This window comes from Solea solea, chromosome 6 (assembly GCF_958295425.1).
Source record: "Solea solea chromosome 6, fSolSol10.1, whole genome shotgun sequence".
Lineage (NCBI taxonomy): Eukaryota > Metazoa > Chordata > Actinopteri > Pleuronectiformes > Soleidae > Solea > Solea solea.
Genome location: NC_081139.1, coordinates 14596643 through 14657674, shown reverse-complemented (window position 1 = coordinate 14657674; position 61032 = coordinate 14596643). Strand labels below are relative to the sequence as shown.

At 40.3% G+C, this 61032-nt stretch overlaps 1 protein-coding gene across 2 annotated transcripts; it reads left to right on the top strand.

The window, feature by feature from the left end:
* Positions 1–1072: 1072 nt before the first annotated feature.
* On the top strand, positions 1073–31382 carry phf2 (PHD finger protein 2). Of its 2 annotated transcripts, none has more exons than XM_058632337.1 (22): positions 1073–1450; positions 13157–13242; positions 15636–15750; positions 16139–16299; positions 17309–17450; positions 17548–17734; positions 17984–18146; positions 19078–19165; positions 19474–19580; positions 21817–21908; positions 22007–22096; positions 22859–23209; positions 23396–23512; positions 25040–25155; positions 25362–25540; positions 25913–25980; positions 26363–26529; positions 27390–27691; positions 28370–28465; positions 28557–28666; positions 29160–29475; positions 30229–31382. In XM_058632337.1, the coding sequence occupies exons 1-22, from the start codon at positions 1227–1229 to the stop codon at positions 30315–30317; spliced, it is 3366 nt and encodes a 1121-aa protein (XP_058488320.1). In that variant the 5' UTR covers positions 1073–1226; the 3' UTR covers positions 30318–31382. The 2 variants fall into 2 exon arrangements, with proteins under 2 accessions (XP_058488320.1, XP_058488318.1); XM_058632335.1 differs by having other exon boundaries at positions 27369–27691.
* Positions 31383–61032: the final 29650 nt, after the last annotated feature.

The window sequence follows — 61032 nt, the reverse complement described above, 5'->3', positions numbered from 1 at the left end:
ATATCATGATAATACGGTATTAATTTAAATTAAAAATTAAAGGGGTTGACTTTCAATTATACACACCCTCATACCTCAGTCTAATATTTCTGGGGCAGTCTTTCGTTAAACTTGTTTCTATGATCTTAACCCTCAACAAATGAATTAATTATTTAAATCTTAGTATTAAGAACTGTAGTGCTTACTTGAGACTAAAACATGTTTGGGATTATTTATTTATTTACCGAATCAACACCAAATTTACATTTCATCAAATCACTACATGAAAAATGTTGATCAGTGTGAACCAAACTTCAAAATGATGATGTTCTCAAATGTATTGTTTTGTCCACAAACTGAACATATTCCTATTAAAGAAGCTGACATATCAGAAAGCTTGTTTTAATTATTTAAAACTGAAACTAAAACTGAATAATCGATTATGACGATTTATTTTGTAATCGATTCTTGCAGTTTTCACTGCATTGACACTGCTATATGTGAGTGGATAACGTCATATGAATGCCATTTATCAAAAAAAAAAAATTTTGTCCACTAACATTTAAATGTTTTTTAATTGAGCAACAAAGTATGTACAGTACATGTAATCGTAGATAATTTGTATTTGTTTTAATGGTAAAATATTATCAATGGTGAAATGCATGAAATAAAAAATAAATCAATATCAATATAAACAAATATTTATACAACTTGCAAAGTTAATTTCATTATTTTACACTGAGAATTCATTTTACATTGAGCACAAACGTGTTTTTAATTTGGATTTAAATTAACAATGACGTCATGGCTGTTTATATTTAAATGTTTTTTTTATTCCGTGTGTTACATTCAAATGTGCTATGAACGGGAATAAAATATTTAAAAAGGTCGTAAAAGCTGCGGCGTTGATTGATCTGCGGACGTTCATTCATGTGATTTGAGCTGCGCCGATTAACCTGCTCCCTGACGTAACTTTCGCATTCATCATTTTATTAATTTATTTATGTAATAAGTTTTGTGTTTGTTTGTGTTTTCCACACGGACGCCTTGTGTTACGACATGACCGCGGTGGCGGCGGCGCGCGCTCAGTCACCAGGGGGCATTCACATACATGCATACGTCTCACATCAATAATAATAATAATGCATTTCAGGAAAGCTCGCCGCGAAAAGGCTCGATCTTTGCTTCCACAGCTCCCCGTGAACGCAAACGCGACCGTGGCGTGATGGAGATGTGCGTGTAGGTTCATGTGTCCGGCGGGACTGCCCCTGGCTTTTTTTTCCTGGGGAAGATCATACTGGATCATATTGTTTGCAGGACGTTGTTCCTCCTGCAGCCCCCCAAGTCTATCCCGACGTAGTTGTGAATTGAACATGGCGACTGTACCAGTGTATTGCATCTGCAGATTACCTTACGACGTGACCCAGTTTATGATCGAGTGCGATGCTTGCAAGGACTGGTTCCACGGCAGGTAAGAGGCGATGCCGTTTTGCCGCCGAGTGTGTTGTGTGTTTGTGAGACGGTCTGCATTTCGCAGGAAAACAAGACAAAAAAATGGCGAGGAGTCGCTGCGTTTGACAGCTTTGTGGCTCCGCGTCGCCCCGTCTACATCTGAAGAGAGAGGCCGCTTGCTGAAGAAGAAGAAGGCGGAGTTAAATAAAGCCGAGCAGGGTTGTGGCATTTTTTCGCTAATAACATAATACAGAATCCACTTATAAAACAATACAGTGCTACATGGAGTGATTACATTGTGGGCTCCGTCTATCGCGTTCACGTTGTCGCGTTTAACGTCCCCGTTTAGCCCCGAACTGCCCCGGCCGTAATGAGCGGACGACAGCGGGGGAAGCCTCGGCTTCACTCGCCGCCGTCCGTTTCTCTGTCCCCAGCTTATATTATTGCTCTCAGGCCCACATTACGCTTTTATTATCCGCCAATGTTGCCATATTGTAGCCGCTCCCCCGGCTTTTAAGCGGCTCTGCTGTTGGAGCGCGGCTGAAAATCACCACTCGAGTCCGGGCAGCTCAGCCTCGCTCTGCCCCGCTCAGTCTTCCTGCCAGGCGGCAGCTATGGCTGACAATAGCCCGGGCAGGATTTGCTTCAACGGTGGGGCAAGTGACATTCAATGAGCTGCCGTATCGTGACTCTGGGCTGTGGGTGATTGCTAGTTATGTTTGACTGTGGTTGAAAACGGAGATGGGTCGCATATCATAACGCAGAGGCTCATCACTTTCTCCGCCGCGGACAAGAGCGGCAGCGATCTCCGCCAAATCCCTGTTGTGATCGTGTTATATTTCTCTCCCGCTGCTTTACGTGTCGTTACACCAATGTGCTTGTACACTTGTCTTTTCTGTTGGCACGTTGCAGACTGTTCGGCTGCTCTCTGGGTGTCTTTTAGGGGAGAGGACCGTTTGTTAATCGTGTTTCGTTGGGTGAACAAGCCTTTCAGAGCCTTGGACAGTATTTACGCGCCTGAACGTTAACCCTTTAATGCTCCACTGGCTCTCTCTCTCTCTCTCTCTCTCTCTCTCTCTCTCTCTTCCTCCCTCCCTCACTCTCTCTCCCTCTATGCCTGTGTGTAGCTTTCTCACTGTATGGTAGTGGAGAATTGAATCGTGGAAAATGACCCAGTGACCTCAACCCTGTTATAAGTGTGAGACGTCAAGCCAACATTAGTGTTATGGAAAATCTTTGTATTTATTTATTTATTTATTAATTTATTGATTGATTTGTTTAATTCAGTGAAGCCTTGTGTACTTCATACCCATATTATGTTCATTGTTAGGGATGTAACTATACCACATTGTCATAGTGTGATAACACTGTGGTACCGTATTTATTCTATATATTGTGAAATCCATGGTACAGTCCTGGTGTCAGGATGAAGTGACTGTGGGGGCTTTTAAAAACTGTGTCTCTCATTTGTCACTCATAGATTACAACTACTCATTGCTGTGCTCTGTCTGTGAAGCACAAAAGCACAGGGGAACCAAACGTGAAAAAAATGAGACAATATTGTTTCTTTTTTCTGTTTGCGATTCTATTTCAAAACAAACAAAAAAAACCAAAAACAATAACAATCTTTTCCACTACATTTCGCCGTGATCTTAGAGTCAATAAGTGTGCCCCAATCATTTTGTTCTCAGTCGTTCTCTATAGATGCATAATCCTTAAAAAGAGGGGGCAGGAAATATACAATGCTGTGCCTGCTACTGTACCATATTTATTGCAATGTTGTGATATTAATAAAGCTCTGAGTAGCTGTATTACTATCAGATGGACTCTATGGGGTACACTACAGGGATCTTTGTTTGGCTTGTTTTTGAGTCACTGCACTATTGAAAAGTTGCAGAAAGTGCATCTGAAAACCATTGGTGCTTTTCCACTTTACAGTTATAGCCCTACTTGGCCCTGCGCGGCTTGACTCTATGGTTTGGGTATCAGTCACTTCTTTTTCTATGACTATAGAACCTCCGCAACGTGGGCGGAGTCGTCATAGCACAGCTGCACAAAACGTTGTGCCGTGACGTTTTCTACGCGACACAAGCACATAGAGTTGTGGCGAGAAAAGCAGTTGTTTCAGGTGTACTCAATCGTTCGAATCAGTTTATTAAAAAGATTAGTTCAGTACTTCCTGCATGACCGGAGCACAGACTATGCTGACACAGTCACTGAGCTAAACCTGGTGGAACAACTTTCAGCAGTGCTGTCGCTAAATCCTCTGTTAAATATTGAGATTTTAGAAATGTCCTTGCTAAATGTTGGAGATTAACGCGTTTTTTTTTTCAAGTCTTTTTAACTGATCTACTCTCGACAGTTCGGCACTGTGCGGTTTGTTTCCTGTGTCGAAAGTCACACCTTTGAGTCTTCCAGTGATGACACTCAGTGGTTGGCAGACGTCACATTTTAGTATCAGCGCAGCTCACTTGGAACCTCACCAGAGCAGGTACTAAAAAGTACCAATTACCAGGTACTATCACTAATGGAACAGCAAAATAAACCGGGTAGAATTGAGCCGCGCCGTGCTGAGTCGTGCTAGAACTGTATAGTGGAAAAGCGCCAGGTGATGCGGCAGGAAAAGTCCCAAGGCCAGTTTGGTCTAGCAGTGGTAACAGCATGGCTACCTCTATGACATTTCCTCCTCCTCCTCCTCTTATTACGGCCGATACAAATGAGAGGAATGTTTGCAGGACTTTATTAAATCTTTATTTACATATACTTTAGCTCCAGCGTGTTTACAAACCTAAGGAAAATGGCTATAGGTCTCTTGTTGTGATCTCTTAAGCTCTGAAGTTTAATATGAGAAGGTGGAGTTGTATTACCCTACGTGTAGGTCACTGCAATGTGGCAGTGTCTGCATTTGGTTGTCTGTCATCCATCCATTTCTTGATACAGAGAAACGGAAATGCTTCTACACATCAGATTTAAAAGCCACTGGATCATCCACAATTCCAATTTCCCTCTCTCTCTCTCCTACATCCACGCTCTTTTCTTGGTCATCACTGACACCAACGTCTGCCAGTTTTGCTGTACTAGATCTGTAGAGGCAGCACGAAGGATGACAAACATATGGGATGATGGTCTCTGTTGTTCTTAATTCTCTTCAGTTTGCTCCAATGTAGCGAAAACAAAACTACACAAACGCATTTGATACCGTCACAGATCCAGAGCGGCATTGAGACACTTTTGTTTTTGCGATATTGTGAAAGTGACAAATTTCGTTCCCCACGTCATCAAATAAATGCTGTTCATCACATCAGCAATACACTGTGGAGAGAGTCTATGTACATCAGTGCCTCTCAAACGTTTTAGACCAAGTACAACGTTAAAATACAGTGGTGTAAATAGGTCAAGCAGGAGGCAGATTTATTCCCAATAAGATAATTTGCCCTCTCATCATCCTCCTCTTCCTCACATATATTTCACACACAGATATAGTGAAATCAGATTAAGACGGAGCAAGAGATAAGATGGCTCTAGTTATTATTATTTAATTTATTTGTTTAATTTTCTACACACTCCGATCACATACCCTGATAGAAAAGTATTTCTTGGTCTATAACACACATCCTTAGAACATTTAATTCCAACATAACTGTGTGAAGTTTAAAATGACAACGATCTAGTTCTCTTTTAAACATGCAAGTGATGTTTTGTGCCTATGAAAGCACATTTCACTAGTTTCTTCAACTATGCCACAGGAGCAAAACTCAATTGGTAATTATCTGCTGAAAAATATAATTTATTTTGACAATTATGAGTATAAACTAATTTGAACGTGGATGGGGCATCTCTTAAAGGAGCTTTCTCCACCATTATCTCGCTGGCTTCTTCAGCCAGGTAACTTCTGCCCAAGTTTCCCTTATTCATTTGAGCAGCACCACCGCGAGGAGACATGAAGTAGTGACGCCCGGCGAGTGAAACTGGCAGGAACTTGACTTTAGAACGCTTCAATTTGTTCCTTTTGTAAATTAAAATATCAGTATTTGCTGCCAATGTGTCAATAATCATATCTCATGCAATACACAGTTTGGTGTTCTTAGTGGATGTGGATGTGTGGTACGTGTGTTTCTGAGCTGCAGGTGTGTTATATCTTATGGGTCATTATTAAGATACCTGATATAACCTGGTGAGTCGTGGCATGTTAAACAGTAACCTCAGGCTTCATTTCATGTGTAGTCTTGTGCACCTCAGTCTGGCTGTCCTTAACTGTCTAAATAATCCATTTGTGATTAATATGTAATACAGTGTGTTTACCTCGGAGGCAGTAATGGGTAGGAGTTTATTTTGTTGCTGTTATCTGATATGTTGCACACACCTTTTATATGAAAAGAGGAAGTAATCATTGGTAATGACCCTGTAAAGCTATAAAACTACAAGAATAGGTCTGGTGCGGAAATGTGATTACATCGTTTGTTACAAGTTGTAATAATAGTATCAGCACAGGTAGTCAGTAATAGTGAAAAAATGATGTTTAATCGCAAGATAAGGTTCACAAAAATCTGATATTTGCATATTAGAAGGTCAGTGTGTGTGCTTCCAGAATAGCGATGTACTGATCAGCCATAACATTAAAATCATCTATTTGTTTCTGTATTGTGACTGTACATGCATATATATGTATATATGTATATATATATGTATATATGTATATATATATATATATATGTATGTATGTATGTATATATATATATATATATATATATATATATATATACATATATACATATATATATATATATATATATATGTATGTGTACAGATTACACGACAAGTACAGTGTACAGGTCGGGGCAAAGCAACTGAGAATGACATTAAATGCACAGGACCAGCTTTGTACTAAACTGCCAGGTAGATGGAGCTCAGGATTCAAGGACACAAAGCTGTTATTGTTTTATGCAGAAATAAACAATCAACATAGTATTTTAAATGTTGAGAGAAACCTGAGACAATATCTATTGATGGAAAATGGACTGAGAAACTGTCAGGAAGATACAATTTTCACACAAACCAGTGTTAACGTTATGGTTTATTGGTGTTTACCTCATAGCTGCAGGACTCACAGCAGGGGGGAATCTACAGTGTCGGTCCGACTCCACCACAACTGGAAAAAAAAATGTATTATCCATGTATGAAATCCGAACAGTGTTCCTGAGGAGTTTCTTTAAGATGCTCCATGCATTTTTTTGTGCCCAGCTGTTGTTGATTAGGAAATAGTTCAAACGCCAACTGCTCTGAAAAAAACAAGCCACAGTGTCTTGTTTTTTTTTTTTTTACTGTACCAGTGTGCACATGAGGCCTGTGGTGTCGCTGGATTTCCAAAGCTTGTTTTTTTCTTGTGAAGGGGACAAACCCACAGGGTTATTGTCCATCTCTGCAGCTTTTTGTTACATTTCATGCACGGAGCCCAGTTGACTGTAGAGTCAGTTCTCATCGCTCTCATTGATCCACTGAAAAAGCAGCTTTGCGTCAAATACTGGCCGATTTGTCCATGGAGAGTTTGTACGGACAAAAACCAAAGCTTAAGATGGGATTTAAACTGATTTATAGAGTGACTAATATTAATCAGCCATTTACAACAAGAATTACTGGTGAAGATGTGTTTTTAGAGAAACTGTCTCTGTCAAATTGACATGTTTGGATTTGTCTTAATGTTTTTTTGTCTAAACACATTATCAACTTGTACTTGTGTAAATACAAGTGTAAATACAAGTATCTCTCACAAATGCAACAACTTGTTGGCATAAGTGTAAAACATCTGTTGCTACAACGTTTGCATATAGTTTTTTTTTGGGTTTGTTTTTGTAAAAACCTATAAACAATAGTGAGTGAGTATGTTTTGGGAAAGTGAGGACAATTTGGCTGGTTCTAATGTTCTGTAAACCCCCAAAAATTGCCTATAAGGGTTAAGACTTCAGGGTTAGGGTAATAGTTGGGGTTAGGCATGTACATGTACAAAAAATACAACATCCATTCATAGCTTTGGGTTTAGGTTTTCCAGTGTGTGGTTCCAGTGATTGCAGTAAACCTACATTTTTGATCTGAGTTCTGTGCAAATAAAACCCTGTGACAGACCACTTAATAGTGGCAGCCCTCAGGGACGAGGAAGGCTTTGCTTTAAACATTGCATTTATTGCTGCAGGCTGACTCACAGTGTTGTGTCTGCATGTTAACGGTGAGCTGGCAGTGTGCGTTCTCTGCAGCTGCAGACGGTTGTTGCATGTTGTATAGTTTTTTTTATCAATTTCGTTTTTTACCGCTGGTGTTGTAAAAGCAGTCTTTGAGTCTTTAAACGTGAACGTGGCTGGTGCGTCTTCAACATTATTTTCTTCTTGAACCAGTTGACTTCTGTTTACCTTACCCTCATTACTGTGGAAGCGTCACTGCAAGGATTCACAAAGGAGCAATGCTGGTGATCGGAATTGCCAGTATGTGCCGTCTATTTGACAGACAATATACTTCCTTTAGCTACCAAATATAAAACAAGCCAGACACTTCATGATGCAGCGTTGCAATAAAAGCTGTTTGATGGTTCTCTGGAGGAAGGAATGTGGACCTCACTGCAGCTCAGGTAGAACAGAGGTCAAAAACAGAGGATGGACATAGGAAGAGTCATTGAGTCAATCATTGAGTGATAAAGGTTAACCTACACAATATGTTATCTTTTTGTGGTCCCCAATAGTGTTGAAGTCGTCTGGTAATGGCACCATTTAACCTTGACTGGTTCCCTGAGTAGCTGCATTCAAAACAGCAGCAGCATTTGTTGTTTTCAGATTGACCTACAGTACCATCCATGCATTATTGGGTGATTCATAAAGATGGTGAGGGTTTATAAATGAAATTAGACTACTAGACTGAAATGCAGTTCCAGGCATAAGGGAGAGCCTGAAGCTGTTGAGGCTCAGCACGTACAATGCGCCGTCCACTAATCAGAGAGTCTGCAGTTCCATCCCAGTTTCCTCCCGTCCATATGCCAGTGTCCTTGGGCAAGTCACTGAACACCAGTTTGTCCCAGTAGCTGTGTCGGCAGTGTGTGAATGATATATGATGTACAGAAAAGTGCTTCATATGGGATAGATGTGATGTGTTCATGGTATATGGGCCATTTACCATATTATGTATAACAGAAGGCACAGTGGCTGTCCTTGAAAGATTACCCTTGCAGAATTCACTATTTATGCTTCTAATAAGTGGCTCTGACTTGGCAGAAGGGATTATCTGTGGAAATAGAGGTTTCACTGCGTGGAGTCAGACTGAGAACCTGATGATCACATGGTTCCAGCATGTTCGATATGGAGCTGACCAGGACTAACATGGGGACTGCACATGTCACGTGTCATGTCAGTATGTAAAACATGGGTTATACTGTACATTGGACTGATATCCAATGTACAGTACATTTCCATATCCTCCGTAATAACCAGGCTTACGACCGGCACTAGGAGGACACTGGATGGGGATCAATGGGGATTGGGCACCTTACCCAGGGGTAACCCAGCCCTTGTCTTCTAGGGATTTGGCAACCCTCCGTTTACAAGCCCTTTCACTTTGGCATGGGCTGCCCTGAACTTGAACTAATGACTTGAAATTGTCTTTCAATTTAACCCATGTTGTCTTTACATTTGAGATTCAACAGATCAATAATTTGGCTTTTATGATTTATAGTTTACACAAAACAAATGACTGTAAAATTGCTCACTACATCAGACACCTGAAGCCTAACAAATTGTTTTCTTTTAGTTGTCTGTGTTAGTTTTGATAGCCCAGATTTCACGGTTGAAGTACTCATTTTCCTTTATCCGGGGTGCTAATCACAAAGAACGGTTCTGGAAAATATAGGATGAGGTAACACTTTTATTATTAACCTTGAATTATCCCTGGACATAGTGCATCAGATTCTAAAAATGCAACATAGCATAGCAACATGGCTAATCAAAAGGTTGTCGTTTAATGAGATGTTCAGTTCAGTTGTGATTTTTGAACTCTACTGTGAGTGTTCTTCTTTCTTGTCCTCCAGAGTGATGTTGATGACGTCCTCAGGAGGTGGTCTTGTGCCATAATTTGCACCTCTGTTCGAAAAGAACCATCACGCAAAGATGAAATTACATCACAATGTGTGTCTTTGGCAAGGATGCTTATTATGGCACAAGCTCTGCACATTCTCTCAGGTGTCTATTGCTACTGTACGACAGTAAACAGATATTAGTAACAGCTGGAACAGGTTAGGGAGCTTTTTGTTCTCTTGAATCTTAAATGACAATTGGGGTTCGATGTTATCATGTACTGTCCAACGGGTTTTTACCATGTGTGCCATGCTGAGATGTTGCTGGTTTGTTTACCATGGATGTTTGCAATCACAGAAACAGAGAGAGAATGAACCAGGCCATGGGGACGAAGGACAGGAAACAAAAGTGATCATAAAGCGTATAGACCAAAGAAACTCTAAACACAAGAGATACCAGTGATGATTAACATTGCGACGGCAAACACCAGAGTAAGAAAGACATTGGCACCATGTGGATAGAAAGCCGATATAATAACTACAGTGCCACATACAGGCCTGGCAGTGTTACTGTACGGCAGCGTTTAGAGTCAGCAAGATGTCTCTTTTCCAGCAGCTCAGATGTTTCAGAGATTTTCTGGTTGGCTTGAATATTTATACCAGCGACCTTCGCTGGTATAAATATGAGATTCTCTTCTGATTTCCCCTTGAGCCACTAACTGATCTGGTTAAGTGCTTTGAATAAATGCATTACTCATCAGGTACATTTTCATTTTACATCCTCCATTAACACGTTTTTTTTTTCTGTTGCCAGAATATTGACCAGACCCAGAAAATATGACCAAATCACACCCATCGTGGCTTTTGGGATTGGTTTTAAGATTTTATTGCTGACTTTTAAAGCTCTGCACAGCTTTGCTCCAGGTTATTTAATGGAACTTTTAACACCAGGCACACACATACTCCTTTCCACTCCCAAAGATCCTCAGACACCTTTTTACTGTTTTTTCTCACATCTAGGCTGAAACAAAAAATGTGACAGGGAAATTGCAATCAAGGCTCCCAGACTGTGGAACAGCCTGTCTGAGGAGATTAAGTATTCTGTTCTGTTGATATTTTCAAATCACATTTGAAAACACACTCCTTTGACATGACTTTTCAGTGATTTTACTCCCGTTATCCATCGCTTTTAATGTGCTTGTTATGAGTTTGTTATTGTTGTTGGTGTCGCCACTATAATGTCATAATGTACTGTGCTATGATGTCACAATTAATCATAGAATAACCAAAATCGCAATAAGAACATGTGTAATATCCAAATCGGAAGACATTTCAGTAAATCTGATGAAAGACAAAATGTCTGTCAGAACAGATTATGATGAAATTCTGCAGTGCTGCAGGAATGTAACGCCCAAAAATCTGTTATGAATCTTATATTAAATGTGTTTTATTCGTTGACAGATACAAAAAAATGCTGCAGAAATTGTAAGTTGCACCAATAACAATATGATTTTCAGACAAAATCAGACATATAACAAGATAATAGTAATTTGTTCCATCTTGATCTAATTTCACTATACCAGTGTCTGAAGTATGTGTGAGGAAGAGGAGGATGATGAGAGAGCATATTATCTTATTGGGAGTAAATCTGCCTCCTGTGAAAAGTCTGTAGCTGACTTTGTCTGGGCTATTTTACACCACTGTATTTTAACGTTGGAAATATTGGCTTTACTTTGAGAGCTCAGTATTTTCTCAGAACAACTCAAAAAAAGAAAGTTTAAAACGATTGAGAGAGACCAAAGTAACATTGTCACTAAGGGCTAAGGAGTTGGTGTTGTTTTCTATCCGGCACGTCTGTGACATCACAATTCATGCACAGAGGTTGACGCAGGGGTGGAACAAAAACCACCACAGAGCAGCAACAACAGCAACAACCACTGGCAATGCTGTCCAGTGCAGGTCATTTCTCTTGTACCCCCCACGGGAAGGTAAAAGGTCAAAGTCAGTTTCAGTAGCATTCAAGTACACTACTGCACTGCAGCTCCTAAAGTGATGACAGCGTTCAGATATGTGGTTTCGACTTCGCCCAGGTTTAAAAATAAATCCTCTTTTCATAAATCAGTCGTGAAATCCACCGAAGCAGAGAAAAGTTAAATGTGATATCACGATGTGCGTTAAAGTTGGGGAGCTGTGCCACAGTGACATATTTATATGAATCATACTGAAGTGGCCGCGCTGCCATGCGGACTACATTAGCGAGGCCCTCATGGCCATAACATGTCTGAACATCTGTGTTTATTTGCACATTTTTACTCTGAAGTTCAGGGGAAAAAACCTCTATGTGTGCTACAGATGTCATTTCCACTGTGTCCACTCATCCACCTCTAATCCACTGGTTCAGTGACGGGAGCAGCAGGCTGTGTTGTGAAGCTGCTGAGCTTTCAGACGGCCAAGAAAAAAAAAAAAAAAATAATAAAAACATTCTGGGAAACTCCTAGCCCATTAAATGTGGGAGCAGCAGCTCTGAAGGGGTGGAATGTGCATGTTTGCGAAGACATGGGTGTTTACGTGTCATGTCAAAAAGGACAAATGCTTCATTTTCTCATCATCATCGTCATCTGGTGCTTGTCTCTTTATTTTGAATCACTGCTGAAACCTTTAAACGTTACTAGGATGTCATTATTGATTTATCTATTGATTATTTTCTCACTTAATCAGATGCTTTCCCTTTCCATTTTTAATGTCTCAACCAAATAATACCAAAAAATAATATAGTTGAATATTAATATTAGGGCTGCAACTAGTGATTATTTTGTCATTTTCTTAATTAATCAATTAGTCTTTGGTCCTTAAAATGTCAGAAAATATTGATTGATGTTGATAGGCGTTTCCAAAAATACAAAATGATGATCTCTATTTTCATGAATTGATTATCAAAACATTTGAAGAATCAATTAATAATCGAGTAATTGCTGCAGCTCCCTTTCCTTCACCCCAACAGCCATGCTGAAAACGCCAGTGCTGATGTGCAGAAAGTGTACAGTACATGTACAGTGTGTAGAATGGTATTTATAGCCCACTGTCTCTACTGTCTGATTTGTCCTGTCCTTCATTGTCCTACCTCTTTCTCCTGCTCTGACCTGCACTTTATTAAATAGTCTGTCCTTTCACTGTCATTCACTATGAACCAGGAGTCACTGTAAGGGATTATTGCAGTGTTTGTTTCCACACTTCATGTTTTCTTCTAATACAAATTGTTCAAATATATTTTCTGTTCATGTCACTTTAAACAACCAATGGATTATTTTTATTTTTTTTTATTTTTTTTGGATTAAAACCTCAAAATCCCAATCAAATATTTCATATTATATGTTTTTCTGGTCAGTAGACTCATTCATAGTCTGTTAATTAAGTTTATTAAGTGATAAGATTTGGTGTTTTGAGGTATTTTTTTGTTCTTTACTGTTTTCTTGCATTTACTTAAAGGATTAACAGATCAAGAAAATCTGATTTGCAACACTGCTGTGAAATGAAAATGACATAAATGAACAAAGACGGATTTTGAAACAGCTACGCTGTACAGATACAAAGGGAGATAAAATAGAGAAGATGCTACGCTCTCTGGAAAACGGATCTCTTAGGTCTCCCAAATTAACCGCTCGTTGTTTGTTGTTTCAGCTGCGTTGAAGTGGATGAAGATGACGCACCAGATATCGACATATATCACTGTCCAAACTGTGAGAAGACCCATGGCAAATCCACATGTAAGTAGCATCTGAAATCCAAATGACAAAGTAATTGATTTACTTTCCCCTTGTTTTGTTATTGTGTTAATTATACAATAACTCAAGAATGAATAATACTGATTAGAGTTGCAAATTAGTTTCACACGTTATTGTTGGTTATTGGCTTGATAAACAACAGTCAGTTAACTGTTGACAACAGATTCTAGAAACTCACTTCTTTTTCTTAGTTTAAACATTGTACAGTAGCGGCACAGATTTTGGTTCAAATGATTTTAATTTGGCAGAAACTGAGTATAAAATATTTATACTATACAATCACCGGATTGTATGCATTGTTGTTTTTCATTTATAATATATTTTATATTATCAGATGCCATTTTAGACCATGGCATCTGAGCCCACAGTGGACAGTTTTGATGCTAACTGTAGGCTACATACTGTAGGTTCTCCAACACATTTAGAAGTGAAAGGGTGAGGTGATTAACCCTTAGAACACAGATCATTTAGCTGCCTTTTTCCATTACTATGTTTAAATGTACATCATATACAGAGGTTGTAAGAATGTGCAACATAGACTGTCATATATCCTTTTTTTTCAGGACAATTTAGGCAATCTGATAAAAAAAAAAAAAAAAAAGAATCAACGCTGTAAACACACCTGAGCAAAAAGTATGCACGGATTGAATTTGTGAAATTTGGAAATATGTCACAGTTCAACTTTGACTCAAACTAATTTTCTTTACAGTCACAATATGTGACCTATAAACACACACCCTGAGGATGTCTATATAAGGAGGTCTGTATTATTCCTACAGCAATTTACCATGGGTGCATCTGTGCCGTGTGAGCACTAAGGGTTAATATTCTGCTGTGATGACACAGATGTTCCTGTCATACACAGATATTAACTGACTCATTTGCTTTCCATCAGTCAACTGAGTTTATAACCAGAGGAGGGAGGTTTCTTTATATTTCTATGTCTGCGCTCTTCTGCCCAAGGTGCAGCTCAGAGGCTGAGCTGTCTCATCTTGCCTCACATTTGCTCGAGGCATTTCTTCTTCTGCTAATGACATCAGTGCTTTGATTCATGTGTGTGTGTGTGTGTGTGTGTGTGTGCTCCCTGCTGGTGTAAATCATAACTGCACAGTATGTGAGGTCTAAAAATCCTCTGAGGTCCAAACTGGGCCCAAACCTTAAATCGCAAATCTGATCAACAATGTGACTAGGATCAATAATTCCCCACATGTATAGTATTGTTTTCATGATGGGATACAAAAACTCTGTGCAGATTAATAATTAGTTTACTTCACTTTATTTCTGAACTTAAATCTAACATGCACATGGCCATTACAGCTGGGCTCCATGTCATATTTGAAAGGTTTAGCTTCACAATAAAGTGCATAATTATCATCCATCAACCATCAACATTAATAACAATTTACAAATTACAAGTAACAAATTAACAATGTACACTTACTTGTGAATAATAACACATCATTTAAACACCATGGATTTGTTTTATTCCTTTATAAGTGCAATCTATTGTGTCCATATTTTACAGCAATTTAAAACTTAATCCTAAATATTAAAAACATATTAAGTAGTGGTTAGCACCCTTGCCTTTGCATGTGTGTGTGGGTTTTCTCCGGGCTCTCCGGTTTCCTCCCACAGTCCAGAAAACATGCAGATTTGACACTCTAAATTGACCGTAGGTGTGAGAGTGAGAGTGGATGGTTGTTTGTCTCTATGTGGCCCTGAGGGTAAAGCAGTGGAAGATGACTGAGTGAGTCAGTCAGTGAGTGAGTGGTCTAAAGGAATTACACAGAGAGGAAAAGAAGCAGAAGTTGTGGGTTAGTTAAATCCTCTCCCTCTGTATAAGTGCAGCATAACTGTTGGCAGTTCATCAAAATAACGGAGCGTCATTAACATCCCTAATCCTTATAATTAACTGATTAACTGTTAACTATTACTGTTGTTTGTTGCCAAATTGACAACCGCTTCCTTCAATTTATTAGTGTTAGGAGTCGTGATGCTCATGTCAGTCTGAGAGAAAAGGTAATCAAGATAATCTTGAGGTGATTTATCTTTTTGTTTAACTTGTCTTATTAAACTGTTGCAGAAGAAGCACAGCCAGGTGACATCTAAAGAGTGCCAGTCAATCATGCAGCAGTTGGACACTTGGTGCTAATAGTGATTTAAAAATATGACATTTTTGCTTCATCTGTGATTCATACAAATATTTGGAATTAGACGTTAATGTAATAATTGTGACACTGTTTTTAGTCCTGCTGTAATGTAATGTAAGGTTTCACCTCTCACAATGATTTTGAGGTATATTTCCTTGCTTCTATTTGTTGATGTATGTACTGTATGTTAATATTCTGTACCTTTTTTTGTCTTCTGCTCGTCAGTGAAAAAGAAAAAGAATTGGAGCAAACATGACACGGGGCAGAGCACAGATATCAAGGCTGTTCAAAATGGCAGTCAGGTTTTCATCAAGGAGCTTCGCAGTCGCACATTCCCAAGGTAAAAACCTTTTTATGCACGTTTTTATACATATGGGGAATAATGTGTGCTACTGTCATACTGGGACATTTCTATTTAATTAAAATAATCAGGCTAATCTCACTCTAACTGGGCATTAAATAAATCTAATTATGACAAAAAATAGCTGATTCCTTGACTGATTATGCCTCTTTTAATTTAAAAAAATTAAAATCACTTTACTACTGTTCCCAGTAGAGGGCACTGTCTTTCCACTTTTAAAGTCACCACGCTCAGATACTTGTACATGGTGCCAGTGTCGTGATCAGATGTCATTTCACTTCCTCAGTTTACGACCAGATTAGAACGTCCAGACTCTTTCCTGACATCTGTGTTTCACTGTGTGTGTGTGTATGTGTGTTGTTTTCAGTGCTGATGACGTGGTGGTGAAACTGGGCGGCGGTCAACTCAACATGCATTACCTGGAGGACAACGGCTTCAACGACCCAGTCCTGGTTCAGAAGAAAGATGGCCTGGGTTTGTCCATGCCTGCTCCCACCTTTTACATCAGTGACGTGGAGAACTATGTTGGTAAGGAACAGCACTGCTGCTCTCCCTGCATCCGATACTGTTACGCTTACTACTACTGCCACTACTGCATTTTTGTCTTATTATCTTCCTTTTTTCCGCTATGACTACAAACCCTGCTGGACTTCTCCTGCACCGTCTACTGCAGTGGTGTTTGTTATTGTTATCTTTGATAAAGAGTCCCGGGGGTTTATGGTCCATTCAGACATTTTTTTTTTTTAACAGCAATACTAATTTTATTTTCATTGTCACAATTATCATTTTTAAATGTCAGTGTAACCAAAATCTAAGCCATATAGGAGTGAACAAATGAAAAAAAAAGAAAAAAAACAAAAAACTTTTCTTTCAAATCTTGAATTGGTTGTAAAAATTCATCCCCTCACAGTTATATACGTCATATATTTTTTAAATAAAATAATTAAAAAAATGTATACACTTCAGTATTCACTTCACTATCATCAGCAGTTGCTTGAGTTGAGTTCTGACCCTTCACAGACAAATATACTTTTTTTGTGGTTGTTTTTACACTTTTAATATTTTCATATTTTATAATACATTTAATAAAGGTACTTTTCACTCTCATGCACTTGTAATTGCTGATTTATTATAGCGTGGTATTCCTTAAGTGAAGGATCTGAATACTTCCGTACACTGTACTCTATTTGCAGCTATTTATACCATATTATTGTATTATTGTGTACTGATTCTAATGCTTATAATAATAATAATTACAATGGACGAGTGCATGAGAGAACTATGAAAAGTCACAAATAATTTAGTAAAAAGTAAAAAAAAGAGAGTTTTTTTCGCTCTTTTCACGCCACTAGGGGGTGCTTCCGTCCTCTTATATCCCTGTGTGCTGGTGCTCTCTGATGAGATCATTGTTAGATATCAACAGTCCACTGCAACAAACCTAAGTAGATAAACACTGCAGGCTAAAGCAAATGTTTGGATTGTGGGTGGTTATTGTTTCTTCAGCTTGTTTTCATTGCGTCTCCTGTTGTCCTCACAGGTCCCGACGTCGGCGTGGACGTCGTGGACGTCCCCAAACAGACTGACAGCACGATGAAGCTGAAAGAATTTGTGGACTATTACTACAGCACAAACAGAAAGAAGGTGTTGAACGTCATCAACCTGGAGTTCTCAGACACGAGGTAGACGCTGTGTTCTAAAAACGAGCTTTGACTTAATAATAACGTCTGAACAACCTGTGGTGCTGAGCGGTTTTTCTGTTTTTTCCCCGGGGGACAGGATGAACAGCATCGTGGAGAGTCCTCAGATTGTGCGCCAGTTGTCTTGGGTAGAAAATTACTGGCCCGACGATGCGCTGCTCGGGAAGCCAAAAGTCACCAAATACTGTCTCATCTGTGTCAAAGACAGCTACACAGACTTCCACATCGAATGTGGGGGCGCTTCAGTCTGGTACCACATCCTGAAGGTCTGTATCTCTCCAGAAATGACCTTGTCATAAAAAGTGTGCATGAGTCAGTGTCATCTGCCTCTAATATGATGAGAACATTGTTTATGCTTCACTGATTTCCTTCAATTCTGAAATGATTCTCTGGCCATCGAGGGGAAATGTGGAAGACATTATTATACAGTATCTCTCACATGATTACGACGATGATGATGATGATGATGATGATGATGATGATGCCAGAAAACCTGATTGCACTTGTGTTTGCAGGGAGAGAAGATCTTCTTCCTCATCAAGCCCACGTCTGCCAACCTCTCTCTGTATGAGCGCTGGAGGTCATCGTCCAATCACAGCGAGATGTTCTTCGCTGACCAGGTGGACAAGTGTTACAAATGCACTCTGAAGCAAGGCCAGACTCTGTTCATCCCATCAGGTCAGAACTACAGTCAAATGACAGAAGGCAGGGCGATTCAATCACAAACTCATCCGGGCCACATTTTCAAACCCAGTTTAAAACCAGCGCACATGTATGAAAGTATAATGTACAATAACAATATTTTGCTCATTCTGTCCTCTGTTCACCTCAAAGTGCATAAAAGTTTGTCTTATTTAACACAGGCGTCTCTCAAAGTGCAGAAAATCAAAAAGGTGCACAGTATTAGCAACAGCATTCATTTCTCTAAATTAAGATTTTTCACATATGAACATTTTTTCACATTACTTTAAATGGAATAAGCTCAAGAGAAATCAGCGTTTACTTTATTTATTTTTATCATGTATGATTGTGATTTTCTTAAAGATCAGTTGAGCAGGGAATTCAATATTTTTTAACTATTCAACAAATTAATACCTGGCAACTCAAAGTACTTCAGCACAGCAATGCACACACTGAATTGCCATTAACCAGTGCATTGATTTATATAACGCTCTAAATCCATGGTTCTCAAACTTTGGTACGTGTACCACCAGTGGTATGCGAGCTTCCTCTGGTGGCACTTGGAGGAAAATCAGAAATACTGTGTATACCAGGGAGTGTGATCAGAGTGGAGCTGAGAGATTTTGACCAGAGTGCGTAGAAAATGAAACAAATAAGAAAAATGTATAATAAATGGAATAATAATAATAATACATAGAGTCATCTTATCTCTCTGTAGCTGACTTTGCACTACCTTTTTACACCACTGTTTTTTAAAGTTGTTACTTCAAGAGCTCAATATTTTCCTCAGGTGATAAAAACTTTGAGAATTTGAATGTAACATAATATAATATAAAAAAGTGTAGCCAATCATTTAATTCATGATTATATTTAATTATTGATAATAATAATAATAATAATTGTGTCTTCCTGCGTGGAATCTCTGCAGGTTGGATCAATGCAATACTGACCCCAGTCGACTGTCTGGCGTTCTCCGGACACTTTGTCCACAACCTGAGTGTGGAGATGCAAATGAGGTTTGGACGACTGTCTCATCATTACACATGCACAATCATTCTGTTATCGTCGTTGTTGGCTTGTTTTCATTGCCGTGCCTCCTGCACTCTGCCATGTCTTGATTTGGGGGGGATTTAGTGGCTGATCTTCCTCAATAGTTTCCACTGGCTCCTCATTCAGGATTTGTTTTTAGCTCCAAATTCCACCCATGTGTTTATAGAGTGCTCCACATTTGGAAATACATAGTGAATTACATAGCTTGTTGCCATAAACCTGTTGGTAATACATGACAGTGTTTAGCTAAACGATCTTGGTTTATTTTCCTCAGAGCGTATGAAATCGAGAAGCGGCTCAAGGTCAAAACGCTCACCCCCTTCCCCAACTTTGAGACGGCGTGCTGGTATGTGGGACGACATCTCCTCGAGCGATTCAAAGGTGAACTCCTACATCACTTTCGTGGATCTAGCGTTTGCTCGACACCGGTGGTATTCGCGTGTAAACTTCACATCCTCCTTTTCGACGAGACATTTTGTGAAGAAGAATGCACCAAAGCAGAGAAAACACAAACACTGTTAGAAATGTCTTTCACCCCGAGCCGGGCCGGCGCAGGGTTGCATGTCTGCTGCACAGATGAGGAGCTGGATGCTCGAATATTATTTCAGTCATTAAATCGATGAATCGCTGAGTTCACAGATGATTAGCTTCAAAAGATTTGGCCCAGTTAGAATCATTTGCTCCATTACACGCCTGTGTTTAAACTCTCCTCAGCTGGCCTGGGCCAACTGTTTATGTTTCCACCATTCTCTATGAATGTGTGTGTTGCTATTGTGTGTGGTGCACGCTAATCCTAACCCACAAGGCCGTGCCGTTAATATACTGTTATTCATTTTTGCTTCATGGTCAGGTTTTACAGAGCGGGAGAGACTCGGTTCTGTCACTGCTATTTCGTCGTAATCATTTCCCGCTTTGGTTGTAAACCTTTTAAATGGCTGCTCACATATTTGGACCGTTTTTTTTTATTTACTATTACATTAAAGAGGAAGCCAGCATTAAAACTGGGTTTGCTTCATTTCAAACAATCAATCAAGTGTTTAGTTAAAGCATCTCATTCCAGACTGTTGAGTCTAACCTGCCAGAGATGCAGTGTGTAGGTCACTTAACTCCAAATTGACAAATTAGTTTTTTAAGCACATTATTTTATCGTAGGCGTATCAGTATAAACACATATTAGCTTTTATTCCAGATGTTTGAGGTCACTCAGAAAGCGCACTGACAAGTCTCTTTTATTAGAAATGATCAGATTTTCTTTTAATAATCAAACATTGATCACGCCCTCAAACATCCAGTATTTCTGAGGTTATAAGTGTGTATGAATGCATATCAGGAGTAACTTACCTTTTTGCATAACCACAAACATGACACAATGTTAAGATAAGCTCTTTCATTACCTTACAGCAAAACGATCCCCACAAATAACATAGAATGACTCTACAGTATATTTTAATACATGTGTTATTTATGAAATGAACGACATTGTCCAGAGCTTGTCGTTACGATCGGATTTTCCAGTGTAATATTGAATGTACACGTGCGATCATCAATATTTCCATTGTTCCATTATGAGCCCTGTTTCCACAGTGTAATCCTCTTTATTAGGTCAATTCTGCTCAAAACAATGCCCTCACCTCTACTCCACGCACATTCCGTGTGACGCAGTCATGTTATTGAAACTCTGTAATTACTGTGCGATGCTCATCACTACAATAGCTTTGTCAGTATCACATTTAAAGTGCATGAGTGGCCGTGGTGCTTATTATGATATGACATTACCAGAAGAAAATGACCAGTATCCTTACCACTGACCAACATATTACAATAACCTGGAACCACTATGGGAACTAAACCTTATAATGGACAAATCTTGGCACTACACTCACTACAGTTGTTTACTCAAATAAACAGAAATGTACAGAAGCCAGAAATATAAAAAGATGAAGTTATTGTTTGCAGAATTGTTTTCTGTGTATGGAGAGCCATCTGTATATGTTGTTTGTAGTAAATGGTCTAAAACACGGTAGCTTTTTTAGTGTGAACCACCGACAGTACTGGGCAAAAGTCACCATTAGATTTGTTGTTTTAACAATGCCATGTGACCATATGGTATCATTATTTCTCAATTACCTTATTGGAAAATATAAAATAACACATTTTCTAGAAAAAAAAAACGCCTCTACAGGTTAAAGTGTCAAGTATTTAGTGTGACATACCCTTACACTTGAACAATAGCATGATTCCGGCTCTCTTAAAACCTGGAGTGGAACCCTAATCGGAAGTTATTGGTAAAACTTACTACTCTTTCATGTTGACCTGTGTAAAAGGCTTTCAGTCAAATCATTCCAGTCCTAATGTCAGTGATCACAGAGTTTAACAGATATAAAAACAACAAAGCTGGTGTTGCCCTGAGACTTTTGCAGAGTACGGCGTCACTCGGCTGCTTTAGGACAGTTTGTGTAGACACACGGTTACTTTGTTGACACACACTGCACTCCTCATCTGCTCAGTTACATCCTATAAATCTCAGCTGCACAGGAGTTACATTAAAGTTTGACTTTCCAAGTTTAAAGGCCAACGTTGATTCAGTGATATAACGTTTGCATTTCTTCTTCTGTAGGTTTACATAAAGCAAATAAGCAGCCAGCTCCATATCTGATACATGGTGCCAAAATCATTAATGGAGCCTTCAGAGCTTGGACTAAAAAGCAGGTATGAACCTGAGAGGACTTAACTGCACATTCAGCGCCAGTTGTCTTTGGGTGGTGGTTTAAGGGTTGACGATCTGGTCTGTTCTCTCTCTCTGACAGGCCCTCTTGGAACATGAAGATGAGCTTCCAGAGAACATGAAACCATCACAGCTCATTAAGGATCTTGCCAAAGAGATCAGACTGTCAGAGGTATTTTTATTTACTGTCAGCATTGAAAAGAAGCCGTTGGAGTTTACTGTTGGATTAAATGTCACACAAAAAAAGAGCCATCTGAGTGTAGGTTGCTTCAAGAGACATCATTATTATTAGGTAAAAGTATTATTATTATTACCTTTAAACCTGAAAAGTAAGTTAGATTTTGAGAGCAACTTTCTCTGGCTTTATAATATTTCAGCAATCAGCAGCACAGCAAGCAATGTTGAAATAGTGTGTAATATAGAGACATTCATTCAAACTGTATTATTTTAAGCGAATGGCTAAGCTGTTATCAGGTGATTTGCAAAACTTGTATGTAAAACCGTTTCCTTTTGCATTCCTGACTCGGCTTCAGAAATGTATAAGTGATTCCAGATGACAAGATATAACATATCAATCAAACTCTTCAGATCTAAAGATGCAAAGATGTATTTTCTGATTTTATTTGAATTCAGATTTTTGTTTGCCATATTTGATTTTCCTAATTTTCCTGATTTTATTTGAATTTTAAATTGTATGTCTTCCAGTCTAACATTCTAAGTGCTGTTTAAATACAGTTATGTAAGTCTAGGGGAGAATTAACCTATTTCCCTTGATCAGAGATACAGGTGTCAGATGAGGCATTTGATGATCAATATCGTCAGTGATCTTTTCAATCATTCATTTCAGTTCATGCACCTTTTCCTCGTCAAAGTGATACTAAATGCTTCCTGACAAACAGTAGCTCCCTTGACAATTCCCTGCCTCCACATCTAGAATGCAACAAAAGCCATTAAGAGTGAACCCAACATCAAGGTGCCAGTGGAGGAACCACCATCCACCCACTCCGAGCCTGAGGAGCCCATTTCCCCGGCTCACGTTCCGTCACCCAGCAGAGAGAAAGTACGAAAGAAGTCCTCCAAACCGCCCAAGCCTCCCAAACCCCCAAAGATGCCCAAGGCCCCGAAGCCTCCGAAGGTGCCGAAGGTCAAAGAAGGAGGAAAGAAGAAAGCGAAAAAAGCAAAAGAGCCGTCGCCGTCGCCGCCTCCTAAACCCTCCAGCTTCGCCGCTCTCGAGTCCCACGCGAAGGAAATCTTGAGTAAAATGGACCAGCCGAAAAAGATGAAGGTGAGTAGACGTTAATGTTGGCATGAATTAAAAGACTTAATTGAGCCATTTTGTATCCCTTCCAGTAGAGAGTCATGTTAAAACTACTTAAATGTAAAAAAAACAACCCATATTGTCGTTTAATCTGGCAGATTTGTTTTTTTCATTCTGATAATTGTGTCTTTGTTTAAATATTTTCCGTCTCAGGCTGTTAAAAATGTCCTGAGTACATCAGAGAAGGAAATATCCAAGCAGAATAATGTGGAGAAGTTTGAAATCCGAGAGCAGAATAAAAACAAGACTGAAGCAAAATGGAAGTATAAGGTAAGATCATTTCTGCTGGCAAGGTCTGTCTTTCTGTAAAACTAATGGCTGCTTGTTACAGGCCAAAGTAAATAGTATCACAGTCTGAAGGTTTGTTGTCATTTAGAAAAAAAAAAAGCACTTTTGAAGGCTACGCAGCCGAACAGGAAGAAAATGCAGGATCGCCCCAAAAGTGATTTGCACACTTCACTTCAAAGAAATCATCAAAAATAATGATGTGGCTTCAGCCACACGTTATCGGTCTGCAGCTCCTTAGTGCTGCTCCAAAACCATCCGCTGTTCCACAGTTTACCGAATACAATTACACCATTTTCATATCCACCAAATTTCATCAAAGTATGTTCACATGCCCTCATCTTTTCAAAAACCTTTTCTGTATCACTGTTTCTGAACGACATGGGAAGGTTTCACCAGAGCGAAAGTGTAATCTTGTTGAGTAGAAGACATTAAAGGGTTTTAGTTTCATGGAAAATTCAGTGTCAGAGTTGTGTTGTATGTTTGCAGTCTCTGCAAGCATGTGCATCGAACTGCTCCGTCACATCAGGCCAAACACTTGCAGATAGAGTCGAGAGCCTGTTAGATATTTACCAAGGTCGCTGTAGACCTCAGCTTTACTCCGTATCACAGCTGATTCCACTGAGCACAGTGAGCACGGAAACTACGCGGTCAAGACATGTTATGGCTCATTTGTACTCTACGCTAAAGAAGGAGCCGTCTCCGTACTTTGCGAGCAGTACCACCGGAAATCAAGGGGGGGCGGTGTAGAGTCAATAGTCCAATCAGTCAGGAAAACAATCAAGTAGCAACCTATAGCTGCAGTGCCCAGTTTAAAACACGCTGCCAGAGGTTGCTGGCTTTTCACGATGGACATATTTTTCAAGCTGTAGAGGTATGGTGATTGGATGTCCATACACTGATACACAAAAATGGAGTATAAATGGGCCTTTGGTATCATTCTAAGATAAACTATCACTGTTAGGATTATACATACTGTATGTTGTAATGTGCCTTTACAAGTGTGGATGTACAAGGAACTGAGACATAGAGTTTAAAACCTGTTTTTCACCACACAAAGAGCCAGTGTGTTAGAATGTGAAAATGCGAAACGGGCTCATTTTGTCCATTCAGGCTACTGTAGAGACATTGCGGTGAAAGATGGCGACCTCCTCAAAGAAAGGCCCTTGCCTTAAGTACATATAAAAGGCTTATTGTGAGGCTATAAAAAATAAAAAAAAATAAAATTTTAAGCAATAATGCACTTAAACAATCACACTTATTGATACTATGTTCAAGTTCTATCAATAACCCCCACATTAAGAATATGTAATTGAAAAGTTGTGTAATAAATCTCTCCTTTTTACATTAAACTTAATAACGTAAGCCCTTTTTCATGAATAATATTAAGAAGTGCAAATAAACTATTAAAAAACTCTTGTTAAGTGAGTCAATAACATCAGCTTGGTCATCTGTCACTTAACCTGTGTGTATGTGTGTGTGTGTGACATGATTTCTTCTTTGACCTTACAGAACAGCAAACCTGACTCCCTGCTGAAAATGGAGGAGGAGTGCAAATTTGACAGAACACCTCTGTCAAGTAATAAAGACAAATTCAGCTTCACTGTATCTCACAAGAAAATGCTCGGGTATGTATGGAATGGCGACACAAACGTCTCATGAAAGAGCATGTCAACCTTCTCGTGTGGAGCTTTTCAGTGATTATAGAGCTATGTAACTATCAGCACCAGATCCATTAGAGCTAATTCAAGAACTCCTCACTCTGAGCTGCCTGACTGAACCTTCTATCACCCCCCCCCCCCCCCATCCCATTGTCCTGTGGTTTCCCCTGCAGCTCCAAGATGCTGAAACCTCAGACCAACTCAAGTGTTTTTGGTTCATTACAAAACCTAAAAGAGGACAAAAGCAAGCCAGTGAGAGATGAGTATGAGTACGTCTCAGATGAGGGGGAGCTGAAGATTGACGAATTCCCCATCAGGCGAAAAAAGAACACAGTGAAGAGAGATCTTTCCTGTGAGTGTTTTGGACTTATTTCATGTTGGGTTTCACCTCATTTAATCTATCAACTATCAAACTTCATCACGTCTAGTGTATCGCTTTGAATGTGTATGCAGCTTTGAGTGTTGTAAAGTGCAAAGAACCGTCATTTTATCACTGTAGGTTACTTGTTCTTACTCAATGAAATGATTTAACTTTAAGGTATTATTTATTTGGATAAGGTTGTCTTTGTAATACGAATGCTTGAAGTAGCCTCCAGACCTTCAAATTACATCTCTCATTTGTTTAGTGATCAATACACAACCCTGCAGTTAACAATAACAAGTAATTCATATAAACCAAATGTCTTTGCTGTGTTTGCTCAATCATGAATTCCTCTGTCTCCAGTCCTGTCAGATCTCAGAGAGCCCATACAAGCAGCCAAAAAACCAAAGTTTCAACCCTTGGTGTCTAAGGTACGTGTCAAAGTTGTTACTTTTTTTCCAAAGTAGCTGATGTTTGACCAAAATGGAATCCCAACATTATCCTATGCTGCGTGCAGTATTCAGTAACTTCGGAAACTCAGTTGCCCACAGACTTTCTCTCCATTCAAAGTGAGTTCTTCTTGCAACCAGAATAGTCGCCGCCTAGTGGCGCCCTTAGCTGAAGACTACATCTATTTTTATGTACAGTCTACAGACTAACCTCTGAGGTCATTTTTTGCAGCTCCCCTGATTACTCTTGCCAGAGTCACACGTAAAAGCTTAAAACTTAGGGAAAAAAAAAGGAAAAAAAAAAACCTTTGTTGCCATGTCTCTCATGTCTGTTTCTAATCTGTCCTTCTTCCTCCACAATCAGAGCGCTGACTCCTCAGATGAGGAGACTCTGCACATAGACACAGAAGCCAAGCCTGAGGTCAAAGGTCGCAACTCTAAGGTCAAGAAAAAGGGCACCAGCGCTGCAGGGATTCTTGACCTGCTGCAGGCGAGCAAGCAAGTGGGTGGGATTGACTACAGCACCAACAGGTAGACTGTTCTCCTCATGTCTTTACTTTCTACTCCTTCACTCCATTTCCTTTAGCACCAGAGGAACGTTCCCGTCTAAACACACTTGGTTTATAGCACACGCTCTGAAAATGGCTCCCAGTGGACCAGAAGCAAATTAAATTTAGTTCTCACTAATGGGGGTGACGATCTGACAAAGGACCCACTCACACCAGATACAACTGGATGAAAAAGTGGAATTTTATAACTTAAAAAAAAAAAAAAAAAAAACTCAGTTTACGCAGAATCTGTCTGCAGTTTGTGTTAAGTCAGGGTTTGTTTCATCCCGCGTTAATCTATCAAGGGCTTCGTGGCTCCAGGCTTTTTTCCCTTTTCCGGTTGCTGTTTGCTGTTTTGTTCTGCTCTTGATGGTCTATTTCCACCACACTGAAAGCTACAAATGAGCCTAACGCTGGCTGAAATATGTTAATCTCGCAAATTGTTTTGGTGCTTTGAAGAGGGAACTTAATGATCGCAGAGAATGAAGCCCACCTCCAAACCAGTCCAGCGCTTTTCACTCACTTTGCTTACAGGTTTCCGCTCAGCAGCTTATCACCTTCGTAGGTGTGTGAAGATATTTTCGTAGCTGCTTCTTAACGCAATCACAAGTCTGTGATTGAACATTTAGATCTGGCAGTTTGACTTTTGACTTTTTTTTAAATCAAATGATAATCTTGAATTAAAACCACAAGCGGTGACGTTTACGTTAACCACAGAGCCTGTGTCAGTTAAATTTCTCAGTCGCTCTTCTTCTCTGCCAGCATGTTGACCGCTGTGTAATGGCTGCATTGTTGTGTATTTCTTGTTGATGTACTTAACAGTCAGCCACCTGCATCTCCCAGCACACAGGAGGCCATTCAGGGCATGCTGTCCATGGCCAACCTGTCCTCTTCAGACAGCTTGCAGCAGCCGTGGAGCAACAGCCAGTCCAAAAACAATAGAGACGTGAAGAGCAACGCGTACAGCTCGCAGGTCAGCAAGAAGGGCAGCGGAGGGGCCGGCGGCGGCGGCGGCGGCAACAGCAGCAAGCGGCCAACCAAGCGCCTCCCGAAGAAACCCAGGAAAAGCAGCAGCATTGAGAGTCTGGATTACGACGACGACGAGCAGGATCACATGGACGCATGTTTCAAGGACTCAGATTATGGTAAGTGCAAAAAATAAGACCCATTCGTCTAGGTTGAGTGTTATTTGACCCCACACCTGACTTATTTCTTCAAGCAAATACGTTAGAAAACAATTATCCACAATCATTCTTACTGCTGCTTAACAGGTGCTCTTAGAAGCAGATTGAGTTTAGTGGATCAACATGTGGGACTTAACCTCTACGTTTAATTAGAAATAGATGATAGGATTTTTGTTGATTAGTCTTGAATGTCTTTCCAAACCCTCCCTTTCCTGTAGCTCTAAGTCATGAAAAAAAAAGGTCCAAACTCTCCTTAACAAGCCAATAACACGCATTTTCAATTGTTATTTTAGTTTTTCTTTTTGAACTTTTAATGAGGGCCTGCTCACGTTGTTCGTAGCAGGAACTTGAAATCCTCAGGCTTGCGTGAAGCTTTCCTCGCACACTGGCACACACCTCGCCTTTTCTAAATAGGTCATTTATTATCTTAATCGTCCAATTATCAGATATTAAAAGGTCCAGATTGTAATGGTTGTGCCGTGAGTCAGCAGAGAGGAGGGGGGGCATTCGGCAGCTGTCTCACAGCTGTCCAACAATGTCCACCATTTTAGATAAATGGGAGGTAGTGCACTTTCTATGTTCTGTGCACCGTATGCGCCAATGACTGATTATCCTCTCTTTTAAACCCTCCGATTGTAGTTTACCCCTCCCTGGAGTCCGAAGAGGATAATCCTGTTTTCAAGTCTAGATCGAAAAAACGGAAAAGCAGTGATGACACTCCATACAGCCCGACAGGTAAGAAGTATCTGCATTACTACGAAACAAAGAGAGTGTGTTGTGTTTAATGGATTAGATAAATCTAAACCTTATATGAATCTTGTCACAGCCCGCGTCGGACCTTCAGTCCCTCGACAAGAGCGGCCGGCAAGAGACGGAGCTCGTGTGGCGTCCATAGAAACAGGACTGGCCGCAGCCGCTGCCAAGCTTTCACATCAGGTTTGTCAATTAGAAAACTGCAGCGTGTAACTATTAAATGTTAACGATTCCAAACAATGTTCCACACAGGAATTGATTAGTTTTATGTTGAGACAGATGGAGGCAACAGAGACATTGCCCTAGTAAAGCAAACAGTGAAAACACAAAGAAGAGGCCACAAAAAGTAAAAAAAAAAAAGCCTGGCTGTACAGCAGTGGTGGAATAAACACTACTTGCCCCCATGTGCCCCTGTGCAGCTTGTGTATAAACACAAACACTCAGGTGTAATATGTTGTGTTTAGTACAGTAGAGGAAAGTTTGGAATGGTAAAGCCCTGGCTCCAAAACAGACAGAGTGAGTAATAACAACTACAAAAAAATATATTCACATTAAAGAAGCTGAAATCAGCGAAGCACATAATCAGTTTACGACTGATCAGTTAATCGATTGATCGTTGCAGTCCTACACAATACTACCCCGAATGTTTGCTCAACAAAAACCTGTGTGTCGACAGGAGGAGCAACAGAAAACCAAGAAGAAGAAGAAAAGCACCAAAAAGAAGGCAATAGTAATGGAGGAACCCCCCAAAATCTCTCAGGACAGTAGCTCGCCGGAACACAATCTGGACTCCCAAGATGGCAGCCTGACAGACCACGAGTTCAACACTGGAACGGTCAAGTCGCCGGGGGGGCCGCAGCCCATGGCACCGGGAGTCTTTCTCAGCCAGAGGCGACCGTCCTTGTCCTCTCCCCACAACAGCACCAACTCCACGAGCACCAACAGCAGCGGCGTGGTGAAGGGAGACCGTGTGGGGGCAGCAGATGCCAAAGGTGAGCTGTGTTTACTCTCAGATTTCTCCTTATATGTGTGTGCAGATATTTATTTTTAACCACTTTTGAATTTTGAATGAACTTTTACTGAGATGACAATAGGAGTGCAAGACACTGAGGCTTCGATTCAAACATTTAGAAGATAAAATGTCTATCTCCAGACCACTTACTGTAGGTACTTCACCCTTAGGCCTCCTCACCATTCTTCACACCAACCTAAACTAAAGGCGATGCCACTTGCACAGCCTCACGGAGCCACTTGCAACTGTGATCAGAACAATCCTGACGACCTAACTATTGTGTTTATGAGACAGTTTCCAAACCTGCAATTCATGTACAAGTCTTTAAAGCCTCAGTAATCTGTGGGAAAATTGGTAACTGGAAACTTCTAATGAATTTGACTTTAAACCCATATTTTATTATTATGAATTAATTATGAATTATTTAGTTGTGCATGAAACTGCCAACCCCCACACCAGAAGACGACCGACTACCAACTCAGCCACAGCTATTACAGTCAGAAATGAAGAGACTGGAAATGTTTAATGGAAGGTTACTTTTATTATGTTTCAGCTTAAATGCAGCCTTTGCACCACTAGTGGTGCCATAGAGCATTATTTTTTATTAATAGACACAACTTGCTTTCTTGGTTAAGAGAACTAGCAAACGTGGGCGAGGGCTTACGTTGTTGTACTAAACCAGTGGCACTAACTCTGTTACCTCTCGTCTCTTTCTTATGTTGATCTCTTACAGCGAAGCGGCTAAAGAAAGGCATGGCAACAGCCAAACAAAGACTTGGAAAGATTTTAAAGATCCATCGAAATGGAAAGCTCCTCCTGTAGTATGCAGCAGACTGTTGTAGGACTGGGAATTCATGAGCTGGGTCCCATCCCAACCTCACCCCCCCACCACCACCCCCAACCCCCACAACCCCCCATTCACTGAGTAAAGCCAACAATGGAAAAAAAAAACACACAAAAAAACAAAAAAACTGAAATAAGACGGGAGAAGAAGAAAGAAAATCATGCATTTTTTCAATTTCTAAGAAGAACATCGCTCAAAAATAGGTTTTTGCCTCTACTTACTTTATAACTTTCAGATATTAAAGTGTACAGAACCTACTATAAATATTTTTTCAGAGAACATGTCATTTTACTACAGCTGTCAGTTTATCAGGGGTTGCTAAAACATGAAGTAGAAGTACATTGCAGTCATTCCAAGATTTCTGAAAGTATCCCTTGCATGTATTCACTTGCATGTGTGCTTTGGCCAGGGTTTGGGGATTTTTTTACACATTAATTCTATACTATATGGATGCAGCTTATCATTGCGACACTGGTGAACAGCGGCGGGCGAGGGCCAAGATTCCCCCGCGTGTTGTCTAGCATGGTTGTGATTGGAGTCAACTCGAGCATTTATCCCTTTATTATGTTAATACTCAACATTCGCAGGGCACCGTCAGCACTGATATTTATTTATTCGTGTTGTGTGTCGTCGATAGGAAAACGAGAGGGTCACGCAACAATTGTAAAGCACAAAGTGAACCGCGGGTAATTGGCGTCCGGATGTTTTCCGCGTATTTAAAGGATGACATACGCGTGCGTACATACGTGGCTGTGAGGACACGAGGAGCATAGGAATGCTGACACTACGTGGGACCTGTAGCGAATGATAAGCCTCATCCATGTCAGGTCTGCAGTTGCATGGGGATACTTTCGCTCTTCTTTTGCTTTCGCAGGCAGCACCGACAACTTAAAGAGTCTCCTCTCTGCATTTTTACAGCTTCACACAGTGCAGTATATAGAATGTAGCCTGTACATAGCCTTTTAAATGACTACTTTTTCTATCTTTTTTCCTTAAGGCTTAATTCTACATTTTTACCAGTTTTGCTAATTATGAGTAAATGACAAACATATATATATGTATATATATATGTATATATATGTATATATATATATATCTATGTATGTATATATATGTATATATATATACGTATATATATATATCTATGTATGTATATATATGTATATACTGTATATATACATATATATGATATATATGTGTATGTATGTACTGTATGTATATATATACAGTATGTATATATACATAAACACACACAATATAGTCCTAATATTTGAACTTAAAGGTTTACTTAACTGATTAGCATTTAGCTTTGCATTACTAGAATAGGGGAAGTATTTTAGAAAAAATTGGGCTTCTTTTCTTTGTTACGTGCCCACCAGTGACACTTGAAACGCTAATCCCGCCCTTTTTAGACCCACTCGTAGGGGGGCGGGACCTCATTCCCAGAACGTAAACAGTGTCTGCCATCTTTGCTAACAGTTATGCTAACAGGACCAAGTGTCAATGGTGGGCACGTAACAAAGAAAAGAATGAAGATGTTTCTCGACTTTTTCTCAAATACTAACCCTATTCTAGTAATACAAAGCTAAATGCTAATCAGTTAAGTATTCCTTTACATTTTGTTAGTTTCTGACTTTCTTTTAATAGCAGAAGTTCATTTTTTTAACTTTTCTTTTCCCCCCTCTCCCTTTAGATTTAAAGGTACAGTGTGTAAAATGTATAGGTGAAGTTGCATGTCGCAGCTGAATATCACTCACCTCATCCTTCCAAGTGTGCCGGAGAACCTATACACAATGTATTCAGTTAGCGTTTAAACTCAAAAATCATCTCAAAACTAACGCCAGGGTAATAAGAATCAACAATTTACAACCACCAGGTGATTGAACACTTGTAAAACGTCAATTTCAATTTCTGCCTAAATGAAAACTATTTTTTACACACGGGATCTTTAAAGGTGTTGCCTGGAAAACAACTGAAGAATTATACATCTTATTGTCATATGGCCTTACATACACAAAGCTAATTGTATTGTTATTCTGTTCGAACAAGACACAAAGCTTTGAGGAAAACTTATATAAAATGTAAACAAAACATAACAAAAAAAAAAGAAAGACTTAAAGTTTCTATGACCAGCCTCTTGTTTGAGTTCTAGTATCCTGAAGGTTTCAGAATTATTTTACTAGCACCTTGTGAAGTGTTTATGTGTCAGTGATGTAATTTATTAATGTTTGTAGCTTTTTTATACTTGTACAATTCTTAAGAGTTATTGTTTTGAATATTTCATCGACTTGTGAGATTTCCCTCAGCAGACAGTTTTTGTTTTTATTTTTTTGAATGTGTGTGTGTGTGCTTGTGTGTTTGTGTGAGCGCGCGCTTGTGTGTGTGTGTGCGTGTGTGTGTGTGTGTGTTGGGGGATTCACAGATATTTTACACACTAGAATCTTCATTAGCAGACTTTTTCTTTGCATCTCCCCGTCTTCACTCAGTGTCAATGTTGCCGTGGCATCATCATGGTAAACATTTCCGATGTGACATGTTATTATTGTTAATATTATAGGACTGAGCTGATGTGTCCTCGCCGCCCTCACGCCATTTCGTACTCACCGGGGTCTTTTGCGCGCTGTGCTCCACAGCAGCAGCAGTTTCAGTCGCACGCGCTTAAAACCACGCGTCCACTTCTCAGACATGAGACGCGCTCCGATCTCACTCTGCCGGTGGGACATATTTCACGTTTTTATTTGTACAATATATGTGTTGCTTTGTTGTGGTTTATTTTTGTATGTCCAACCTATTAAATGCATCCACTGTGCCAGGACAGTGAATGATACCTGTTGTAGCTGTCTTCCCTTACTGTTATTTACAGTACTAGTACAAGTATTTACAATCCTTTTTGACCTGAATCTATATTTTTCTGTATTTACACGATTCTGTTTGAGATCATGGCTCACTTTTTTAAGACATTGAGAAATGGCAAACTCCAAGGAGCAAACATATTGTTGTTGAATTATATGATTGTCCGCCTTGTTTACTTTTGCAATACAGTTACTGTGGAAAACCTCCTTTGTAATGTGTTCCTCTCCCACTTGCATTGTGACGGCTTCTGTGGTGTCAACTAAAAAAAAAAAGAAAGAAGACAGAAAGTGTTTTCCTGCTTCATATGGTCATATTTTAAAGTTGCACCAAACCCTAGCACCACACTGGTCACACACTAATCTGGCTCACAAACTTGTTGTGGGATTATGTCTCCTTGAGCTGCAGCAGCTACTTCAAGCCAAGTCAGAAATTAAAACCATGCCAAATTCAACACCATTAAAAGTGTGTTAATGTGAAAGTGCTCTCCAGCAGGCACAGGATGCTCTTTCACCGAAGTTTAATTCTCATAAACACATAGATTTGCATTCGCTCCTGTGCTTCACTTCATTTTTATTCTTAAATCTGTGGTCAGTCAGTATTATTGTAGAACTTATTAGTCTACGCCACTAGATGGAGTCAAGAAAATGTATGACTAGTACAACTTAATGCAGTGATGTTCAAACACAGGACTTAGTGCAGAGCTGTGTGATCTGCAGTTTAGACCCATAGACCTTGTGGTGTGAGTCAGATTTTAATATACATGTTTATCTTATCTCTATGTCATCCAGATTTGTCAATATAATCACAGAAGAGTCAGGAAAAAGTCGTTTTGAAGACAGAATGGGATCATCAACGAGGAGATCTTTATAAGATTAGTTTCAGGACATTTCAAATCATTGTCTCCAACAAAAACAAGTCGTTCTTTGTGAGATTAAAGGCCGATGATATAAATTGGTAAATTATGCCATGCCTTCATTCATTTATGCTGCTTGTTTCCCACTGTTTAAGTCCTGGCCTAATAACACATCTGGACACAATTGATTTCACCCCAAATAAAACATGCACTGTGATTTTCATGGGAACCTGAATCTCCCTTTCAATTGTGTTTTATTTTAATTACTCAGTCAGATCTGTGAGTGTGAATGGGATCCAGGGGTGTGGTGGGGGTGAAAGGGGAGCGGTTGAGGGAGTTTGCGCTGAACCCACATGGATGCTGGAGGTCGTGACCCCCCGTTTCCATCCTGGTGAGCATCAGAGTGAGTTGTTATTGTTAGCTAATTGTTAACACAAGACCGCGAGGTGCACCGACATCAGCGGACGAAAAAAAACAATCACATAATTTGTCGTCTCGGGATCATTTTCACACACTGACATCAAAGCAAGTTCACACTGGGAAGAAGAGAGGGAAAAGTTTTGATGGATTTACTGTCGGACTGTTCTCAGTGGACTCACAGTTTATACTTTGGCTGCGTAGAGTCTCAGCAAAGAACAAATAGATTAATAAAAATCTAAATTTATAATAAATTTAAAGTTCACTTCTGGTAATTTTTTATTCAAGATGATTTGTTACAAACATAATGTGTGACATTTACCTACTGCACACTATTATTCAATGTTTAGTTATTTTTAATATGTTGTCATTATTTATATCAATCAATCAGACTTCATAAAAAGCAATGTAAATCAAAGGGTTTCATGGGATAAAATCCATAAAAAATCATCCATCCCTACCGACACAAAACATTAAGAATTTATATTACAATTGTGGTAGCAGAAAAAATCATAGAGTTTAGAAATCAGCGATGAAGAAACACCGGAGACTAAAATACTAATAAATGAAGATAGTTACATAGAAACTAAGATAAGTAATACAAATAATAATCATATTAATAGAGTTTTAATGATTTATCTATAATAATAATAATGGGGTACTAATGAGGTAAAAATGGAGGGAAATGTAACAATTGATAAATGTGGAAAAACTTACTTAAGCTTAAATGATAAAAATAAACTATAAAATGTGACAGAGGATTAAACAATACAATAACAAACTGAAATAAGTAAAAAAAAAACGTGCATGTGATTTCCTGTAAATATTTTGTTGTTTCAGAAAACAACCAAATATTTGTTTATTGTATTTAGTTTTTTTGTTGGCCTTTACTTTGCAGTTGCCTTAATTAAGTAGAACTTATGTGATTGAGAATGTAGGAAAGTTTTATCACTAACTGAAACTCTTTCCCTCCTCTTTTGTCCGCTCCACCAGTGCAGTTGGTCCCCACAGGAGGGCAAGTGGGATCACAATTTAAATGTCAGTGTATTAAAAACAACGCCTGCAGAGTGTTACAGTTTAACTGCATTCATGGCCACACTGCACATGCTTAGTGATCACAGATGTGAACGGGCTGCTCTCGGCCGCTTTGAAAAGCCTCCAGTTCTGTAGTGGAGCCCCAAGTGGTCAGGAGAAACGTGCCGTGTGAGGGATGTCTTAATTAGACAGGAATGTCAGGTTAAGCTTTGCCTTTGTGGCTCCCCCCCCCCCCCCCCCCCGTTACTGTCTTTTATTCTTCCCTTTTCCTCTGAGTTCATGGCTGTCGTTTGTAATCACACAGTCATTCCGTTGCCAACAGATTGGTGAAAAACTATTGTGAGGTGCAACCGCGTGCCGGTTGTTGCTGTGGGGCAAACTCCTCACACAGAGTGTCTGAGGTGACTCGTCGAGTGTCGGTGATGAAAAGTGAAGGTGGAGTTTGTGCTTCTCTGCAGTTTGCTGTTGTTCCCGACTGTGTCTGGATTAACTGTTCTGTCAGCCGACAGGAACTCCTCTGCTGGGGCTTCATGGAAACTCAGGAGTGTGGAGTGACATTTTGGCCTCTGCCAACACACACACAAAAAACACACACAGCTTTTCTAACCAGGACACTGCAATGTCTTCTATTCGTTTGGACATCCTATAAACAAAGTATTATCCCCTAACCATACTCACAACCAGTTAATGTCTAACCATAACCTTCACCAAACCACAATTCTAGATCTTAGCCCCAAGCTTAACCAGTTCCCTTACAAATGAGGCGCTGCCTCATTAGGATCAGGTTTTGGTCTCCATGAGGACTACAGGTCCTGACAAGGTCAGTGTTTATGCCAGAAAAAATCACACACACACACACACACACTGCATGAAAAAGTTACATTCTCACACAGCAGCACTCTATTATGTTTCCCAAAGAGCGTATTTTCTAAAATAAAAGTACATTGCTTTTTTTTGTCTCTGCAGACGTGTTGGTGTTTAAAAAACTCTGGAGTCTCCCGCTTGTCAATGAACTCAAACAAAACATTATATTCATGTTTTGACTGGAGTCACGACAGTTTTTGAAGAACCAGAAATTTACCCACAACCAGGCATCGTTTGGATGAGACCAGCTGTCAGTCACACGTGCTGTGCTTTACTGTCTAATCTTCAGTAGAACACCGTGTTCTGAAACTAGTCATTAGCCTCTTTTCCACTGCAGGAACTGTTCTCATTTACCCGGGATTTTGGAAAAACCTTGGCGCGTTTCCACCGAAATTACGCCGGGGAAAAACTTCACCTCGACCCCAAACTTTCACCGAAATAAGTACCTACTCGCGACAACAGACTTTTCAAATTACCAGGAACAGGACCTTAAAAAAAAAAGATAAAAGAAAGAAGAACTTATTCATTTCACTATCAGTCATTTCAAAAAATGGTGTTATTTTACAAAGGCGGAGTCGCCCCCTTGTGGCTTACTACTTTTTAGATCAATTGGGCGATGATAATACTCCAGGTTAAAACTTGTCAATGTAACAGCTCTCAATCAGATTTCTGTTTTTTTTTTATTATTTAAGGATAATTTATGGCACATATTTGTATCTCAGTGAACAGGTAGCAGGCAAAAATGTTCTTCTGTAACATTCACGAGACAAAACACAGCGTTGCCTCAGCATGAAAACCAATGTCCGACAGCTCGAGAGTTCAAGTGTGCAGTGTAAACGCAGGCGAGGTTCAAGACAAACACGGAGGCTGTGTTTTTTGGTGCCGTGTTTCCTTAACCTTTGGCAGCCTTCGATTTTTGGAACGGGAAGACAACACTTCACCGTTAATTTTTGACACCCGTCAAGGAAGTGACTGTCACAGCTGAAGTGAGAGCCCACCCAAATGAGAGTATTATTAATGTGAGCGTGATCAAGGCCTCCTGGAAAGGTTGTTTCTTTCACGTTGCCTGCTGCTGAACCACTGACAGTTACAGCAGGGCAGACATGCAAATGTTTATTTTATTTTATTATTTTTTTTACAGCGGGCCAAAGTTTAGTTGTGTATTTTTAAAAGGTGAAACACTCACAGTGCCAGAGTTTAATTTATAAAGATGTATTTAATCACATTTTAATGTGCAAAAATGGATGTCCTTTGGTATTATATTGTTTCAGTAACATTATTTCATTACATTTTGATTTAAAATAATAATGCACTATAAACACATACAGGCCAGACAACCCTGCACCTCCTGCTGGTTTAGTCAAGTAGCTGTGCTCTCATTTTCCTTTCATATATCACAGGACATGTTGTATTTACCAAGAGAATCATTTCTTGTGTCTATTTCACCATAATTATTAGTTTTACAACAAATCAGAGACAGACATGTAGTCAGTATAAGTAAGAAAAGCAGTCAGAGGACGCTGTAGCCAAACCTGCATGTGTTTAGTGACACATATTTTCATAGCTGCAGCATAATTAACATTTTTCCACAGATTCTTGAATGAATGACTTTCATTTCCTCCCCCCCACACGTCATGATTAACAGACCTCCTGTATCTTTTTTCATTTCAATTGTTTTATAGTATCCAACTCCAACCACAGGACATGGGTTTAGTGCGTGTGCAGCTGCACATGGTAAATAAATGCATTCGTTTCAGACATGAACAAAGCTTTTTGAGGGTTGTTTTTATTTAGTGAGTCAAGTATTCGACATTGTTATTGCACCAAGGCCTTCTGACATGAACATCTATAATCTGTGCTGTGTAATAAACAGAGCGGCCAAACAACACATTTAACTCTGCTCCACACAAACGCAAACATCTGGGAGCATCACATGGAACCTCTACTCGAGGGCCATACAGAAGACTTCACTGAAATAATATTATTGTCATTAATTCCTTGTTAAATGTAATGACAGTCAGACAATTAAACCAGGGAGATTCATTTCATTAATCAAAACAAATGTGCAAATTTGTCGGATCGATGTGTCGTTAAAAATTTATATGAGTAAAATAACACAGAGTCTATAATAGTAGCAATAGTGTTCAGTGAGTCACTTGTGTTCTGCAAATCTACAGCGTAGCATAAAGCATTTTTCATTTTCTAGAAGTAAAAACAACAAACACACATGATTGAAAAAGAAAAAAAACAACAACAAAATTGTCAGGTTCATTTTCAGCCTCTGATGTTGTAAAGTTTTTATACTTTATTGCAGCTATAAACATTACAAATGATATGTTACACATTCAACTGCCAAATAAACATTCCAAACATTTAAGAAAAAATGTCAAAAAAGTAAATTTTAACTGCCAAATAAACAAAACATTTTGAATTACTTAATTTAAAAAAATAAATAAAAAATGTGTATTATTAAATAAAGATATTTATCACTTTTCTCTGTAATTTCTAATGGAGTTATACCCCCCTAAAAACTTTTCTTCTTAAGTTGATGTGAACCAGTTTATCTAATGTCTAGTTCTGTTCAGACCTATTAACTTTCCACAAGTGGACAGAACTGTTTGCGCTTGTCTCCTCAGTGTGTCTCCACTCAGATCTCACTTTGCTGCTGTGGACATCATTAATGAGGAGAGAGTCAGAGGAAGCACTGATGTATTATATTTTTTTTACATAATAGGTTTTAACTAATTGGGGAAAAAAGTCAAATGTGTTGCAGTCAGTTAAGAAACTAAAGAGGACGTTGAGGACGCAGTTGTGTCCACACCTGCACTTGTGTGCTCACGTTACACCACAGATCGGGTCGTCTGTCTGAGCCTGAGCTGGTGGTGTAATTATCATTTATGGGCCTCTGTATGAGGCAGTGCTGCTTCATTAATTTCCAATTCCTCGTGTCCATCTCTCCACAAGCTTGAACTAAAGCCCAGCAGGCAGATTTCAAACCACTGAAACCTTTCACTCACAACTTTTTGTTGGCGAAAATCATATAAATTGATGATATTTGTGTCCAGTGTGTGGATGTGAGGGCCTGTTTTTAAACTTAAGGCTCCTGTTATGTATGTAAGTTTGGAACATTTGGCACCCGCCATTCTGTTCCCTTTTTCATTCTGTTTTTTTTTTTTTTTAATTTCTATTTTGTCTTTTTAAATCTCTCTTTTTTCTCACTCAAATCTGCTGACATCACTTCCTGGTCTTTGCAGCCAAACAACCATCAAACCTGTATAATTTTTTCTTTAATAATTACATTTCCACTATGAATAACTAACAAAAGTATTTATTGCTGTTATATTGACATTGATTGTATAAGGCTACAGTTTAACAGTTTTTTTTTGTTTTTGTTTTTTTTACAGCACCCTACTGGGCCGTGACGGTATTGCAGGTGGACAGTGAAAGGTCATTCAATTTAAATAAATATTTAAATTGAATTTTTAAGTTTTATAATTAAGTTTTAAATTGCTGTAAAATATCCATGACGTTTCAACTATTTTCAGGTGATATCTCCTGCCTGTTACAGCCTGCTTGTACATGATACATCAGGCCAAAAACATTTCAGTATTTGCACTCAGTGTTAATTTGTTGATTTGAAATTGTTATTTATGATGATGGATAATTACGCACTCTGTTGTGAAGCTAAACCTTTCAAATACGACATGGAGCCCAGCTGTAACAACCGCGAGCATGTGTTGAAAGATACGCAAGTTCAGAAATAAAGTGAAGAGATTATTAATCTGCACTGAATTTTAATATCCGCTTGTATACATTTATATGGCAATTATTGATCCTAGTCTTATGTGTTGAGCACAGTCATGATTTAAGATTTGTGTTCTGTTATATATTCTTAAACATATTTGTTATCACTGTGTATCACTGAGGCATTAACAGTGATGTTAGCAGCAACAGTAAAGATAATTATTATTTAGAGATGTTGTTGCAAACCCTCATGTGGCGGAGAAAGCGGTAGAAGACAGAATGAACGAGATGTTGTTTCATTTCTGCAGCTCGTGTGTCACAGTGGCTGAGATTTCATTACAGATGACATGGAAATTACCCTCAGATGGCACTGGGAGTCTCCAAAGTACAATTAAAGTGTTTACATGCAGAAGTAGGGAAGGAAAACTACTTTTGAAAGCGCTCTTTAATGTCATGGTTTTGCTGCTGTGCATAAGCCCAATGTTTACCAGAGCATTTTAAGGAAAACCCTGAGCCGTGCCACGCATCAACAAGCGCCTTAAACGACTGCATGAAAGGCCTGTTTTTAGCCCAAATACACAAATGCTCACCTAATCCTCCAAAGAGGCCCCAGTGGCGGGCCCCCACCATCAAAGCCCGTGTGGGGCCTCTCAAACAAGGTGCTGAAGTCACTTAAGCACCGAGCAAACAAACAAACAATTCAATTCACTCGCTGCATTTCCTGGACTCAGTTCTTCGAGCGGCTACACGCACAGCGCAGCGGCCGGCAGCGCATCTGAAGCTGCAGCCTGCTCATGTGTGTGTAATTATAACATCATTCGAGATGGGAATTCCAATGACGTGCTGCGCTTGTGAGGCAGCTTTACCCCTTTTTTTTCCTGAAACAAGTGGGGTTTATTTTTGAACCTCTGCTTTTTCTCCACGGCCAGATTGCCCGGAGAGATTGGCTTTCTCCGGGCTGTGTAACAGATACCATCTAAATCATTAGGGCTCATTCATTGCCATGTGCCACTCTGCAGCTCAGGTTCCTGCGACCCTGAGGTCAAGCGGCTGAGAGCACCCTGACCTCCAGCACTTCCTCCAAATATTAACAGGGTAGTTATGTAGTCAAAAGCCCTGATATAGAACATTGGTTCATTTAGATAATAGCCAATCAGGCGAAGCGGCGAGGAGTGCAGTGATCTCCACAGGATGGCTGGGCCTTTATGTGGCTTACTGAGGGTATAATGACAGCTAACAGAGGAAGCGTAGGCCTCTCTGGCTGAAATTACGCGGCCACATGCCTGCTGGCTGTAATGCTTTCCTTTAACCCAGCTCCTTATGCTGGACAAATCAATCTAGGCTCTTTTATGAAAATGAATGTTGTGCAGTCATCCTAAAGACACTGGGCTTTAACATAGAAGACATGGGGGAGTTCAGAGGCCACGGTAAAAGAAACACTCACAATACAACTACTTCACATGATGGTAATCTGAATCATCAGTGATAAAATATTCAAATGATTTTTTAAAGTTTCCCCTCGCTGACTTGAATCTGGAAACGATTAGACTGCGGTATTTTGTCTTTCTTCAGATTTGTGTATTTTATCACTCCCTACTTTTTCGACCATCGTGTAGATGTGATCCTTGATTGGAAATAATTTGCGCTGGGACATTCACCAAACTGAATCTCTTTGACATCCCTGCCTTTTTTTCCCCCCTGCATGAAATCACAAACAGACGTAGTGCAATTAATCCGACAATCTTGAATAATCTGACCGATTATTTGTAATTAAGCGGCTGAGTATTACTTTGATTATTACACATTTCGGTTGTTGCTAAGTCACAAAGACTTTATTTTTGTCATCAAAAATTGTATTTGGCACATTTTTTGTGTGTATATAATATTTAGTTAATAGATAATCTGCAGCGGAGACACAACGTGCTGACAGAGTTGATCAATACATGTTTTTTCTGTTCTTGTATTTCATTTAAAAAATCTGCATCATATTTCATTGGCTGAGTGATTTCTAAAGATAGCCATAGAATAAAATATCAGTTGACTCCTACTTTAGAATTTTGGAAATGTTATGACTGCGACAGTATCAGTGACTGTGTTCAACTAAACAGCTGTTGCTCCTTCAGTGTGTGTGTGTGTGTTAGTGGAGCAGAAACGAAGCGTGCTGGGACGGACGCTGCTCTCAGGACATTTAGACCGCAGCCACATTGTCACCTCTTTGTGCTAAATTGTCCATGTGCTGGAGGAGCAGAGGTGTGAGGGGTGGAGGTACAGCTGCTATTACCGGTGGGCAAATAGTTGCTTAGAGGGCAGACAAAGAGAAAAACCAGGTGGGTTTTTTTGTGTGTGTGTGCAATGTCTTACATTTGTCCTGCAAAACGTTATTGTACCATTTTCAGTGTTAAACGCAATGAAGCAAATGCCAAATTTCTTCCTATATTTTTATGTACATTCTAATTTCATGGAAATTTTTATTTCAGTTTGAATTGTACAGTAATTTGACCCTAAGATTGTTTTTATTCATCAATTCAAAATGGTAAAACAAGGATGTGCTGGTTGTGCAAGTCTGAATGTGATCTAAAAATTGATCTGCAAGATGCAAAACTTGCACCGACAATGGAGTTATTTTTATTTACAGAATGCTAATTTGGTATTTTACTCTGAGGTCTGTGGTGTGCCCCTGAAAGGAATATTCCATTTACACGTGTACTATAAGGAAAATGCACGGTAACTATGGAAACAACGATGCTCATGGTGCATCTGGTTGTCTCTGTGAATGTGTGATTAAACAGCAAGTACATCGCTGGCTTTAAAACCATGTCTTCACTAATGCGGCACTGTTTTTATGAACATTCAGAACTCCCATAGTACTGTTGCAGAGTAAAAGTCTCATGGAGTCTTAACAGAAAGGAGATGAAGGTTGAAAGAAAGTTATTTCAGCCTCCAAAACTGTCAAAACTGCGACTACAGTGAAATAAAAAGCAAAACAAAACATCACCATAACACAACAACCTGACATAAAAATTAAGCGGAGTGGACATTTATACTGGCAGATCAAACCATTGTGAAACAGCAGTGGAAAACTTCACACACAACAACTTTAACCCAGTGTAAAGAAACTCAAATCCCTCCCATGATAACACAGCTGTTGGTATGCTCCAGTTTTTAAACCTGAGGCTCCGCCCTCAGCCTAAACCAGGAAGTTGGACCACACCACTGCATGCACGGTAATGCAACAAACACACGCCTTGTTTAGAATACAGAGTGATATTATCGTGGTAGAACACAATAATTAGTTTTCCTTCTGTATATTCTGTGTCTTTGGGAAAAAAGTCTGAACTGAACTCCATATTCTAAAACAATGGGAAGAATTTAAACAAACATTTAAGCTGCTGTTTAACTGACATAGGATTTCAGGAAGTTAATCAAAATTATTCCCATTCTTAGTCCTAAATTAAAGTCAGTTGCCACAGTTTCCCAGCAAAATCAGTTCAAGAAGAAGTCTGTGGCTGACACAGTTCAAACTCCTCTGCAGGTGGATGTTAATCTAGTCTTCACTGTCCCACTCAGACGAGACATCCCAACTAAAGGGCAGAACAGGGAGAAACCTGCTGTTTTGCCAACACTGCAGAGGAAGGCGAGGAAGCCGCATCTGATGTAGCTCCTACAGCACATCTCTGATGTTTATGTTACCTCACCCTCTGTGTAAACAATGTCAAACATGGGAACACACTCACTGGCCACTTTATTAGGTACACATGATAATACGTCATACGTTGTTGTGTGAGCGACTGATGCCTTTCTGTCTCTTGGAACCGTTCTTTTCTTGCATCAACAAGGCGAGTCCACCCAAAGAACTGCCACTCTCTGTAAACTCTAAAGATTGTGAATAAATCCCAGTAGATCAGTAGTTTCTGAGATACTTTAATCGCTGTTCCTTCTTCTTTCACATGCTCAGTTTGAACTTCAGCACGTCGTCTAATTCATGTCTTAAATGCCTTAAGTTTCCGCATTGTGATTGGCTGATGGCGGTGTAACTCAGGTTATTCACTTATGAAGTTTGTCACGATAAGTCCACAGAAGCACTACCCTACTTTGTGTTTTTGTGTAACCTCCTCCTTTTTTTTTAACAAATATTTTCTTCACATTTAAAGACCTTTGTGTCTCATGCAGATGAGAAACTAGGGTTTCTCTGGGTTCATTACATGGTTGGAACATGGAGTTTGCATGTTTTCCCTGTATGTGTGTGGGATTTCTCCCGGTTCTCCAGTTTCTGACCACAGTCCAAAAACATGCAGAGGTTAATTGAATGCTCTAAATTACCCGTAAATGTGAATGTGAGAGTGAATGGTGGTGCGGATTGGCGACCTGTCCGGGGTTTTCCCCACATTTACCCTGTGTCAGTGACCCGCGACCCTCTTGTGGAGGACGAAGCGGTGGACAATGGATGGCCCACTCTGGCCCATACGTCTTGACTGCACTCGTGTCTGACATGTTCTACCGGTGTGAGTTCATGCACCAGCACCTAGAGATCTGCACACATTAGACATCAAACTACATCATGGAACAATGGGAAGTGTTTGCTCTGCGGGGAACACGGGTTTCTGAGATAATGTGCGTTGTTTGCTGCTGTCCGACACTCCCCTGCAGATCCCGAAGAGTGTCACTTCAAGATTGAATACTTGTCACTCTGGCCCTCAGTAAGTAAATAAACACGCTTAAACCAGTCGATTATCGCCACAGCCACTTTTGAATTATTGCAGAAAATCTAGATGACACATGGAAACTGTGCGAAGGCCTGCCCTCCTCTATAAATAGTCGGCAGCAATCAAACAAAATAAATGAACTGTCAGGGCACAAGTATTTACAAGCATGACAAAATCCAAAGTAATTATAAGTAAATTTGTTGCATTTGTGAGTAAGTGGTAGCAGATAGGCCTCTGACAGGGAGGCAGTGGAGTGTGACGGGCTGATTTAGAGCTCTAAGGCTGCTCAGCTCTATGCAAAACCCTCAAACCAACCAACAACAAAGCCCACTCCATGTCCCACACTGACCACATCTCAGTGAGGAAGAACACTAGAGACATCTTAGGGGCTATTACACACACTTAGCTGCACACCAAGGAGCACTTGGCCCCTGTGCCACTGCTGTTAAACATCTTCCAATTGGCCGTTGGCGCCCATTGGGTGGTTTTGGACCTCGTCAGCCTTAATTTTGTTCTCCGTCTTCGCCTCTGCTGAATTCTTCCAAACGCTGACAGTTGTTTACAGGAATAAGCAAATTCTCATTGACATGAAAACAATAATAAAACACGTAATGGAAAATTGATGAGCGTGACCTGCCGTCACGGTTATTTTCCGCAGAGGTGCGAGGAAAATGCATCGTCCGGGGCAAGTCAAGATGTTAACTGCATTACGGTGTTTGTTCACCACATGACGTGATGTGTGGACGACTGTGATCATTTTCATGTGATGGCCTCATTCTGGTGGCAGAGGGAGATCCCGCCTCGCTGATTACAGAGTGAGTTGTGCAGCTAAAACAATGTGTGCTGTCGTCAGTGTGGGCAAAGTGAAGCTCTTTATAATCAATGGCTATTTTTAGGCATTTTGCATCTTTTCATTTAGCGTAGCTGTGGCATTTATTTAGAGTCTCTTTGTTGGAAAATGTTGAAAAGACAAATAAACAAAAGGCCTAAGTGAGCAGGGAATGGAACACATCCCACACGCACTTGGATAGATGTGTTACCTGCTGCACAAAGTCAAACTGCTTGACTAAAAGAGTGTAAAAGTGGGACTTTCCAGATCTTTGTGGCAATGGCCTCCTCCCCACGGCCTCTTTTTTGAAGCTACTCAATGGGACAATAAGTAAATGACAGATAAGGAATAATTTTCTAAAAGCAAAAACCTCAAAAAAATAAACAAACCATTACTGCTTGCCACGGGAGAGCTGGGTTAGCGCTTCTAATTCAGGTGAATTACAGACAAATTTCCCCCCCGGCTGGCACACTTACAGCTGTAATAATACAGAGAATGACTGGGCTGCAGGCTGCTCTGCACAGTGTCCACACATGGCCCGAGTCTCACAGAAACACCTCACATGGCAGAGCTAACTGTGAAGAGAAAACAGGGCTCATATTTTATGTTTTACACGATGTGAATTTGTTCTCTATGGGTGTTTTTTACCCTCACATTTTGGTTATACTTTTGTCGATAATCACATTTTGTTAAGACATGTGTAAATAACCAACACGGGAGGTTGTTTGACCTGTGTGTGTGTGGCTGTGTTTCTGCAAGGGGAAAAAAATGGGACAGAACCAGACATTAAAATAAAGCGGGGTAAATTTGTCCATGTTTTCCTTACCAGGAGTGCTGTGTTTATTTTTTGTTTCTTTGGTTTCAAAGTGTGGGCACCGAACTGCAAAGGAAACAAGAATGATTAGAATTAAAGTGCTTTGATTAAATGCTATTTTTCCTGCCTGTAACACAAACATTTGCAGCTTTATCCTTTTATAGGGACTTTAATGACTTGAACACTTGGTTCCTAAATAATGTGCTGCGGCAAACTTCAGAGCGCACACGCCTCACTGTTGTGCTGCGTTGGATAATGTAAAGCAGGCTGAATGGGTTTGATGTTTACCACTGTTAGCATCTGAAAACCTCAAAAGTAGCAACATCCTGCAGCTCTCAGTTGTGAGCAAACTGAATGTGATATGTGGTGTGCAAAGTGGGAGTTCTGCAAAGAGGCCAGAACACATCCAGGAGCAGTATAAGGACATTTTCACTTTAAATCCTGATCAGTGAGGCCACACACTCTTCTGTACACTCACCGTGCAACAGCTAAGGGAACCTCACTCATCCCCGCAAAGAGCAGTGCAATGACACGGTCCTGAGCGCCTGATTGCAGGCATCTTGAAAAGATCTGGCTCGCTCCAGCGCACCACAGGTCCCCTTTCAGTGGGCTGTCATTACCGCCGAGGTGAGCTCTCACACGCGGACCCATACACACACACACACACAGGGAGGGAGGGAGGGGGGGGGTGGATTGAGGGTGCGGGATGAATGAGTGCACTGAGGCCTGGGCCTGATCAAGCGAGCAGTGGCCGGGAGTTGGTGTAAGGAAATCCTCTGGTGGGACTATCAGAGCACATTAGATTGAGCAGGCCCCAGCTCTGGCACACACAGCTGCAGGCAGAACACACTGAGGCAGTATTTCAGCTGCTGCTAAACGGTGCCGCTTAAACTCTAATATAAATATGTTAGCCAAATCGGGAAAAAGAGGACTCATTTAGCCATTTCCCAAAGACTGCGCGTAATGTGGTTTAATTAGTCAAATTAAATATTAAATATTTTTTGTTGTGTGCAACATACTCGTGTAGGAGTTAATCATCAAATAGTAATGTGAGGCAGAGGAAAACTGACAGAGCAGATGAAGTTGGCCATTGATGAGCTCACGTGGGTTCATGGATGTTGTGCTTTTTGATTTCCTGTCACACAGGTAGAAGTCGTGATAAACACCGAGCGCATCGCTGACGACGCGTTCGCACAAGTGCACTTTGCGTGGCCGCAGTTACGCGCCGATTACTGCTATCAGAAAAATTCCAACGGTTTCTGAAAGCGGCATGTCAAAGCCAGCGCGTGGTTATTACGGTAATTTCAGAATCAACGTCTTTGTTGCCAGAGAGGAGAGAGTGGGAAGAACACCTGTACTTAGTTTAATGTTTTTGGCCTGTTTTTGCACATTGAGAGAGAAAGAAACCAGATAGTAGACTCAGTGTTATTGTAATTATGTTTTATACTGTTGCTCGTGTACAACTGCAGTGTTTTTCTAAATAAACCTTTTTGTTTTTCTTCATTTTAAATTGTTAAAAACAATATTTTAACATGCAGTAAATTGTAGATAACTGCCAGATACTTGGAAGTTATTCTGGAAAAATGGGCAAAAGCACTTAGATACAGGCCATTTATGGTTAAAATAGGGTTAGATGTTAAACTCTGTATCATTTCAGATCAGTGTGTGTGTGTGTGTGTGTGTGTATGTGTATGAGAGAGAGAGAGAACAGCTAAACAGGTGTTCCTCTTCTCTCCCCCATACACTAACACATGCAATCGGAGACAGTATGTAGTCTGTCCAATTTCAAACGTGCCTCAGAGATTTCCTTGAGGAAGTAAAATTGCGGCAATACAACATAATTTGGCATGCTTGAGTGAGTACAATTGGTGAAGTTGTGGGGGAGAGGGCGTTGCTATCTCCCGACATACCTTCCCCTAATAACAAGTGCGAGTGAAATTAAACCTGCTCCATGTTTTCAGCGAGAGGTGATTAGCCTGAGAAGTTAGAATTTCAAACAGCCCCAGATCGAGCTGCACTCTTTGCGTCAGTCGGAGATTTATCATTGAGTTTGTGATGCATTTTAAAGGGATTAGCCCCACGCATTCGGTTTCAGAGCAATTGTGCTCAAGTGGAGCATGCACGACAACAGATTGGCTTGGAAAAGTGGGTTTTATTATTGGAATTATTTGCTATTTGCACAACAGGGGGAGAGTAATCTTCCTCTTCTTGTTGTCAGTGGGGAAACTGAGGATGTTACCATTGGCCCCCTGTCAAGTATGATGTATGCGCTGCAGATGTCGCCCACTGCACTGCACAAAGTGGACAGCGGGCCTTTGTGTGTGCACTTTATATTGTATTGGTATGGCTTTAATCGCTAATGTCAGTGGAGTGGTTTGATCTGTGTGTGTGTGTGTGTGTGTGTGTGTGTGTGCGTTAGCAGATGTGACCCGGCCAGCCACAGAGCCTCACTTCAGGTGTCAGGCAGACCAAGTCCAAGCTGTCAACAGCAATGCTTTATGGGGGCATTTCCTCTGTTGCTCTGACATGTGCTGTCACCTCAGTGTGGTAGACACTTCCATCTGCCTGCTAACAGCCATGTTAGAACACACACACACACACACACACACTCAGGCATATGCATGTTTGTTTGACTTTTTTTTTTTTTTCACCCTCTTACACACACAGGCTAACACCCACTATCAGATATCCGCAACACACACCCATGCCAAGAAAGTGATCAGGATGTCCTGGATTAGAAATATTCCAGTTGCTGACAGCTTTTCATCAGAATAACTGCAAGACTTGGCTCTGGAGCCTGAGACATTTTTCATCACGTATCACTTTTAAATTTTAAAAGAATGTGTTGTCTTTGCTCTCATGCGCGGTGCGTTTGGCTTTCAGTGAATGAGGTCATTTGAAGGCCTTGTTTTGTTTTCAAAAGTCTGATACACATATTAGTATCAGTATCACTATCTATAAAATATTAGTAGTAGTTTTTTTTTTTTTTAAGTCTTTTAAAGTACTAAGCTGTTCATGGCATGAGTCACTTAAAATGCTGTTGCTGCTTTTTATTTTCATTTTTACAGTCTGTGCTTGATTTATGTGCATTTATGTGATGTTTAGGCCTTTAGATCATATTTGATTTTATTTGGTTTACTTTTTCCAATCTCTGATGCAGTGATTTTCAGATATCAATACTAATACCAATCAATAACCTCATCCCTATTGATGTCGATAAATTATTTCATGTAAATGATAGGCCACAGGTGGGATTGAAAGACCTTTTTTGTTATTGCCGACCTTTTCTAAAAACAGCACAAATAACCTTTTCTGTATAAACTGTCTAAGCTTTATATTAGCTGTATATCAGCGAAGTGATACGTCAGCCTGTGTATACTTGTGCATGCTTTGAAGCAAAATGCCACAGCTCTAAATGTGATGAGAAGCAGCAATCAACAAACACGCGGACAACATGCCTGACAAGCGTCTGATACAAGGGTCACCTCATCCCATCTTTGGAAGGATTGCAGAGGAACAAAGGGGAGCAGATGATTCATGTAGTCCGAGCGAGGCTTGGCCAGGGGGGCGTCAGATGGATGTTGTGTGTGCCGGCTGCGGGACCACCCCTCAGGAGTGACGGGGACACGCTGTTTGTCTGGCATGATGAATTGACTGCATGCTTGAACCCAAAGGTTGGCAAATTAACAGTTAATTAGCGGTTGATAAATGTCAGATCAACACAAGCCCCGCCGCTGCCTTACAGCCCTCTATCTCACTGAGGCAAGTGTTTATGTGCTTGTAACAAGTGTCAGAGCAGACTGTTATGTCTGCATTTTGTCACAAAGTGCAATTGCTCTCAGATGCTAAGCCCCCCCCCCCAACCCCCACCCACCATGCTCCCCCGACTCCTTCACAACCAACCACCCACTAACCAAACCTAAACTTGTTTTTTTCACACTGGTCCAGCCTTAATAGCCTGGCCCTCCTTTGTCTCTTTCTGTGCACTTCTCAGTCTGTCTTCACACACACGCCCTTTCAGTAATTTACGATAAATGTTTTCAAACTAAAACAGTCTGGGTCCAGATGATCATTTGAACTTCCTATTAGAGATAATCTATGTTCATACTACCACCAGCAGGAAACCTCAGTTATTATTGTTGTTGTTGTTTGCTTAGTTCCAGAAAATACTACTTATTCAGATTCAGAGAACTTTATTGATCCCCAAAGGACAATTAATTTGCAGCTCACCACATCTGCATCACATTCAACCATGAGGGAAAGTAAGAGCAGACATTTATTTCAGTAGATGGACGATGAGGTTAAAAGTAGAATTTCAGTTTTTATTCACAACTGATTGCGGAGTGGCAACTCATAAGAACAAGAACCAGTCAAAAAGAGAATGTTCTACCGTAGACTGGATATAAAAATGAACGTAGTCTTCCAGTTTGAAAAGTGGGTTGGAAGTAGCAGTCAACCACCAGGGGGCAACCTGTGGAGTTTCCCCCTGATGCACAGATTTGAATGAGAAAATTAGTCTACTTCTTACTTGATTTAAAACATTAGCAAACATTTTATTGAGGGGTTAGTGGTCTTTATTGCTAATTTCAGCTGATGTTCCCATTTAGAGGAAAATAGAAGTCAAATTATGAGTGGACAGCACTGTGATTGACAGGTTTTAAAACCTCACAAATTGCGAATCTTGAGGCTTCACAAGTGAACGTGCCAGGAAAAGACTATGACCACTTTAATATATACAGTCATTTTACAGACTAAAAAGCTGCCCCGTGGTTGTCAAACTGAAACGGATCCAGAAGTATTGAAAAACTTCTCCATTCAAGGTTTCAGAAAAAGTAGTGTGGATGGCAAGCGTATCCGTCGCAGATGCGATGGGTTTAAAATGAAAACATAATGATGTTAATTGTATCTGGTTCCAGAAATTAGACAATCCTGTCAGCGCTCTATAAAAAGACATCAGCAGCCCAACACTGTCCACTAGAAATCATTCTTGCCATGATAATTGCCTTTCTGCTGTTAAGACCGACGTTCTCGTCATGACTGAGGGAAGTAATAATTTCAGGCCAATGTAAATTAGAGGCAGGTCCTGTGTGCTTGACATGGATGTAATGAGTGCACAGGAAGACATATATAACCTCACAATACTGCCTGTCGCTGGCAATGGGCTGGAAATGGGCTCATATTTAGAGTGGTCCTGGCAGAAGTGAATAAGTAGAAAGACCTATTACTATAATGGTACGAGTCCAACGATTCATTTCACTTTAAACTTCTTTGTGTATTTTTCATTTCACAAAGAATTTATATGAACATGGAGGCTTTTACTTACTTGACCTTCTAAGAAAACAGAAAACGAAATAATAGATATGTTGCTAATAACTGCATATTAGTGTCAATTTAAAACATTTGCTCCAGTGTAGGACAGGGAAGTCATTTCCAAATAAACTGGACACAATTACACAATAACACTGAATGTACCTTTCTGTATTTTACCCTTCTATGAAAATGACATTTGATTGAGTGGCTCTGAGGGGAGGAGAAGGCTTTGTGAAATATGTCCTGAACTGCGTTTGAGTCATTCATGTTTCAACAGTGGCGGGGGAGGCAGCGGAAACAGCAGCATGTATGTACATTCATTACTGCAGACTTGGCATGGGAGGAGAAAAAAATGGGCTCCGGCTAAGTGAGCGACTGCCAGAACAAAGTTCGTATAGTACTGGGGCTCCGTGGGTTCACTGCTGATCCTGGAGGCCTGGAGCTATTGGCTGCAACACCCGAGCCGCAGTTTCATCACAGGATATGAATTTGTGTGTCTTTGATGCCATGTTTTTCAAAGATTAAGCAAACAGTTTGTGGGAAAGTGAAGGAACCACACCTGAATGTGGCAAGAGAATCTAACCTTCTGTTCATTCTCTACTTCTGAAAAAGGCTTATCAGGGACATGGCATTCATCTCTTAAGAAGTAGCACCAGTGCTGAGCAGAGACCCTGTAGACCTGGAAGGTGATTATTATCATTATTAATAAAAAAGCCTCTGACTGATATCACTCAACCTCTCAGGCACCGGATCAGGTCCAGATCCTGAGGTGGAAAATGCAGCCACAGCCTTTTGCTGTATTCATTCCAGCTTGTGCGGCTGTAGATAGCTGATTGTGTGGCCGCCCGCCGTTGCATCTAGTGAATAAGAACACGAAGCCTGTCAGTGACGCATTGAGAAAAGAGCGGCCCCTGCCAAGCTCCCGAGCCAAGCGTTCAAATGTTTGTATCCCCTTTCCCATCTGAAACGGAAACAATTTGGTTTATTCCTAACAGCACTGTCCGCCTCGGCTTCAGAATCCCCGCTTTGTGTATTCAACGTTCTGGGTGCCATTTTGGTTGCTGAGTGCTCAGAGCCAGCATGAGTCACACAGTTAATGTCAGCAGCATTACTCTCATTATTTCATGGTTAGTTTGACACACGGCTAATATTCAGATGGCAGCAGTTGAAATGAGCAGGCTGAGGAGTATGAGGTGAAAATGTGCGAGTGGGAGGTCTGGTCGCAGTGTGTGTGTCCTTGTGTGTGTAGGGGAGGGGCCTCTGGACGCTGCCAAACAGTTCCTGACAGAAGAGTGCCTCTCTCGGCCATTTCCTTCAAACAGCAATCAGGCCAAATCAAAGCAGCTGCTCTGTTCTTGAATACTCCAATTGCACTAATCAACTCCATTTAGCAGCTTCTGGGCCAGCACAAGGCCTACTGATCTCTCTCACACACACACACACACAGGTTTGTGCTGCTATTCTTTTTAGGACACTGCGCTGACTTCCATTCATTTGTGCAGCCTAAACAACAGCAGTATCCCTAACATTGCCTAATCCTCACCCTAAAACCAGGTCTGCATCCTCAAAAGTTGTGAGCACCAGCCAAAATGAGGTCAAAAAACTACACACACATGATGATTCGAAGGTCCAGTCAGAGATGATACGTATTTTAACAGTGCTGCAGCTGGAGCGGAGCCAGAAACGTTTAAAAAATCTTAGTCATGTTGAATGAATGCACGTATGGAAAGAGTGAGACAAATCATCCCCTCATTTCTGGTTGTGTAGCAAGCGAGGGTGAAGCGGAGCAGAACGCGATAATGCAGCAGGAGAGGGGAACGCCACATTATTCTCCCGCATCTGTTATTCTGCAGCAGCTGTTGTGTCTATTGTATATGACAATTCCAGTCTAAACAACATGGCACTAATCCGCCAATTTACATTAACTCGGATGAAAACAATTCAGGTTAATCTTGAATGTTGAAAGCTGTGCAGCAGGCATCCAAACAAATGTCTGGAGAAGACTTTGCCTAAAATCGCCCTGGATGCTCTGGTAAATAAAACAGTGCTAATTGTTCTGACTTGCCTGTGGACTTCAGAGCTTCGTCAGCCTGCAAATTCATTTTGGGACTTCAGCTGCGCTCGCTGCTTGCTGTGATCACCGTTACATAAATCCTAACATTTAACTACACAAAGCGGAGGAAGTAAAAGCACACAGAAAGTGTTTCAATGTGGTCTGGCCGCGCAGCCTTGGCCCTCGGAGAGACTTCCTCTGTGAAGTATTTAATGTTGGAAGGTTTCTCTCTCCAAACACGGAGCACCTGGGACAACAGCGGCTGTTCCAGAACCGGTGTTAATCAGAGGCAGTGTAGACTGGCAATCAGCAGTACCCACAAGAATACAATTAATTTGGTGTGCTGGCACTCTATACTGCAACGCTGCCTCACTTATGAAAACAAAAAATTACGGCGTTAGAGTGCTCTAAACATTTGGGAGCGGCCGTATGGAACATCCAGAGAAAAACCTTTTGATTACTATAAGGATTTCAAAGATTTTGGATAGGAACAGGATGCGAGAGGGAAGGAAATTAAAAAGAAGAAAAACGTTTCAAAAGCATTCTTTGCATCACTGCAGTCACACTATTTTCTTCTGTTTCAGGAGGAAAGTTTCAAACGACATTGCACATCTCAGGCATCTTTGACTTAACATGACCATTAATTAAAATATAGATGACAGCTCTTTTAACAGAAAGACTCAGATATAAATATAAAAGACTATTTCACTTAGCAACCAAAACATTTACAAATGACCGGTGGCATATAAACTGAATTGAGTCACACATGTTGTTCTACATCATCACCAACAAACAAAGCATTTGTCAGCAACACATTGTGTGTATATGCAGCTCAGTGCTCCATTTTCACAGCACACTCCAACATAATCTCCAACAAAAATATACAGTCCGAGAGATTACCCAGAATATCAGCAATATAAAAAGAAAAAGACAAATATCACCCTGAGAAGTAATTGCCGTCAGTTGATTTTCTGCTCTTCAAGGGCACGGCACGTAGTGTATTAAGGTCTATTGGTGCTTTATTGTTCAAAGAAAGAAAGGAGGAAGAAAAAAGAAAAATGACAGAAAGCACAACCTTGTTGGTCAAATTAAAACCATCAGCTGTAAGATGATACAGTCGTCTGTAGCTGGTAAATTCTCTGCGGCACATCTGACAGTAACCGTTCCTCTGCATCTAGCGCTTCAGTAAGATCCTGTCCTGACATGATCCATCGCCATTGTTTACAAAAACATTACTGTCATAAGCTCATTTAAATGACTGTTGACGTTATGAAGAGAAATGAAGTGGAACATGACCTCATGACCAGCTAAACTTCAGTGAGACCACTGAGAGAGCACTTCTCAACTCTGTCATATTCAAAAGGCTGCAGACTAATAGCCCGGGTTTAAAAAAAGGTGCACACTGGCAATGTGTGAGAGTGGTCAGTCTTGTCATTAAGTTAATGCTCGTCCACAGTTTGGTCTAAACACAGAGCCTTTTACGGAATTATCCTAATTAGTGTGACCATTAGCTTTAATGGGGAGTAATGGGCAGTTAGATGTTATTTGGTAAAACAACACGCCAGAGGCAGGAGGTGTTTTATTACAGCTCTATATTAAGGTCATTTCTGGAAGGTAAAGAATGTTTCCAGATCGCAGGCAAAATTGGTCAGGCGCTAATTCAGTTTCCACGTCTACCGGAGCGTGGACCACCCACCTCGAAAATAACACGCAGCAAGATGCAGGATGCATTAATGCTAATAAGTGGCTCGCAATGACAGCTTCACTCAGCTTTATGTTTTTTTTATACTACAGAATAGTGTTTTTTAGTTTTTTTAAAAAGCACTGCCGCTGTATCATTTGTGCAGTTACTCACAGCTACACATGAGTAGATGCTTCAAAAGCTTCCATTTCCAACTGCGGTTATACCATTTGATTTAGGGAAATTACAAAAATGGCTCTGTTTGCAACCATGAAGCTCCGTCAGAGAGAAGCTGAGACTGCTTTTGTTTGCGTTCTACACCACTGCGCTTTGCAGAAGTTACTGTAATGGAAAAAAACAAACCAGAAGCAACAATGAAATTCATATTTCACAACGGCAAAGTAGATTCTTTTTTTTTTTAAGTTTAAATCTGTGTGACAAAACATTGTAAAATCTGTGTTAGCAGCAGCTTGGGTCATTAAGCCTGGGAACATAATAACCTCTGGCACTGCTCTCACGTTGTGGGGACTACAGTAATGTTGATTCTCCAGAGCGGTTCTAATTGCTGTGTTTGTACTGCTCTGAATGTGGGATGCCACACAGTCTGAAGTCGTCCATGTGATCGCAGAACTGAGGCAAGATGGAGCGCACTGTTATAAGACAACATAGGAGGAATGTGTATAAAGTGTCCTCTTCGAATGATTTCCAGATCACGCAGTCCTCTCCATTTTCAGTGGAATTCCTCCACACCAGAGCTTCTGTAAACATACCCAATAACGAGTTAATTGCTTTACAGCATGAACGGTAACCAGCTATTTAGCGGCGGTGAATTCCCAAGTGTGAAATGTGGATGAAGTGTCACCACGTATGGTGTCTCTGAGATTTATGACACATCTACAAACTTAAATCCTGTGTCTGTGTTTAAACTGCACCATGGGCCATTTGACTCGCACAAGCACCATCACTCCAGCGCTGACGGTGTATTATCTCTCTTTGGCTCAAATACAGTGAATAGGGCTTTTTCAAAAGGTGTGTGTGCTTCCCCTTGTTTAAACTTTTCACATCGGTGATGAATGACGCTACAATCACGTTTCAGTAACAGGGTCACAAAAAGGTTACAGTGTCTTCGATTGAGGTTTTCCTCCTGAAGACTTTTTTAAGTGCTTAATAATTCCACTAAAAAAAGAAAATAAAGTTAAATGCATTGCTCTTCACCCAAAAAAAACATTGTTTTTACTTCTTTCTTTTTTTTACACAGAATCTATTTTCAGTACAGCTCAGCTTGAAATAGTGTGGTGTGAAATTGTACAATCTGATCTGGCTTGCATTTACACTGAGGGGTGTATGGGATGGTCATAGCTGCGTCATAACAGTACGACAAAAAAAATACAGAACACAAAAAAAAGAACACAACACAGTAAACAAAGGGTAACAGTGGAGGACATTCACGCGGTCCATGTGTTTTTCCTTTCTCTCTCACAGAAGGGACAAGTCTCTGTCCACCAATCAATGGACTGCAGTGTTTATGCCCTAATAGAAGGTACAGACATGTTATTTTCCTAACTCTCTCCGTGTTTTACAATAATTGCTGAACAAAGCCAGTGAGTGTATTTTGGGAATTGGGCTTGTAACCGGAGGGCCGCTGGTTCAAATCCCAGGACGGGTCAAGGGCCGGGATGCCCCTGAGCAAGGTACCCAATCTGCATTGCTCCCCAGGTGCAGATAAGTGCTGCCCACTGCTCCTGTGCCTGGCTTGTGTGTGTTCATTACTGGTGTGTAATAAGGATGGGTTAAATGCAGAGGTCAAGTTCACTATCACTCACTGGTGTGTGGAAAAAGAATGAATTTGAATTCAAACTAATTGAAATTAGAATGTGTGGTCAGAAGACAGCAGTCATGATGAGCTGTTCCACTCCTGTGCACTAGTCTGCAATAAGGAAACACATTTTCTGAGTGCAGCAGTACAACCAGCGCTACAAGCCCCGCCCCAAAGCTTTATTAGACATCGTCAGAATATACTATCCTCCAGCAAGGACTCTTTGTTTTTGGTGGTATAAAGATCTCCAAGGAACCTAATTTAGACCCTGGTCCCTGTGGTCCAAATGCACTGAGCTCCTGCAAATTTGTTCCTACCTCCAGGGTAGTCAAAATATTTTCAGCACGTTAGTCATACTAAGCTTTGTCAGGTTTGAGACGTGGGACTGGATTGATTTTAAGAACCGAGTTTAAAGGTCCAGTGTGTCAGAATTAGTGCCATCCAATGGTGAGACTCTCTGTCATTGCCATCTTCTTCATTTATTCGGGTTTGGGCATTTGTGTACTAAGCTGCTGCTTCGAAACATGAAACGTACACATACATACACCTTTTATAAATAAACCCCCCTAAATGTTACCCACTGGACTTTTACGTTTAAGGTTCAAAATTTGAACTTTGAACACCTAACACTAAGTTATTCATGAGCACTTATCTCCAGAGATGGAGTTTAAATACATACATTTTCCAATGCCACATCATAAAAACAAATCACAGCACAGGAAAGCACGTGACAGGGTGGAATAGTAAATAGTATAATAGTATAGTAGTACTCATTTCAGCGAGGGCCAAGGCTTTTTCACTGTTCCTGTCAGAAGGTAAAACAAGCAACTGTCTGATCTCAATTTTGGGAACAAGAACAAGACAATGTGTGACAATTGTTTTTTTTTTCTGTTGCCGCTTTTCCACTCTAGCAGCACTCGGCTTGACTCTACGCTGTTTGGTATCAGGCACGTTGTTTTCCATTACTTCACAGTACCTCCTCAACGTGGGCGAGGTCATCCGAGCACGAAACTGCCGTGACGTCATTTTATACTTGACACAAACACACAAACACGTGACTTGTAAAGCAGTTTATTTTTGGCGTAACTGAATCATTACGATTAGTTCATTAAAAAGATTAGTTCAGTACTTGAACATGATCAGAGCACAGACTCCGTCTGATACGGTCACTAGCTGTCGCTAAATACACCAAACTCCTTTGTTCAATATTGAGATTTTAGAAATGTCCTTGCTAAATGTTGGAGATGAACGCATGTTCAGCATTGTTCGGTTTGATTCCTGTGTCGGATGTTGTGCTCATGACTCTTCCAGTGCCAACACTCACTGACCAATCAGTGGCCGTCTGTCGACGTCACATTTTGGAATCGGGTCAGCTCGCCAGAGCAGGTGTTAAAAATAGCACCAGGTATCAGATACTATTCCTAATGGAAAAGCAAAAAAAACCCAAAACAGGTAGAACTTTATTGTGGAAAACTGTTACCAGAAGTTTCTATGACAGTGAGCTTGACACAGTCTGCTGGAGGAAGTTGTACAAACAGTACTTATTAATATGTTTGGCACACTTCTTACTAGAGATGTTGACAGCAAAGCAAATTATTCTTACAGCTATAGTATTCGTTTACAGAAAATAACTCATGTCGGAGGATAGTGCGAGATTGTCTGAGAGGTTAATTATGAGACTACTGGATGGAGGAATGTTACTGAGCATTTCACTGCAGATGAGAGAAAGTCTGCAGTGATTCTAACGAGCCAGAACAAAAAGAACAGCGCTCACAGTCTTTGTTGACAGTCATTTTCTGAAATCCTCCATTACAGCACTAGCTGTGTCAAACCTTTAAAGCTCAGGTCTTTGTTTCTCTCATTACCATTTATTACTTAAAAAAAAAACACCATCAGCCATCTGAGTTGTTTGAGGAATCTGAAGTGGTTTAAATTACACCTGTGCTTTGTGTACACGCAGTTCGTTTTTCTTTCTTGCACTAAGGAAAGCAGAACACATTTATTCAACATCTGTACCCTGAAATCTATCAGCCTGACAGGTCTATGACGATTTCATAAAAAATAATTAAATAAAGCTTATATGACTTGACATCATAATTTAACTGAAGTTAAAAGAGCAAACCCGAGCATCAACATAGAGTTTTTACTTTGAAAATATGCACGAGTCAAGCAAATCTCATCAGGCCTTGGCAACGTGGAATGCTCCGGCTCACCTATCCCTCACATGCAATTAATTCAGCTATTGGATACATGGTTTCAGACAAGCTGCTGCCCATCTGATGTGCTGACTTATCAATTTCAGTCTTTCTGCCCTTTTTACATCTCAGACTGCAAATCATGTGGATTCTCTTAAGTCAGACATGTAGCGTAGTGATTGTCAGGCTGGTTAATGAAGCATGACTGGAGTTTCTGCAGCGACTGCAGTGTTTGCTCACCGTGCTCTGATTCACGAGGTGCAGTTTAGTGCTTTTATTCCTGTAGGAAAATCCCAATTGTCATTAAAAAGCTGGTCAACATTTAATATGCCGTGCGACCAGCAACGGAGGAGACAGGACGACATCATTGCGTTAGGCTGTGTATACGCTTTTGTAATATTTTTCAGTTGTCTTCAAAGGTTGATCGTCATTGTCAGTTCCTCTTGAGTCGGCTCAGCCTTGGGCTCCATTTTCAGGCTTGTTCCACCTGACGTTTGAACAGGCAGCAGCAGCACTGAAAATAAAACTTTGGTCTTGTCAAATAAATTACATTTTCACATCAAGTTAACAAGATAATTATTTTGTGATTGCTAGATGACAGCATGGAAAGTCATCTGTGACTAAATCTTATTAACTGCCAGCACGGACGTCTAAGTACATACAGTACCAGCCTTTTATTTTGCGGTTTTTGAAACACTAAAAAAGACACAATATCATCGAGTTATCTATTTTACAGGATGACATAATTTGTCTGCTCCTTCACAAACCGGTAAAGCCTTTGACAACGCGATGGTTAGGATGTGGTTAACTTGGGTGAAAACTAGGGACGAGACGATACCACCGATACCAATATCACAAACTCAAGTATCTACCGACACCAATATCAGTCCGATACAGTCATTTTACACCATTTATGAACGTATGAAGCTGTTAACAACACATTTGTGCTGAGTCATTTCAAAGACATCATTCTCCAACTGTGTAACAAATATTGTTCTCCCGAAAAGAAGAAATAAACAGCCCAAACATGACTCAGCTAAAATGCTGGTTTATATTTACATTTTTAGAGTCTATGCAATATATAGGATTTTTGGATTTTTATCGGATTTTACATTTTTATTTGTCCGATTTCCGATCCACTGGTTTTTGGCCAGTACCTTAAACTTACAGGTTAAAATAAGTACTTTTACAGACATATTTAATAGTTAAGACAAAGACCATGAAGTCTTCAACAGGGTCTTTGGTGGCAGATATGGAACAAGCCATGGAAACTATTTTGTCAACCATTTGTTACAGTTTTGTGAGGCACTCACGAAACAATTTGATTGTATCATTAGGGGGCGCAAAATGCTCGTCTGTGTAATTTGAAATGGCAACAAAAAAACAACACATTTTATTGTTCAGTCTGAAGGACACTTGTGTTTTTTTTTTCCAACATAGTTTCCAACTGACCTTCTGGTGAGTGGATTACTCCACTATCTCAACAAATACAGTACTGTATGGACCTAAACTGATTCTGTCAAAGG

Coding starts and splice junctions, on each gene's coding strand:
- phf2 (XM_058632335.1), top strand. CDS start 1,227: ATGTGTCCGGCGGGACTGCCCCTGGCTTTTTTTTCCTGGGGAAGATCA. Junction 19,166..19,473: donor AGTGTGGAGATGCAAATGAG/GTTTGGACGACT, acceptor TATTTTCCTCAG/AGCGTATGAAATCGAGAAGC. Junction 27,692..28,369: donor TTTCAAGGACTCAGATTATG/GTAAGTGCAAAA, acceptor CTCCGATTGTAG/TTTACCCCTCCCTGGAGTCC.